Genomic DNA, 72089 nt, shown 5'->3' with positions numbered 1-72089 from the left:
CACCCAAACATAAGTATGTCCTGAACTCTAACCCTAACCCTAACCCTTACCATATGGGCCCATTCATTCTAATGAATCTCATAGACTATAATGGAGAATGGAAAAACATCCAAAAATTTTCCCCATCAAGCTTGTAGCATTCAGTGTGATATTAAAAATACATCTTACCCAACCCTAAACCCAACCCCAATATTCACCCAAACATAAGTGTGTCCTGAACTCTAACCCTAACCCTTACCATATGGGCCCATTCATTGTAATGAATCTCAAAGGCTATAATGGAGAATGGAAAAACATCCAAAAAATTTTCCCATCAAGCGTATACCACTCAGTGTGATATTAAAAATACATCTTACCCAACCCTAAACCCAACCCCAATATTCACCCAAACATAAGTGTGTCCTGAACTCTAACCCTAACCCTAACCCTTACCATATGGGCCCATGCATTTTAATGAATCTCATAGGCTATAATGGAGAATGGAAAAACAGCCAAAATTTTTCCACATCAAGAGTGTACCATTCAGTGAGATATTAAAAATACATCTTACCCAACCCTAAACCCAACCCCAATATTCACCCAAACATAAGTGTGTCCTGAACTCTAACCCTAACCCTAACCCTTACCATATGGGCCCATTCATTTTAATGAATCTCATAGGCTATAATGGAGAATGGAAAAACATCCAAAATTTTTCCACATCAAGAGTGTACCATTCAGTGAGATATTAAAAATACATCTTACCCAACCCTAAACCCAACCCCAATATTCACCCAAACATAAGTGTGTCCTGAACTCTAACCCTCACCCTAACCCTTACCATATGGGCGCATTCATTCTAATGAATCTCATAGGCTATAATGGAGAATGGAAAAACATCCAAAAAATTTTCCCATCAAGCGTATACCACTCAGTGTGATATTAAAAATACATCTTACCCAACCCTAAACCCAACCCCAATATTCACCCAAACATAAGTGTGTCCTGAACTCTAACCCTAACCCTAACCCTTACCATATGGGCCCATGCATTTTAATGAATCTCATAGGCTATAATGGAGAATGGAAAAACATCCAAAATTTTTCCACATCAAGAGTGTACCATTCAGTGAGATATTAAAAATACATCTTACCCAACCCTAAACCCAACCCCAATATTCACCCAAACATAAGTGTGTCCTGAACTCTAACCCTAACCCTAACCCTTACCATATGGGCCCATTCATTTTAATGAATCTCATAGGCTATAATGGAGAATGGAAAAACATCCAAAATTTTTCCACATCAAGATTGTACCATTCAGTGAGATATTAAAAATACATCTTACCCAACCCTAAACCCAACCCCAATATTCACCCAAACATAAGTGTGTCCTGAACTCTAATCCTAACCCTAACCCTTACCCTATGGGCCCATTCATTTTAATGAATCTCATAGGCTATAATGGAGAATGGAAAAACATCCAAAAAATTTTCCCATCAAGCGTATACCATTCAGTGTGATATTAAAAATACATCTTACCCAACCCTAAACCCAACCCCAATATTCACCCAAACATAAGTGTGTCCTGAACTCTAACCCTAACCCTAACCCTTACCATATGGGCCCATTCATTTTAATGAATCTCATAGGCAATAATGGAGAATGGAAAAACATCCAAAATTTTTCCACATCAAGAGTGTACCATTCAGTGAGATATTAAAAATACATCTTACCCAACCCTAAACCCAACCCCAATATTCACCCAAACATAAGTATGTCCTGAACTCTAACCCTAACCCTAACCCTTACCATATGGGCCCATTCATTCTAATGAATCTCATAGACTATAATGGAGAATGGAAAAACATCCAAAAATTTTCCCCATCAAGCTTGTAGCATTCAGTGTGATATTAAAAATACATCTTACCCAACCCTAAACCCAACCCCAATATTCACCCAAACATAAGTGTGTCCTGAACTCTAACCCTAACCCTTACCATATGGGCCCATTCATTGTAATGAATCTCAAAGGCTATAATGGAGAATGGAAAAACATCCAAAAAATTTTCCCATCAAGCGTATACCACTCAGTGTGATATTAAAAATACATCTTACCCAACCCTAAACCCAACCCCAATATTCACCCAAACATAAGTGTGTCCTGAACTCTAACCCTAACCCTAACCCTTACCATATGGGCCCATGCATTTTAATGAATCTCATAGGCTATAATGGAGAATGGAAAAACATCCAAAATTTTTCCACATCAAGAGTGTACCATTCAGTGAGATATTAAAAATACATCTTACCCAACCCTAAACCCAACCCCAATATTCACCCAAACATAAGTGTGTCCTGAACTCTAACCCTAACCCTAACCCTTACCATATGGGCCCATTCATTTTAATGAATCTCATAGGCTATAATGGAGAATGGAAAAACATCCAAAATTTTTCCACATCAAGAGTGTACCATTCAGTGAGATATTAAAAATACATCTTACCCAACCCTAAACCCAACCCCAATATTCACCCAAACATAAGTGTGTCCTGAACTCTAACCCTCACCCTAACCCTTACCATATGGGCGCATTCATTCTAATGAATCTCATAGGCTATAATGGAGAATGGAAAAACATCCAAAAAATTTTCCCATCAAGCGTATACCACTCAGTGTGATATTAAAAATACATCTTACCCAACCCTAAACCCAACCCCAATATTCACCCAAACATAAGTGTGTCCTGAACTCTAACCCTAACCCTAACCCTTACCATATGGGCCCATGCATTTTAATGAATCTCATAGGCTATAATGGAGAATGGAAAAACATCCAAAATTTTTCCACATCAAGAGTGTACCATTCAGTGAGATATTAAAAATACATCTTACCCAACCCTAAACCCAACCCCAATATTCACCCAAACATAAGTGTGTCCTGAACTCTAACCCTAACCCTAACCCTTACCATATGGGCCCATTCATTTTAATGAATCTCATAGGCTATAATGGAGAATGGAAAAACATCCAAAATTTTTCCACATCAAGATTGTACCATTCAGTGAGATATTAAAAATACATCTTACCCAACCCTAAACCCAACCCCAATATTCACCCAAACATAAGTGTGTCCTGAACTCTAACCCTAACCCTAACCCTTACCATATGGGCCCATTCATTCTAATGAATCTCATAGACTATAATGGAGAATGGAAAAACATCCAAAAATTTTCCCCATCAAGCTTGTAGCATTCAGTGTGATATTAAAAATACATCTTACCCAACCCTAAACCCAACCCCAATATTCACCCAAACATAAGTGTGTCCTGAACTCTAACCCTAACCCTTACCATATGGGCCCATTCATTGTAATGAATCTCAAAGGCTATAATGGAGAATGGAAAAACATCCAAAAAATTTTCCCATCAAGCGTATACCACTCAGTGTGATATTAAAAATACATCTTACCCAACCCTAAACCCAACCCCAATATTCACCCAAACATAAGTGTGTCCTGAACTCTAACCCTAACCCTAACCCTTACCATATGGGCCCATGCATTTTAATGAATCTCATAGGCTATAATGGAGAATGGAAAAACATCCAAAATTTTTCCACATCAAGAGTGTACCATTCAGTGAGATATTAAAAATACATCTTACCCAACCCTAAACCCAACCCCAATATTCACCCAAACATAAGTGTGTCCTGAACTCTAACCCTAACCCTAACCCTTACCATATGGGCCCATTCATTTTAATGAATCTCATAGGCTATAATGGAGAATGGAAAAACATCCAAAATTTTTCCACATCAAGAGTGTACCATTCAGTGAGATATTAAAAATACATCTTACCCAACCCTAAACCCAACCCCAATATTCACCCAAACATAAGTGTGTCCTGAACTCTAACCCTCACCCTAACCCTTACCATATGGGCGCATTCATTCTAATGAATCTCATAGGCTATAATGGAGAATGTAAAAACATCCAAATTTTTTTCCCATCAAGCGTATACCATTCAGTGTGATATTAAAAATACATCTTACCCAACCCTAAACCCAACCCCAATATTCACCCAAACATAAGTGTGTCCTGAACTCTAACCCTAACCCTAACCCTTACCATATGGGCCCATTCATTCTAATGAATCTCATAGGCTATAATGGAGAATGGAAAAACATCCAAAAATTTTCCCCATCAAGCTTGCAGCATTCCGTGTGATATTAAAAATACATCTTACCCAACCCTAAACCCAACCCCAATATTCACCCAAACATAAGTGTGTCCTGAACTCTAACCCTAACCCTAACCCTTACCATATGGGCCCATTCATTCTAATGAACCTCATAGGCTATAATGGAGAATGTAAAAACATCCAAAAATTTTTCCCATCAAGCGTGTACCATTCAGTGTGATATTAAAAATACATCTTACCCAACCCTAAACCCAACCCCAATATTCACCCAAACATAAGTGTGTCCTGAACTCTAACCCTAACCCTAACCCTTACCATATGGGCCCATTCATTTTAATGAATCTCTTAGGCTATAATGGAGAATGGAAAAACATCCAAAAATTTTCCACATCAAGAGTGCACCATTCAGTGAGATATTAAAAATACATCTTACCCAACCCTAAACCCAACCCCAATATTCACCCAAACATAAGTGTGTCCTGAACTCTAACCCTAACCCTAACCCTTACCATATGGGCCCATTCATTCTAATGAACCTCATAAGCTATAATGGAGAATGGAAAAACATCCAAAAAATTTTCCCATCAAGCGTATACCATTCAGTGTGATATTAAAAATACATCTTACCCAACCCTAAACCCAACCCCAATATTCACCCAAACATAAGTGTGTCCTGAACTCTAACCCTAACCCTAACCATTACCATATGGGCCCATTCATTTTAATGAATCTCATAAGCTATAATGGAGAATGGAAAAACATCCAAAAAATTTTCCCATCAAGCGTATAACATTCAGTGTGATATTAAAAATACATCTTACCCAACCCTAAACCCAACCCCAATATTCACCCAAACATAAGTGTGTCCTGAACTCTAACCCTAACCCTAACCCTTACCATATGGGCCCATTCATTTTAATGAATCGCATAGGCTATAATGGAGAATGGACAAACATCCAAAATTTTTCCATATCAAGAGTGTACCATTCAGTGAGATATTAAAAATACATCTTTCCCAACACTAAACCCAACCCCAATATTCACCCAAACATAAGTGTGTCCTGAACTCTAACCCTAACCCTAACCCTTACCATATGGGCGCATTCATTTTAATGAATCTCATAGGCTATAATGGAAAATGGAAAAACATCCAAAATTTTTCCACATCAAGATTGTACCATTCAGTGAGATATTAAAAATACATCTTACCCAACCCTAAACCCAACCCCAATATTCACCCAAACATAAGTGTGTCCTGAACTCTAACCCTAACCCTAACCCTTACCATATGGGCCCATTCATTCTAATGAATCTCATAGGCTATAATGGAGAATGTAAAAACATCCAAAAATTTTCCCCATCAAGCTTGTAGCATTCAGTGTGATATTAAAAATACATCTTACCCAACCCAACCCCAATATTCACCCAAACATAAGTGTGTCCTGAACTCTAACCCTAACCCTTACCATATGGGCCCATTCATTTTAATGAATCTCATAGGCTATAATGGAGAATGCAAAAACATCCAAAAAATTTTCCCATCAAACGTGTACCATTCAGTGTGATATTAAAAATACATCTTACCCAACCCTAAACCCAACCCCAATATTCACCCAAACATAAGTGTGTCCTGAACTCTAATCCTAACCCTAACCCTTACCCTATGGGCCCATTCATTTTAATGAATCTCATAGGCTATAATGGAGAATGGAAAAACATCCAAAAAATTTTCCCATCAAGCGTATACCATTCAGTGTGATATTAAAAATACATCTTACCCAACCCTAAACCCAACCCCAATATTCACCCAAACATAAGTGTGTCCTGAACTCTAACCCTAACCCTAACCCTTACCATATGGGCCCATTCATTTTAATGAATCTCATAGGATATAATGGAGAATGGAAAAACATCCAAAATTTTTCCACATCAAGAGTGTACCATTCAGTGAGATATTAAAAATACATCTTACCCAACCCTAAACCCAACCCCAATATTCACCCAAACATAAGTGTGTCCTGAACTCTAACCCTAACCCTAACCCTTACCATATGGGCCCATTCATTCTAATGAATCTCATAGACTATAATGGAGAATGGAAAAACATCCAAAAATTTTCCCCATCAAGCTTGTAGCATTCAGTGTGATATTAAAAATACATCTTACCCAACCCTAAACCCAACCCCAATATTCACCCAAACATAAGTGTGTCCTGAACTCTAACCATAACCCTTACCATATGGGCCCATTCATTGTAATGAATCTCATAGGCTATAATGGAGAATGGAAAAACATCCAAAAAATTTTCCCATCAAGCGTATACCATTCAGTGTGATATTAAAAATACATCTTACCCAACCCTAAACCCAACCCCAATATTCACCCAAACATAAGTGTGTCCTGAACTCTAACCCTAACCCTAACCCTTACCATATGGGCCCATGCATTTTAATGAATCTCATAGGCTATAATGGAGAATGGAAAAACATCCAAAATTTTTCCACATCAAGAGTGTACCATTCAGTGAGATATTAAAAATACATCTTACCCAACCCTAAACCCAACCCCAATATTTACCCAAACATAAGTGTGTCCTGAACTCTAACCCTAACCCTAACCCTTACCATATGGGCCCATTCATTTTAATGAATCTCATAGGCTATAATGGAGAATGGAAAAACATCCAAAATTTTTCCACATCAAGAGTGTACCATTCAGTGAGATATTAAAAATACATCTTACCCAACCCTAAACCCAACCCCAATATTCACCCAAACATAAGTGTGTCCTGAACTCTAACCCTCTCCCTAACCCTTACCATATGGGCGCATTCATTCTAATGAATCTCATAGGCTATAATGGAGAATGTAAAAACATCCAAATTTTTTTCCCATCAAGCGTATACCATTCAGTGTGATATTAAAAATACATCTTACCCAACCCTAAACCCAACCCCAATATTCACCCAAACATAAGTGTGTCCTGAACTCTAACCCTAACCCTAACCATTACCATATGGGCCCATTCATTTTAATGAATCTCATAAGCTATCATGGAGAATGGAAAAACATCCAAAAATTTTTCCCATCAAGCGTATAACATTCAGTGTGATATTAAAAATACATCTTACCCAACCCTAAACCCAACCCCAATATTCACCCAAACATAAGTGTGTCCTGAACTCTAACCCTAACCCTAACTCTTACCATATGGGCCCATTCATTTTAATGAATCTCATAGGCAATAATGGAGAATGGAAAACATCCAAAATTTTTCCACATCAAGAGTGTACCATTCATTGAGATATTAAAAATACATCTTACCCAACCCTAAACCCAACCCCAATATTCACCCAAATATAAGTGTGTCCTGAACTCTAACCCTAACCATAACCCTTACCATATGGGCCCATTCATTTTAATGAATATCATAGGCTATAATGGAGAATGGAGAAACATCCAAAATTTTTCCACATCAAGAGTGTACCATTCAGTGAGATATTAAAAATACATCTTACCCAACCCTAAACCCAACCCCAATATTCACCCAAACATAAGTGTGTCCTGAACTCTAACCCTAACCCTAACCCTTACCATATGGGCCCATTCATTCTAATGAATCTCATAGGCTATAATGGAGAATGTAAAAACATCCAAAAATTTTTCCCATCAAGCGTGTACCATTCAGTGTGATATTAAAAATACATCTTCCCCAACCCTAAACCCAACCCCAATATTCACCCAAACATAAGTGTGTCCTGAACTCTAACCCTAACCCTAACCCTTACCATATCGGCCCATTAATTCTAATGAATCTCAAAGGTTATAATGGAGAATGGAAAAACATCCAAAATTTTTCCACATCAAGCTTGTAGCATTCAGTGTGATATTAAAAATACATCTTACCCAACCCTAAACCCAACCCCAATATTCGCCCAAACATAAGTGTGGCCTGAACTGTAACCCTAACCCTAACCCTTACCATATGGGCCCTTTCATTTTAATGAATCTCATAGGCTATAATGGAGAATGGAAAAACATCCAAAATTTTTCCACATCAAGAGTGTACCATTCAGTGAGATATTAAAAATACATCTTACCCAACCCTAAACCCAACCCCAATATTCACCCAAACATAAGTGTGTCCTGAACTCTAACCCTAACCCTAACCCTTACCATATGGGCCCATTCATTCTAATGAATCTCATAGGCTATAATGGAGAATGGAAAAACATCCAAAAATTTTCCCCATCAAGCTTGTAGCATTCAGTGTGATATTAAAAATACATCTTACCCAACCCTAAACCCAACCCCAATATTCACCCAAACATAAGTGTGTCCTGAACTCTAACCCTAACCCTAACCCTTACCATATGGGCCCATTCATTTTAATGAATCTCATAGGCTATAATGGAGAATGGAAAAACATCCAAAATTTTTCCACATCAAGAGTGTACCATTCAGTGAGATATTAAAAATACATCTTACCCAACCCTAAACCCAACCCCAATATTCACCCAAACATAAGTGTGTCCTGAACGGAAACCCTAACCCTAACCCTTACCATATGGGCCCATTCATTTTAATGAATCTCATAGGCTATAATGGAGAATGGAGAAACATCCAAAATTTTTCCACATCAAGAGTGTACCATTCAGTGAGATATTAAAAATACATCTTACCCAACCCTAAACCCAACCACAATATTCACCCAAACATAAGTGTGTCCTGAACTCTAACCCTAACCCTAACCCTTACCATATGGGCCCATTCATTCTAATGAATCTCATAGGCTATAATGGAGAATGTAAAAACATCCAAATTTTTTCCCCATCAAGCGTGTACCATTCAGTGTGATATTAAAAATACATCTTACCCAACCCTAAACCCAACCCCAATATTCACCCAAACATAAGTGTGTCCTGAACTCTAACCCTAACCCTAACCCTTACCATATGGGCCCATTCATTCTAATGAATCTCATAGGTTATAATGGAGAATGGAAAAACATCCAAAATTTTTCCACATCAAGCTTGTAGCATTCAGAGTGATATTAAAAATACATCTTACCCAACCCTAAACCCAACCCCAATATTCACCCAAACATAAGTGTGGCCTGAACTGTAAACCTAACCCTAACCCTTACCATATGGGCCCATTCATTTTAATGAATCTCATAGGCTATAATGGAGAATGGAAAAACATCCAAAAATTTTCCACATCCAGAGTGTACCATTCAGTGAGATATTAAAAATACATCTTACCCAACCCTAAACCCAACCCCAATATTCACCCAAAAATAAGTGTGTCCTGAACTCTAACCCTAACCCTAACCCTTACCATATGGGCCCATTCATTCTAATGAATCTCATAGGCTATAATGGAGAATGTAAAAACATCCAAATTTTTTTCCCATCAAGTGTGTACCATTCAGTGTGATATTAAAAATACAACTTACCCAACCCTAAACCCAACCCAATATTCACCCAAACATAAGTGTGTCCTGAACTGTAACCCTAACCCTAACCCTTACCATATGGGCCCATTCATTCTAATGAATCTCATAGACTATAATGGAGAATGTAAAAACATCCAAATTTTTTTCCCATCAAGCGTGTACCATTCAGTGTGATATTAAAAATACATCTTACCCAACCCTAAACCCACCCCAATATTCAGCCAAACATAAGTGTGTCCTGAACTCTAACCCTAACCCTAACCCTTAGCATATGGGCCCATTCATTCCAATGAATCTCATAGGTTATAATGGAGAATGGAAAAACATCCAAAAATTTTACCCATCAAGCTTGTAGCATTCAGTGTGATATTAAAAATACATCTTACCCAACCCTAAACCCAACCCCAATATTCACCCAAACATAAGTGTGTCCTGAACTCTAACCCTAACCCTAACCCTTACCATATGGGCTCATTCATTTTAATGAATCTCATAGGCTATAATGGAGAATGGAAAAACATCCAAAAAAATTTCCCATCAAGCATATACCATTCAGTGTGATATTAAAAATACACCTTACCCAACCCTAAACCCAACCCCAATATTCACCCAAACATAAGTGTGGCCTGAACTGTAACCCTAACCCTAACCCTTACCACATGGGCCCATTCATTTTAATGAATCTCATAGGCTATAATGGAGAATGGAAAAACATCCAAAATTTTTCCACATCAAGAGTGTACCATTCAGTGAGATATTAAAAATACATCTTACCCAACCCTAAACCCAACCCCAATATTCACCCAAACATAAGTGTGTCCTGAACTGAAACCCTAACCCTAACCCTTACCATATGGGCCCATTCATTTTAATGAATCTCATAGCCTATAATGGAGAATGGAAAAACATCCAAAATTTTTCCACATCAAGAGTGTACCATTCAGTGATATATTAAAAATACATCTTACCCAACCCTAAACCCAACCCCAATATTCACCCAAACATAAGTGTGTCCTGAACTCTAACCCTAACCCTAACCCTTACCATATGGGCCCATTCATTTTAATGAATCTCATAGGCTATAATGGAGAATGGAGAAACATCCAAAATCTTTCCACATCAAGAGTGTACCATTCAGTGAGATATTAAAAATACATCTTACCCAACCCTAAACCCAACCCCAATATTCACCCAAACATAAGTGTGTCCTGAACTCTAACCCTAACCCTAACCCTTACCATATGGGCCCATTCATTCTAATGAATCTCATAGGCTATAATGGAGAATGTAAAAACATCCAAATTTTTTCCCCATCAAGCGTGTACCATTCAGTGTGATATTAAAAATACATCTTACCCAACCCTAAACCCAACCCCAATATTCACCCAAACATAAGTGTGTCCTGAACTCTAACCCTAACCCTAACCCTTACCATATGGGCCCATTCATTCTAATGAATCTCATAGGTTATAATGGAGAATGGAAAAACATCCAAAATTTTTCCACATCAAGCTTGTAGCATTCAGAGTGATATTAAAAATACATCTTACCCAACCCTAAACCCAACCCCAATATTCACCCAAACATAAGTGTGTCCTGAACTGTAACCCTAACCCTAACCCTTACCATATGGGCCCATTCATTTTAATGAATCTCATAGGCTATAATGGAGAATGGAAAAACATCCAAAATTTTTCCACATCCAGAGTGTACCATTCAGTGAGATATTAAAAATACATCTTACCCAACTCTAAACCCAACCCCAATATTCACCCAAACATAAGTGTGTCCTGAACTCTAACCCTAACCCTAACCCTTACCATATGGGCCCATTCATTCTAATGAATCTCATAGGCTATAATGGAGAATGTAAAAACATCCAAATTTTTTTCCCATCAAGCGTGTACCATTCAGTGTGATATTAAAAATACAACTTACCCAACCCTAAACCCAACCCAATATTCACCCAAACATAAGTGTGTCCTGAACTGTAACCCTAACCCTAACCCTTACCATATGGGCCCATTCATTCTAATGAATCTCATAGACTATAATGGAGAATGTAAAAACATCCAATTTTTTTTCCCATCAAGCGTGTACCATTCAGTGTGATATTAAAAATACATCTTACCCAACCCTAAACCCAACCCCAATATTCACCCAAACATAAGTGTGTCCTGAACTCTAACCCTAACCCTATCCCTTAGCATATGGGCCCATTCATTCCAATGAATCTCATAGGTTATAATGGAGAATGGAAAAACATCCAAAAATTTTACCCATCAAGCTTGTAGCATTCAGTGTGATATTAAAAATACATCTTACCCAACCCTAAACCCAACCCCAATATTCACCCAAACATAAGTGTGTCCTGAACTCTAACCCTAAACCTAACCCTTACCATATGGGCTCATTCATTTTAATGAATCTCATAGGCTATAATGGAGAATGGAAAAACATCCAAAAAAATTTCCCATCAAGCATATACCATTCAGTGTGATATTAAAAATACACCTTACCCAACCCTAAACCCAACCCCAATATTCACCCAAACATAAGTGTGGCCTGAACTGTAACCCTAACCCTAACCCTTACCATATGGGCCCATTCATTTTAATGAATCTCATAGGCTATAATGGAGAATGGAAAAACATCCAAAATTTTTCCACATCCAGAGTGTACCATTCAGTGAGATATTAAAAATACATCTTACCCAACTCTAAACCCAACCCCAATATTCACCCAAACATAAGTGTGTCCTGAACTCTAACCCTAACCCTAACCCTTACCATATGGGCCCATTCATTCTAATGAATCTCATAGGCTATAATGGAGAATGTAAAAACATCCAAATTTTTTTCCCATCAAGCGTGTACCATTCAGTGTGATATTAAAAATACAACTTACCCAACCCTAAACCCAACCCAATATTCACCCAAACATAAGTGTGTCCTCAACTGTAACCCTAACCCTAACCCTTACCATATGGGCCCATTCATTCTAATGAATCTCTTAGACTATAATGGAGAATGTAAAAACATCCAAATTTTTTTCCCATCAAGCGTGTACCATTCAGTGTGATATTAAAAATACATCTTACCCAACCCTAAACCCAACCCCAATATTCACCCAAACATAAGTGTGTCCTGAACTCTAACCCTAACCCTAACCCTTAGCATATGGGCCCATTCATTCCAATGAATCTCATAGGTTATAATGGAGAATGAAAAACATCCAAAAATTTTACCCATCAAGCTTGTAGCATTCAGTGTGATATTAAAAATACATCTTACCCAACCCTAAACCCAACCCCAATATTCACCCAAACATAAGTGTGTCCTGAACTCTAACCCTAACCCTAACCCTTACCATATGGGCTCATTCATTTTAATGAATCTCATAGGCTATAATGGAGAATGGAAAAACATCCAAAAAATTTTCCCATCAAGCATATACCATTCAGTGTGATATTAAAAATACACCTTACCCAACCCTAAACCCAACCCCAATATTCACCCAAACATAAGTGTGGCCTGAACTGTAACCCTAACCCTTACCATATGGGCCCATTCATTTTAATGAATCTCATAGCCTATAATGGAGAATGGAAAAACATCCAAAATTTTTCCACATCAAGAGTGTACCATTCAGTGAGATATTAAAAATACATCTTACCCAACCCTAAACCAAACCCCAATATTCACCCAAACATAAGTGTGTCCTGAACTCTAACCCTAACCCTAACCCTTACCATATGGGCCCATTCATTCGAATGAATCTCATAGGCTATAATGGAGAATGGAAAAACATCCAAAAATTTTCCCCGTCAAGCTTGTAGCATTCAGTGTGATATTAAAAATACATCTTACCCAACCCTAAACCCAACCCCAATATTCACCCAAACATAAGTGTGTCCTGAACTCTAACCCTAACCCTAACCCTTACCATATGCGCCCATTCATTTTAATGAATCTCATAGGCAATAATGGAGAATGGAAAAACATCCAAAAAATTTCCCCATCAAGCGTATACCATTCAGTGTGATATTAAAAATACATCTTACCCAACCCTAAACCCAACCCCAATATTCACCCAAACATAAGTGTGTCCTGAACTGTAACCCTAACCCTAACCCTTACCATATGGGCCCATTCATTTTAATGAATCTCATAGGCTATAATGGAGAATGGAAAAACATCCAAAATTTTTCCACATCAAGAGTGTACCATTCAGTAAGATATTAAAAATACATCTTACCCAACCCTAAACCCAATCCCAATATTCACCCAAACATAAGTGTGTCCTGAACTGAAACCCTAACCCTAACCCTTACCATATGGGCCCATTCATTTTAATGAATTTCATAGGCTATAATGGAGAATGGAAAACCATCCAAAATTTTTCCACATCAAGATTGTACCATTCAGTGAGATATTAAAAATACATCTTACCCAACCCTAAACCCAACCCCAATATTCACCCAAACATAAGTGTGTCCTGAACTCTAACCCTAAACCTAACCCTTACCTTATGGGCCCATTCATTTTAATGAATCTCATAGGCAATAATGGAGAATGGAAAAACATCCAAAAAATTTCCCCATCAAGCGTATACCATTCAGTGTGATATTAAAAATACATCTTACCCAACCCTAAACCCAACCCCAATATTCACCCAAACATAAGTGTGTCCTGAACTCTAACCGTAACCCTAACCCTTACCATATGGGCCCATTCATTTTAATGAATCTCATAGGCTATAATGGAGAATGGAAAAACATCCAAAATTTTTCCACATCAAGAGTGTACCATTCAGTGAGATATTAAAAATACATCTTACCCAACCCTAAACCCAACCCCAATATTCACCCAAACATAAGTGTGTCCTGAACTCTAACCCTAACCCTAACCCTTACCATATGGGCCCATTTATTCTAATGAATCTCATAGGCTATAATGGAGAATGTAAAAACGTCCAAATTTTTTTCCCATCAAGCGTGTACCATTCAGTGTGATATTAAAAATACATCTTACCCAACCCTAAACCCAACCCCAATATTCACCCAAACATAAGTGTGTCCTGAACTCTAACCCTAACCCTTACCATATGGGCCCATTCATTTTAATGAATCTCATAGGCAATAATGGAGAATGGAAAAACATCCAAAAAATTTCCCCATCAAGCGTATACCATTCAGTGTGATATTAAAAATACATCTTACCCAACCCTAAACCCAACCCCAATATTCACCCAAACATAAGTGTGTCCTGAACTCTAACCCTAACCCTAACCCTTACCATATGGGCCCATTCATTTTAATGAATCTCATAGGTTATAATGGGGAATGGAAAAACATCCAAAATTTTTCCACATCAAGAGTGTACCATTCAGTGAGATATTAAAAATACATCTTACCCAACCCTAAACCCAACCCCAATATTCACCCAAACATAAGTGTGTCCTGAACTCTAACCCTAACCCTAACCCTTACCATATGGGCCCATTCATTCTCATGAATCTCATAGGCTATAATGGAGAATGTAAAAACATCCAAATTTTTTTCCCCTCAAGCGTTTACCATTCAGTGTGATATTAAAAATACATCTTACCCAACCCTAAACCCAACCCCAATATTCACCCAAACATAAGTGTGTCCTGAACTGTAACCCTAACCCTAACCCTTACCATATGGGCCCATTCATTCTAATGAATCTCATAGACTATAATGGAGAATGTAAAAACATCCAAATTTTTTTTCCCATCAAGCGTGTACCATTCAGTGTGATGTTAAAAATACATCTTACCCAACCCTAAACCCAACCCCAATATTCACCCAAACATAAGTGTGTCCTGAACTCTATCCCTAACCCTAACCCTTACCATATGGGCCCATTCATTCCAATGAATCTCATAGGTTATAATGGAGAATGGAAAAACATCCAAAAATTTTCCCCATCAAGCTTGTAGCATTCAGTGTGATATTAAAAATACATCTTACCCAACCCTAAACCCAACCCCAATATTCACCCAAACATAAGTGTGTCCTGAACTCTAACCCTAACCCTAACCCTTACCATATGGGCTCATTCATTTTAATGAATCTCATCGGCTATAATGGAGAATGGAAAAACATCCAAAAAATTTTCCCATCAAGCGTATACCATTCAGTGTGATATTAAAAATACACCTTACCCAACCCTAAATCCAACCCCAATATTCACACAAACATAAGTGTGGCCTGAACTGTAACCCTAACCCTAACGCTTACCATATGGGCCCATTCATTTTAATGAATCTCATAGGCTATAATGGAGAATGGAGAAACATCCAAGATTTTTCCACATCAAGAGTGTACCATTCAGTTAGATATTAAAAATACATCTTACCAACCCTAAACCCAACCCCAATATTCACCCAAACATAAGTGTGTCCTGAACTCTAACCCTAACCCTAACCCTTACCATATGGGCCCATTCATTCTAATGATTCTCATAGGCTATAATGGAGAATGTAAAAACATCCAAATTTTTTTCCCATCAAGCTTGTACCATTCAGTGTGATATTAAAAATACATCTTACCCAACCCTAAACCCAACCCCAATATTCACCCAAACATAAGTGTGTCCTGAACTCTAACCCTAACCCTAACCCTTACCATATGGGCCCATTCATTCTAATGAATCTCTTAGGTTATAATGGAGAATGGAAAAACATCCAAAATTTTTCCACATCAAGCTTGTAGCATTCAGAGTGATATTAAAAATACATCTTACCCAACCCTAAACCCAACCCCAATATTCACCCAAACATAAGTGTGGCCTGAACTGTAACCCTAACCCTAACCCTCACCATATGGGCCCATTCATTTTAATGAATCTCATAGGCTATAATGGAGAATGGAAAAACATCCAAAATTTTTCCACATCCAGAGTGTACCATTCCGTGAGATATTAAAAATACATCTTACCCAACTCTAAACCCAACCCCAATATTCACCCAAACATAAGTGTGTCCTGAACTCTAACCCTAACCCTAACCCTTACCATATGGGCCCATTCATTTTAATGAATCTCATAGGCTATAATGGAATATGGAAAAACATCCAAAATTTTTCCACATCAAGAGTGTAACATTCAGTGAGATATTAAAAATACATTTTACCCAACCCTAAACCCAACCCCAATATTCACCCAAACATAAGTGTGTCCTGAACTCTAACCCTAACCCTAACCCTTACCATATGGGCCCATTCATTCTAATGAATCTCATAGGCTATAAAGGAGAATGGAAAAACATCCAAAATTTTTCCCCATCAAGAGTGCACCATTCAGTGTGATATTAAAAATACATCTTACCCAACCCTAAACCCAACCCCAATATTCACCCAAACATAAGTGTGTCCTGAACTCTAACCCTAACCCTAACCCTTACCATATGGGCCCATTCATTCTAATGAATCTCATAGGCTATAATGGAGAATGGAAAAACATCCAAAAATTTTCCCCATCAAGCTTGTAGCATTCAGTGTGATATTAAAAAAAAATCTTACCCAAACCTAAACCCAACCCCAATATTCACCCAAACATAAGTGTGTCCTGAACTCTAACCCTAACCCTAACCCTTACCATATGGGCCCATTCATTTTAATGAATCTCATAGGCTATAATGGAGAATGGAAAAAAATCCAAAATTTTTTCCCATCAAGTGTATACCATTCAGTGTGATATTAAAAATACATCTTACCCAACCCTAAACCAAACCCCAATATTCACCCAAACATAAGTGTGTCCTGAACTCTAACCCTAACCCTAACCCTTACCATATGGGCCCATTCATTCGAATGAATCTCATAGGCTATAATGGAGAATGGAAAAACATCCAAAAATTTTCCCCGTCAAGCTTGTAGCATTCAGTGTGATATTAAAAATACATCTTACCCAACCCTAAACCCAACCCCAATATTCACCCAAACATAAGTGTGTCCTGAACTCTAACCCTAACCCTAACCCTTACCATATGCGCCCATTCATTTTAATGAATCTCATAGGCAATAATGGAGAATGGAAAAACATCCAAAAAATTTCCCCATCAAGCGTATACCATTCAGTGTGATATTAAAAATACATCTTACCCAACCCTAAACCCAACCCCAATATTCACCCAAACATAAGTGTGTCCTGAACTGTAACCCTAACCCTAACCCTTACCATATGGGCCCATTCATTTTAATGAATCTCATAGGCTATAATGGAGAATGGAAAAACATCCAAAATTTTTCCACATCAAGAGTGTACCATTCAGTAAGATATTAAAAATACATCTTACCCAACCCTAAACCCAATCCCAATATTCACCCAAACATAAGTGTGTCCTGAACTGAAACCCTAACCCTAACCCTTACCATATGGGCCCATTCATTTTAATGAATTTCATAGGCTATAATGGAGAATGGAAAACCATCCAAAATTTTTCCACATCAAGATTGTACCATTCAGTGAGATATTAAAAATACATCTTACCCAACCCTAAACCCAACCCCAATATTCACCCAAACATAAGTGTGTCCTGAACTCTAACCCTAAACCTAACCCTTACCTTATGGGCCCATTCATTTTAATGAATCTCATAGGCAATAATGGAGAATGGAAAAACATCCAAAAAATTTCCCCATCAAGCGTATACCATTCAGTGTGATATTAAAAATACATCTTACCCAACCCTAAACCCAACCCCAATATTCACCCAAACATAAGTGTGTCCTGAACTCTAACCGTAACCCTAACCCTTACCATATGGGCCCATTCATTTTAATGAATCTCATAGGCTATAATGGAGAATGGAAAAACATCCAAAATTTTTCCACATCAAGAGTGTACCATTCAGTGAGATATTAAAAATACATCTTACCCAACCCTAAACCCAACCCCAATATTCACCCAAACATAAGTGTGTCCTGAACTCTAACCCTAACCCTAACCCTTACCATATGGGCCCATTTATTCTAATGAATCTCATAGGCTATAATGGAGAATGTAAAAACGTCCAAATTTTTTTCCCATCAAGCGTGTACCATTCAGTGTGATATTAAAAATACATCTTACCCAACCCTAAACCCAACCCCAATATTCACCCAAACATAAGTGTGTCCTGAACTCTAACCCTAACCCTTACCATATGGGCCCATTCATTTTAATGAATCTCATAGGCAATAATGGAGAATGGAAAAACATCCAAAAAATTTCCCCATCAAGCGTATACCATTCAGTGTGATATTAAAAATACATCTTACCCAACCCTAAACCCAACCCCAATATTCACCCAAACATAAGTGTGTCCTGAACTCTAACCCTAACCCTAACCCTTACCATATGGGCCCATTCATTTTAATGAATCTCATAGGTTATAATGGGGAATGGAAAAACATCCAAAATTTTTCCACATCAAGAGTGTACCATTCAGTGAGATATTAAAAATACATCTTACCCAACCCTAAACCCAACCCCAATATTCACCCAAACATAAGTGTGTCCTGAACTCTAACCCTAACCCTAACCCTTACCATATGGGCCCATTCATTCTCATGAATCTCATAGGCTATAATGGAGAATGTAAAAACATCCAAATTTTTTTCCCCTCAAGCGTTTACCATTCAGTGTGATATTAAAAATACATCTTACCCAACCCTAAACCCAACCCCAATATTCACCCAAACATAAGTGTGTCCTGAACTGTAACCCTAACCCTAACCCTTACCATATGGGCCCATTCATTCTAATGAATCTCATAGACTATAATGGAGAATGTAAAAACATCCAAATTTTTTTTCCCATCAAGCGTGTACCATTCAGTGTGATGTTAAAAATACATCTTACCCAACCCTAAACCCAACCCCAATATTCACCCAAACATAAGTGTGTCCTGAACTCTATCCCTAACCCTAACCCTTACCATATGGGCCCATTCATTCCAATGAATCTCATAGGTTATAATGGAGAATGGAAAAACATCCAAAAATTTTCCCCATCAAGCTTGTAGCATTCAGTGTGATATTAAAAATACATCTTACCCAACCCTAAACCCAACCCCAATATTCACCCAAACATAAGTGTGTCCTGAACTCTAACCCTAACCCTAACCCTTACCATATGGGCTCATTCATTTTAATGAATCTCATCGGCTATAATGGAGAATGGAAAAACATCCAAAAAATTTTCCCATCAAGCGTATACCATTCAGTGTGATATTAAAAATACACCTTACCCAACCCTAAATCCAACCCCAATATTCACACAAACATAAGTGTGGCCTGAACTGTAACCCTAACCCTAACGCTTACCATATGGGCCCATTCATTTTAATGAATCTCATAGGCTATAATGGAGAATGGAGAAACATCCAAGATTTTTCCACATCAAGAGTGTACCATTCAGTTAGATATTAAAAATACATCTTACCAACCCTAAACCCAACCCCAATATTCACCCAAACATAAGTGTGTCCTGAACTCTAACCCTAACCCTAACCCTTACCATATGGGCCCATTCATTCTAATGATTCTCATAGGCTATAATGGAGAATGTAAAAACATCCAAATTTTTTTCCCATCAAGCTTGTACCATTCAGTGTGATATTAAAAATACATCTTACCCAACCCTAAACCCAACCCCAATATTCACCCAAACATAAGTGTGTCCTGAACTCTAACCCTAACCCTAACCCTTACCATATGGGCCCATTCATTCTAATGAATCTCTTAGGTTATAATGGAGAATGGAAAAACATCCAAAATTTTTCCACATCAAGCTTGTAGCATTCAGAGTGATATTAAAAATACATCTTACCCAACCCTAAACCCAACCCCAATATTCACCCAAACATAAGTGTGGCCTGAACTGTAACCCTAACCCTAACCCTCACCATATGGGCCCATTCATTTTAATGAATCTCATAGGCTATAATGGAGAATGGAAAAACATCCAAAATTTTTCCACATCCAGAGTGTACCATTCCGTGAGATATTAAAAATACATCTTACCCAACTCTAAACCCAACCCCAATATTCACCCAAACATAAGTGTGTCCTGAACTCTAACCCTAACCCTAACCCTTACCATATGGGCCCATTCATTTTAATGAATCTCATAGGCTATAATGGAATATGGAAAAACATCCAAAATTTTTCCACATCAAGAGTGTAACATTCAGTGAGATATTAAAAATACATTTTACCCAACCCTAAACCCAACCCCAATATTCACCCAAACATAAGTGTGTCCTGAACTCTAACCCTAACCCTAACCCTTACCATATGGGCCCATTCATTCTAATGAATCTCATAGGCTATAAAGGAGAATGGAAAAACATCCAAAATTTTTCCCCATCAAGAGTGCACCATTCAGTGTGATATTAAAAATACATCTTACCCAACCCTAAACCCAACCCCAATATTCACCCAAACATAAGTGTGTCCTGAACTCTAACCGTAACCCTAACCCTTACCATATGGGCCCATTCATTCTAATGAATCTCATAGGCTATAATGGAGAATGGAAAAACATCCAAAAATTTTCCCCATCAAGCTTGTAGCATTCAGTGTGATATTAAAAAAAAATCTTACCCAAACCTAAACCCAACCCCAATATTCACCCAAACATAAGTGTGTCCTGAACTCTAACCCTAACCCTAACCCTTACCATATGGGCCCATTCATTTTAATGAATCTCATAGGCTATAATGGAGAATGGAAAAAAATCCAAAATTTTTTCCCATCAAGTGTATACCATTCAGTGTGATATTAAAAATACATCTTACCCAACCCTAAACCCAACCCCAAAATTCACCCAAACATAAGTGTGTCCTGAACTCTAACCCTAACCCTAACCCTTACCATATGGGCCCATTCATTTTAATGAATCTCATAGGCTATAATGGAGAATGGAAAAACATCCAAAATTTTTCCACATCAAGAGTGTACCATTCAGTGAGATATTAAAAATACACCTTACCCAACCATAAACCCAACCCCAATATTCACCCAAACATAAGTGTGTCCTGAACTCTAACCCTAACCCTAACCCTTACCATATGGGCCCATTCATTCTAATGAATCTCATAGGCTATAATGGAGAATGTAAAAACATCCGAATTTTTTTCCCATCAAGCGTGTACCATTCAGTGTGATATTAAAAATACATCTTACCCAACCCTAAACCCAACCCCAATATTCACCCAAACATAAGTGTGTCCTGAACTGTAACCCTAACCCTAACCCTTACCATATGGGCCCATTCATTTTAATGAATCTCATAGGCTATAATGGAGAATGGAAAAACATCCAAAAAATTTTTCCCATCAAGTGTATACCATTCAGTGTGATATTAAAAATACATCTTACCCAACCCTAAACCCAACCCCAATATTCACCCAAACATAAGTGTGTCCTGAACTCTAACCCTAACCCTTACCATATGGGCCCATTCATTTTAATGAATCTCATAGGCTATTATGGAGAATGCAAAAACATCCAAAATTTTTCCACATCAAGGGTGTACCATTCAGTGAGATATTAAAAATACATCTTACCCAACCCTAAACCCAACCCCAATATTCACCCAAACATAAGTGTGTCCTGAACTCTAACCCTAACCCTAACCCTTACCATATGGGCCCATTCATTCTAATGAATCTCATAGGCTATAATGGAGAATGGAAAAACATCCAAAATTTTTCCCCATCAAGAGTGTACCATTCAGTGTGATATTAAAAATACATCTTACCCAACCCTAAACCCAACCCCAATATTCACCCAAACATAAGTGTGTCCTGAACTCTAACCCTAACCCTAACCCTTACCATATGGGCCCATTCATTCTAATGAATCTCATAGGCTATAATGGAGAATGGAAAAACATCCAAAAATTTTCCCCATCAAGCTTGTAGCATTCAGTGTGATATTAAAAATACATCTTACCCAACCCTAAACCCAACCCCAATATTCACCCAAACATAAGTGTGTCCTGAACTCTAACCCTAACCCTAACCCTTACCATATGGGCCCATTCATTTTAATGAATCTCATAGGCTATAATGGAGAATGGAAAAACATCCAAAAAATTTTCCCATCAAGCGTATACCATTCAGTGTGATATTAAAAATACATCTTACCCAACCCTAAACCCAACCCCAAAATTCACCCAAACATAAGTGTGTCCTGAACTCTAACCCTAACCCTTACCATATGGGCCCATTCATTTTAATGAATCTCATAGGCTATAATGGAGAATGGAAAAACATCCAAAAAATTTTCCCATCAAGTGTATACCATTCAGTGTGATATTAAAAATACATCTTACCCAACCCTAAACCCAACCCCAAAATTCACCCAAACATAAGTGTGTCCTGAACTCTAACCCTAACCCTAACCCTTACCATATGGGCCCATTCATTCGAATGAATCTCATAGGCTATAATGGAGAATGGAAAAACATCCAAAAATTTTCCCCGTCAAGCTTGTAGCATTCAGTGTGATATTAAAAATACATCTTACCCAACCCTAAACCCAACCCCAATATTCACCCAAACATAAGTGTGTCCTGAACTCTAACCCTAACCCTAACCCTTACCATATGGGCCCATTCATTCTAATGAATCTCATAGGCTATAATGGAGAATGTAAAAACATCCAAATTTTTTTCCCCTCAAGCGTTTACCATTCAGTGTGATATTAAAAATACATCTTACCCAACCCTAAACCCAACCCCAATATTCACCCAAACATAAGTGTGTCCTGAACTGTAACCCTAACCCTAACCCTTACCATATGGGCCCATTCATTCTAATGAATCTCATAGACTATAATGGAGAATGTAAAAACATCCAAATTTTTTTTCCCATCAAGCGTGTACCATTCAGTGTGATATTAAAAATACATCTTACCCAACCCTAAACCAACCCCAATATTCACCCAAACATAAGTGTGTCCTGAACTCTATCCCTAACCCTAACCCTTACCATATGGGCCCATTCATTCCAATGAATCTCATAGGTTATAATGGAGAATGGAAAAACATCCAAAAATTTTCCCCATCAAGCTTGTAGCATTCAGTGTGATATTAAAAATACATCTTACCCAACCCTAAACCCAACCCCAATATTCACCCAAACATAAGTGTGTCCTGAACTCTAACCCTAACCCTAACCCTTACCATATGGGCTCATTCATTTTAATGAATCTCATAGGCTATAATGGAGAATGGAAAAACATCCAAAAATTTTTCCCATCAAGCGTATACCATTCAGTGTGATATTAAAAATACACCTTACCCAACCCTAAACCCAACCCCAATATTCACACAAACATAAGTGTGGCCTGAACTGTAACCCTAACCCTAACCCTTACCATATGGGCCCATTCATTTTAATGAATCTCATAGGCTATAATGGAGAATGGAAAAACATCCAAAATTCTTCCACATCAAGAGTGTACCATTCAGTGAGATTTTAAAAATACATCTTACCCAACCCTAAACCCAACCCCAATATTCACCCAAACATAAGTGTGTTCTGAACTCTAACGCTAACCCTTACCATATGGGCCCATTCATTCTAATGAATCTCATAGGCTATAATGGAGAATGTAAAAACATCCAAAATTTTTCCACATCAAGGGTGTACCATTCAGTGAGATATTAAAAATACATCTTACCCAACCGTAAACACAACCCCAATATTCACCCAAACATAAGTGTGTCCTGAACTCTAACCCTAACCCTTACCATATGGGCCCATTCATTCTAATGAATCTCATAGGGTATAATGGAGAATGGAAAAACATCCAAAATTTTAACCCATCAAGAGTGTACCTTTCAGTGTGATATTAAAAATACATCTTACCCAACCCTAAACCCAACCCCAATATTCACCCAAACATAAGTGTGTCCTGAACTCTAACCCTAACCCTAACCCTTACCATATGGGCCCATTCATTTTAATGAATCTCATAGGCTATAATGGAGAATGGAAAAACATCCAAAATTTTTCCACATCAAGAGTGCACCATTCAGTGAGATATTAAAAATACATCTTACCCAACCCTAAACCCAACCCCAATATTCACCCAAACATAAGTGTGTCCTGAACTCTAACCCTAACCCTAACCCTTACCATATGGGCCCATTCATTCTAATGAATCTCATAGGCTATAATGGAGAATGTAAAAACATCCAAATTTTTTTTGCATCAAGCGTGTACCATTCAGTGTGATATTAAAAATACATCTTACCCAACCCTAAACCCAACCCCAATATTCACCCAAACATAAGTGTGTCCTGAACTCTCACCCTAACCCTAACCCTTACCATATGGGCCCATTCATTTTAATGAATCTCATAGGCTATAATGGAGAATGGAAAAACATCCAAAAATTTTTCCCATCAAGCGTATACCATTCAGTGTGATATTAAAAATACATCTTACCCAACCCTAAACCCAACCCCAATATTCACCCAAACATAAGTGTGTCCTGAACTCTAACCCTAACCCTTACCATATGGGCCCATTCATTTTAATGAATCTCATAGGCTATAATGGAGAATGGAAAAACATCCAAAATTTTTCCACATCAAGAGTGTACCATTCAGTGAGATATTAAAAATACACCTTACCCAACCATAAACCCAACCCCAATATTCACCCAAACATAAGTGTGTCCTGAACTCTAACCCTAACCCTAACCCTTACCATATGGGCCCATTCATTCTAATGAATCTCATAGGCTATAATGGAGAATGTAAAAACATCCGAATTTTTTTCCCATCAAGCGTGTACCATTCAGTGTGATATTAAAAATACATCTTACCCAACCCTAAACCCAACCCCAATATTCACCCAAACATAAGTGTGTCCTGAACTCTAACCCTAACCCTAACCCTTACCATATGGGCCCATTCATTTTAATGAATCTCATAGGCTATAATGGAGAATGGAAAAACATCCAAAAAATTTTTCCCATCAAGTGTATACCATTCAGTGTGATATTAAAAATACATCTTACCCAACCCTAAACCCAACCCCAATATTCACCCAAACATAAGTGTGTCCTGAACTCTAACCCTAACCCTTACCATATGGGCCCATTCATTTTAATGAATCTCATAGGCTATTATGGAGAATGCAAAAACATCCAAAATTTTTCCACATCAAGGGTGTACCATTCAGTGAGATATTAAAAATACATCTTACCCAACCCTAAACCCAACCCCAATATTCACCCAAACATAAGTGTGTCCTGAACTCTAACCCTAACCCTAACCCTTACCATATGGGCCCATTCATTCTAATGAATCTCATAGGCTATAATGGAGAATGGAAAAACATCCAAAATTTTTCCCCATCAAGAGTGTACCATTCAGTGTGATATTAAAAATACATCTTACCCAACCCTAAACCCAACCCCAATATTCACCCAAACATAAGTGTGTCCTGAACTCTAACCCTAACCCTAACCCTTACCATATGGGCCCATTCATTCTAATGAATCTCATAGGCTATAATGGAGAATGGAAAAACATCCAAAAATTTTCCCCATCAAGCTTGTAGCATTCAGTGTGATATTAAAAATACATCTTACCCAACCCTAAACCCAACCCCAATATTCACCCAAACATAAGTGTGTCCTGAACTCTAACCCTAACCCTAACCCTTACCATATGGGCCCATTCATTTTAATGAATCTCATAGGCTATAATGGAGAATGGAAAAACATCCAAAAATTTTTCCCATCAAGCGTATACCATTCAGTGTGATATTAAAAATACATCTTACCCAACCCTAAACCCAACCCCAAAATTCACCCAAACATAAGTGTGTCCTGAACTCTAACCCTAACCCTTACCATATGGGCCCATTCATTTTAATGAATCTCATAGGCTATAATGGAGAATGGAAAAACATCCAAAAATTTTTCCCATCAAGTGTATACCATTCAGTGTGATATTAAAAATACATCTTACCCAACCCTAAACCCAACCCCAAAATTCACCCAAACATAAGTGTGTCCTGAACTCTAACCCTAACCCTAACCCTTACCATATGGGCCCATTCATTTTAAGGAATCTCATAGGCTATAATGGAGAATGGAAAAACATCCAAAATTTTTCCACATCCAGAGTGTACCATTCAGTGAGATATTAAAAATACATCTTACCCAACTCTAAACCAAACCCCAATATTCACCCAAACATAAGTGTGTCCTGAACTCTAACCCTAACCCTAACCCTTACCATATGGGCCCATTCATTCTAATGAATCTCATAGGCTATAATGGAGAATGTAAAAACATCCAAATTTTTTTCCCATCAAGCGTGTACCATTCAGTGTGATATTAAAAATACAACTTACCCAACCCTAAACCCAACCCAATATTCACCCAAACATAAGTGTGTCCTGAACTGTAACCCTAACCCTAACCCTTACCATATGGGCCCATTCATTCTAATGAATCTCTTAGACTATAATGGAGAATGTAAAAACATCCAAATTTTTTTCCCATCAAGCGTGTACCATTCAGTGTGATATTAAAAATACATCTTACCCAACCCTAAACCCAACCCCAATATTCACCCAAACATAAGTGTGTCCTGAACTCTAACCCTAACCCTAACCCTTAGCATATGGGCCCATTCATTCCAATGAATCTCATAGGTTATAATGGAGAATGAAAAACATCCAAAAATTTTACCCATCAAGCTTGTAGCATTCAGTGTGATATTAAAAATACATCTTACCCAACCCTAAACCCAACCCCAATATTCACCCAAACATAAGTGTGTCCTGAACTCTAACCCTAACCCTAACCCTTACCATATGGGCTCATTCATTTTAATGAATCTCATAGGCTATAATGGAGAATGGAAAAACATCCAAAAAATTTTCCCATCAAGCATATACCATTCAGTGTGATATTAAAAATACACCTTACCCAACCCTAAACCCAACCCCAATATTCACCCAAACATAAGTGTGGCCTGAACTGTAACCCTAACCCTTACCATATGGGCCCATTCATTTTAATGAATCTCATAGGCTATAATGGAGAATGGAAAAACATCCAAAATTTTTCCACATCAAGAGTGTACCATTCAGTGAGATATTAAAAATACATCTTACCCAACCCTAAACCAAACCCCAATATTCACCCAAACATAAGTGTGTCCTGAACTCTAACCCTAACCCTAACCCTTACCATATGGGCCCATTCATTCGAATGAATCTCATAGGCTATAATGGAGAATGGAAAAACATCCAAAAATTTTCCCCGTCAAGCTTGTAGCATTCAGTGTGATATTAAAAATACATCTTACCCAACCCTAAACCCAACCCCAATATTCACCCAAACATAAGTGTGTCCTGAACTCTAACCCTAACCCTAACCCTTACCATATGGGCCCATTCGTTCTAATGAATCTCATAGGCTATAATGGAGAATGTAAAAACATCCAAATTTTTTTCCCCTCAAGCGTTTACCATTCAGTGTGATATTAAAAATACATCTTACCCAACCCTAAACCCAACCCCAATATTCACCCAAACATAAGTGTGTCCTGAACTGTAACCCTAACCCTAACCCTTACCATATGGGCCCATTCATTCTAATGAATCTCATAGACTATAATGGAGAATGTAAAAACATCCAAATTTTTTTTCCCATCAAGCGTGTACCATTCAGTGTGATATTAAAAATACATCTTACCCAACCCTAAACCAACCCCAATATTCACCCAAACATAAGTGTGTCCTGAACTCTATCCCTAACCCTAACCCTTACCATATGGGCCCATTCATTCCAATGAATCTCATAGGTTATAATGGAGAATGGAAAAACATCCAAAAATTTTCCCCATCAAGCTTGTAGCATTCAGTGTGATATTAAAAATACATCTTACCCAACCCTAAACCCAACCCCAATATTCACCCAAACATAAGTGTGTCCTGAACTCTAACCCTAACCCTAACCCTTACCATATGGGCTCATTCATTTTAATGAATCTCATAGGATATAATGGAGAATGGAAAAACATCCAAAAAATTTTCCCATCAAGCGTATACCATTCAGTGTGATATTAAAAATACACCTTACCCAACCCTAAACCCAACCCCAATATTCACACAAACATAAGTGTGGCCTGAACTGTAACCCTAACCCTAACCCTTACCATATGGGCCCATTCATTTTAATGAATCTCATAGGCTATAATAGAGAATGGAAAAACATCCAAAATTCTTCCACATCAAGAGTGTACCATTCAGTGAGATTTTAAAAATACATCTTACCCAACCCTAAACCCAACCCCAATATTCACCCAAACATAAGTGTGTTCTGAACTCTAACGCTAACCCTTACCATATGGGCCCATTCATTCTAATGAATCTCATAGGCTATAATGGAGAATGTAAAAACATCCAAAATTTTTCCACATCAAGGGTGTACCATTCAGTGAGATATTAAAAATACATCTTACCCAACCGTAAACACAACCCCAATATTCACCCAAACATAAGTGTGTCCTGAACTCTAACCCTAACCCTTACCATATGGGCCCATTCATTCTAATGAATCTCATAGGCTATAATGGAGAATGTAAAAACATCCAAATTTTTTTCCCCTCAAGCGTTTACCATTCAGTGTGATATTAAAAATACATCTTACCCAACCCTAAACCCAACCCCAATATTCACCCAAACATAAGTGTGTCCTGAACTGTAACCCTAACCCTAACCCTTACCATATGGGCCCATTCATTCTAATGAATCTCATAGACTATAATGGAGAATGTAAAAACATCCAAATTTTTTTTCCCATCAAGCGTGTACCATTCAGTGTGATATTAAAAATACATCTTACCCAACCCTAAACCAACCCCAATATTCACCCAAACATAAGTGTGTCCTGAACTCTATCCCTAACCCTAACCCTTACCATATGGGCCCATTCATTCCAATGAATCTCATAGGTTATAATGGAGAATGGAAAAACATCCAAAAATTTTCCCCATCAAGCTTGTAGCATTCAGTGTGATATTAAAAATACATCTTACCCAACCCTAAACCCAACCCCAATATTCACCCAAACATAAGTGTGTCCTGAACTCTAACCCTAACCCTAACCCTTACCATATGGGCTCATTCATTTTAATGAATCTCATAGGCTATAATGGAGAATGGAAAAACATCCAAAAAATTTTCCCATCAAGCGTATACCATTCAGTGTGATATTAAAAATACACCTTACCCAACCCTAAACCCAACCCCAATATTCACACAAACATAAGTGTGGCCTGAACTGTAACCCTAACCCTAACCCTTACCATATGGGCCCATTCATTTTAATGAATCTCATAGGCTATAATGGAGAATGGAAAAACATCCAAAATTCTTCCACATCAAGAGTGTACCATTCAGTGAGATTTTAAAAATACATCTTACCCAACCCTAAACCCAACCCCAATATTCACCCAAACATAAGTGTGTTCTGAACTCTAACGCTAACCCTTACCATATGGGCCCATTCATTCTAATGAATCTCATAGGCTATAATGGAGAATGTAAAAACATCCAAAATTTTTCCACATCAAGGGTGTACCATTCAGTGAGATATTAAAAATACATCTTACCCAACCGTAAACACAACCCCAATATTCACCCAAACATAAGTGTGTCCTGAACTCTAACCCTAACCCTTACCATATGGGCCCATTCATTCTAATGAATCTCATAGGGTATAATGGAGAATGGAAAAACATCCAAAATTTTAACCCATCAAGAGTGTACCTTTCAGTGTGATATTAAAAATACATCTTACCCAACCCTAAACCCAACCCCAATATTCACCCAAACATAAGTGTGTCCTGAACTCTAACCCTAACCCTAACCCTTACCATATGGGCCCATTCATTTTAATGAATCTCATAGGCTATAATGGAGAATGGAAAAACATCCAAAATTTTTCCACATCAAGAGTGCACCATTCAGTGAGATATTAAAAATACATCTTACCCAACCCTAAACCCAACCCCAATATTCACCCAAACATAAGTGTGTCCTGAACTCTAACCCTAACCCTAACCCTTACCATATGGGCCCATTCATTCTAATGAATCTCATAGGCTATAATGGAGAATGTAAAAACATCCAAATTTTTTTTGCATCAAGCGTGTACCATTCAGTGTGATATTAAAAATACATCTTACCCAACCCTAAACCCAACCCCAATATTCACCCAAACATAAGTGTGTCCTGAACTCTCACCCTAACCCTAACCCTTACCATATGGGCCCATTCATTTTAATGAATCTCATAGGCTATAATGGAGAATGGAAAAACATCCAAAAATTTTTCCCATCAAGCGTATACCATTCAGTGTGATATTAAAAATACATCTTACCCAACCCTAAACCCAACCCCAATATTCACCCAAACATAAGTGTGTCCTGAACTCTAACCCTAACCCTTACCATATGGGCCCATTCATTTTAATGAATCTCATAGGCTATAATGGAGAATGGAAAAACATCCAAAATTTTTCCACATCAAGAGTGTACCATTCAGTGAGATATTAAAAATACATCTTACCCAACCCTAAACCAAACCCCAATATTCACCCAAACATAAGTGTGTCCTGAACTCTAACCCTAACCCTAACCCTTACCATATGGGCCCATTCATTCGAATGAATCTCATAGGCTATAATGGAGAATGGAAAAACATCCAAAAATTTTCCCCGTCAAGCTTGTAGCATTCAGTGTGATATTAAAAATACATCTTACCCAACCCTAAACCCAACCCCAATATTCACCCAAACATAAGTGTGTCCTGAACTCTAACCCTAACCCTAACCCTTACCATATGGGCCCATTCATTCTAATGAATCTCATAGGCTATAATGGAGAATGTAAAAACATCCAAATTTTTTTCCCCTCAAGCGTTTACCATTCAGTGTGATATTAAAAATACATCTTACCCAACCCTAAACCCAACCCCAATATTCACCCAAACATAAGTGTGTCCTGAACTGTAACCCTAACCCTAACCCTTACCATATGGGCCCATTCATTCTAATGAATCTCATAGACTATAATGGAGAATGTAAAAACATCCAAATTTTTTTTCCCATCAAGCGTGTACCATTCAGTGTGATATTAAAAATACATCTTACCCAACCCTAAACCAACCCCAATATTCACCCAAACATAAGTGTGTCCTGAACTCTATCCCTAACCCTAACCCTTACCATATGGGCCCATTCATTCCAATGAATCTCATAGGTTATAATGGAGAATGGAAAAACATCCAAAAATTTTCCCCATCAAGCTTGTAGCATTCAGTGTGATATTAAAAATACATCTTACCCAACCCTAAACCCAACCCCAATATTCACCCAAACATAAGTGTGTCCTGAACTCTAACCCTAACCCTAACCCTTACCATATGGGCTCATTCATTTTAATGAATCTCATAGGCTATAATGGAGAATGGAAAAACATCCAAAAATTTTTCCCATCAAGCGTATACCATTCAGTGTGATATTAAAAATACACCTTACCCAACCCTAAACCCAACCCCAATATTCACACAAACATAAGTGTGGCCTGAACTGTAACCCTAACCCTAACCCTTACCATATGGGCCCATTCATTTTAATGAATCTCATAGGCTATAATGGAGAATGGAAAAACATCCAAAATTCTTCCACATCAAGAGTGTACCATTCAGTGAGATTTTAAAAATACATCTTACCCAACCCTAAACCCAACCCCAATATTCACCCAAACATAAGTGTGTTCTGAACTCTAACGCTAACCCTTACCATATGGGCCCATTCATTCTAATGAATCTCAAAGGCTATAATGGAGAATGTAAAAACATCCAAAATTTTTCCACATCAAGGGTGTACCATTCAGTGAGATATTAAAAATACATCTTACCCAACCGTAAACACAACCCCAATATTCACCCAAACATAAGTGTGTCCTGAACTCTAACCCTAACCCTTACCATATGGGCCCATTCATTCTAATGAATCTCATAGGGTATAATGGAGAATGGAAAAACATCCAAAATTTTAACCCATCAAGAGTGTACCTTTCAGTGTGATATTAAAAATACATCTTACCCAACCCTAAACCCAACCCCAATATTCACCCAAACATAAGTGTGTCCTGAACTCTAACCCTAACCCTAACCCTTACCATATGGGCCCATTCATTTTAATGAATCTCATAGGCTATAATGGAGAATGGAAAAACATCCAAAATTTTTCCACATCAAGAGTGCACCATTCAGTGAGATATTAAAAATACATCTTACCCAACCCTAAACCCAACCCCAATATTCACCCAAACATAAGTGTGTCCTGAACTCTAACCCTAACCCTAACCCTTACCATATGGGCCCATTCATTCTAATGAATCTCATAGGCTATAATGGAGAATGTAAAAACATCCAAATTTTTTTTGCATCAAGCGTGTACCATTCAGTGTGATATTAAAAATACATCTTACCCAACCCTAAACCCAACCCCAATATTCACCCAAACATAAGTGTGTCCTGAACTCTCACCCTAACCCTAACCCTTACCATATGGGCCCATTCATTTTAATGAATCTCATAGGCTATAATGGAGAATGGAAAAACATCCAAAAATTTTTCCCATCAAGCGTATACCATTCAGTGTGATATTAAAAATACATCTTACCCAACCCTAAACCCAACCCCAATATTCACCCAAACATAAGTGTGTCCTGAACTCTAACCCTAACCCTTACCATATGGGCCCATTCATTTTAATGAATCTCATAGGCTATAATGGAGAATGGAAAAACATCCAAAATTTTTCCACATCAAGAGTGTACCATTCAGTGAGATATTAAAAATACATCTTACCCAACCCTAAACCAAACCCCAATATTCACCCAAACATAAGTGTGTCCTGAACTCTAACCCTAACCCTAACCCTTACCATATGGGCCCATTCATTCGAATGAATCTCATAGGCTATAATGGAGAATGGAAAAACATCCAAAAATTTTCCCCGTCAAGCTTGTAGCATTCAGTGTGATATTAAAAATACATCTTACCCAACCCTAAACCCAACCCCAATATTCACCCAAACATAAGTGTGTCCTGAACTCTAACCCTAACCCTAACCCTTACCATATGGGCCCATTCATTCTAATGAATCTCATAGGCTATAATGGAGAATGTAAAAACATCCAAATTTTTTTCCCCTCAAGCGTTTACCATTCAGTGTGATATTAAAAATACATCTTACCCAACCCTAAACCCAACCCCAATATTCACCCAAACATAAGTGTGTCCTGAACTGTAACCCTAACCCTAACCCTTACCATATGGGCCCATTCATTCTAATGAATCTCATAGACTATAATGGAGAATGTAAAAACATCCAAATTTTTTTTCCCATCAAGCGTGTACCATTCAGTGTGATATTAAAAATACATCTTACCCAACCCTAAACCAACCCCAATATTCACCCAAACATAAGTGTGTCCTGAACTCTATCCCTAACCCTAACCCTTACCATATGGGCCCATTCATTCCAATGAATCTCATAGGTTATAATGGAGAATGGAAAAACATCCAAAAATTTTCCCCATCAAGCTTGTAGCATTCAGTGTGATATTAAAAATACATCTTACCCAACCCTAAACCCAACCCCAATATTCACCCAAACATAAGTGTGTCCTGAACTCTAACCCTAACCCTAACCCTTACCATATGGGCTCATTCATTTTAATGAATCTCATAGGCTATAATGGAGAATGGAAAAACATCCAAAAATTTTTCCCATCAAGCGTATACCATTCAGTGTGATATTAAAAATACACCTTACCCAACCCTAAACCCAACCCCAATATTCACACAAACATAAGTGTGGCCTGAACTGTAACCCTAACCCTAACCCTTACCATATGGGCCCATTCATTTTAATGAATCTCATAGGCTATAATGGAGAATGGAAAAACATCCAAAATTCTTCCACATCAAGAGTGTACCATTCAGTGAGATTTTAAAAATACATCTTACCCAACCCTAAACCCAACCCCAATATTCACCCAAACATAAGTGTGTTCTGAACTCTAACGCTAACCCTTACCATATGGGCCCATTCATTCTAATGAATCTCATAGGCTATAATGGAGAATGTAAAAACATCCAAAATTTTTCCACATCAAGGGTGTACCATTCAGTGAGATATTAAAAATACATCTTACCCAACCGTAAACACAACCCCAATATTCACCCAAACATAAGTGTGTCCTGAACTCTAACCCTAACCCTTACCATATGGGCCCATTCATTCTAATGAATCTCATAGGGTATAATGGAGAATGGAAAAACATCCAAAATTTTAACCCATCAAGAGTGTACCTTTCAGTGTGATATTAAAAATACATCTTACCCAACCCTAAACCCAACCCCAATATTCACCCAAACATAAGTGTGTCCTGAACTCTAACCCTAACCCTAACCCTTACCATATGGGCCCATTCATTTTAATGAATCTCATAGGCTATAATGGAGAATGGAAAAACATCCAAAATTTTTCCACATCAAGAGTGCACCATTCAGTGAGATATTAAAAATACATCTTACCCAACCCTAAACCCAACCCCAATATTCACCCAAACATAAGTGTGTCCTGAACTCTAACCCTAACCCTAACCCTTACCATATGGGCCCATTCATTCTAATGAATCTCATAGGCTATAATGGAGAATGTAAAAACATCCAAATTTTTTTTGCATCAAGCGTGTACCATTCAGTGTGATATTAAAAATACATCTTACCCAACCCTAAACCCAACCCCAATATTCACCCAAACATAAGTGTGTCCTGAACTCTCACCCTAACCCTAACCCTTACCATATGGGCCCATTCATTTTAATGAATCTCATAGGCTATAATGGAGAATGGAAAAACATCCAAAAATTTTTCCCATCAAGCGTATACCATTCAGTGTGATATTAAAAATACATCTTACCCAACCCTAAACCCAACCCCAATATTCACCCAAACATAAGTGTGTCCTGAACTCTAACCCTAACCCTTACCATATGGGCCCATTCATTTTAATGAATCTCATAGGCTATAATGGAGAATGGAAAAACATCCAAAATTTTTCCACATCAAGAGTGTACCATTCAGTGAGATATTAAAAATACATCTTACCCAACCCTAAACCAAACCCCAATATTCACCCAAACATAAGTGTGTCCTGAACTCTAACCCTAACCCTAACCCTTACCATATGGGCCCATTCATTCGAATGAATCTCATAGGCTATAATGGAGAATGGAAAAACATCCAAAAATTTTCCCCGTCAAGCTTGTAGCATTCAGTGTGATATTAAAAATACATCTTACCCAACCCTAAACCCAACCCCAATATTCACCCAAACATAAGTGTGTCCTGAACTCTAACCCTAACCCTAACCCTTACCATATGGGCCCATTCATTCTAATGAATCTCATAGGCTATAATGGAGAATGTAAAAACATCCAAATTTTTTTCCCCTCAAGCGTTTACCATTCAGTGTGATATTAAAAATACATCTTACCCAACCCTAAACCCAACCCCAATATTCACCCAAACATAAGTGTGTCCTGAACTGTAACCCTAACCCTAACCCTTACCATATGGGCCCATTCATTCTAATGAATCTCATAGACTATAATGGAGAATGTAAAAACATCCAAATTTTTTTTCCCATCAAGCGTGTACCATTCAGTGTGATATTAAAAATACATCTTACCCAACCCTAAACCAACCCCAATATTCACCCAAACATAAGTGTGTCCTGAACTCTATCCCTAACCCTAACCTTTACCATATGGGCCCATTCATTCCAATGAATCTCATAGGTTATAATGGAGAATGGAAAAACATCCAAAAATTTTCCCCATCAAGCTTGTAGCATTCAGTGTGATATTAAAAATACATCTTACCCAACCCTAAACCCAACCCCAATATTCACCCAAACATAAGTGTGTCCTGAACTCTAACCCTAACCCTAACCCTTACCATATGGGCTCATTCATTTTAATGAATCTCATAGGCTATAATGGAGAATGGAAAAACATCCAAAAATTTTTCCCATCAAGCGTATACCATTCAGTGTGATATTAAAAATACACCTTACCCAACCCTAAACCCAACCCCAATATTCACACAAACATAAGTGTGGCCTGAACTGTAACCCTAACCCTAACCCTTACCATATGGGCCCATTCATTTTAATGAATCTCATAGGCTATAATGGAGAATGGAAAAACATCCAAAATTCTTCCACATCAAGAGTGTACCATTCAGTGAGATTTTAAAAATACATCTTACCCAACCCTAAACCCAACCCCAATATTCACCCAAACATAAGTGTGTTCTGAACTCTAACGCTAACCCTTACCATATGGGCCCATTCATTCTAATGAATCTCATAGGCTATAATGGAGAATGTAAAAACATCCAAAATTTTTCCACATCAAGGGTGTACCATTCAGTGAGATATTAAAAATACATCTTACCCAACCGTAAACACAACCCCAATATTCACCCAAACATAAGTGTGTCCTGAACTCTAACCCTAACCCTTACCATATGGGCCCATTCATTCTAATGAATCTCATAGGGTATAATGGAGAATGGAAAAACATCCAAAATTTTAACCCATCAAGAGTGTACCTTTCAGTGTGATATTAAAAATACATCTTACCCAACCCTAAACCCAACCCCAATATTCACCCAAACATAAGTGTGTCCTGAACTCTAACCCTAACCCTAACCCTTACCATATGGGCCCATTCATTCTAATGAATCTCATAGGCTATAATGGAGAATGTAAAAACATCCAAATTTTTTTTGCATCAAGCGTGTACCATTCAGTGTGATATTAAAAATACATCTTACCCAACCCTAAACCCAACCCCAATATTCACCCAAACATAAGTGTGTCCTGAACTCTCACCCTAACCCTAACCCTTACCATATGGGCCCATTCATTTTAATGAATCTCATAGGCTATAATGGAGAATGGAAAAACATCCAAAAAATTTTCCCATCAAGCGTATACCATTCAGTGTGATATTAAAAATACATCTTACCCAACCCTAAACCCAACCCCAATATTCACCCAAACATAAGTGTGTCCTGAACTCTAACCCTAACCCTTACCATATGGGCCCATTCATTTTAATGAATCTCATAGGCTATAATGGAGAATGGAAAAACATCCAAAATTTTTCCACATCAAGTGTGTACCATTCAGTGAGATATTAAAAATACATCTTACCCAACCCTAAACCCAACCCCAATATTCACCCAAACATAAGTGTGTCCTGAACTCTAACCCTAACCCTAACCCTTACCATATGAGCCCATTCATTCTAATGAATCTCATAGGCTATAATGGAGAATGGAAAAACATCCAAATTTTTTTCCCATCAAGCGTGTACCATTCAGTGTGATATTAAAAATACATCTTACCCTACCCTAAACCCAACCCCAATATTCACCCAAACATAAGTGTGTCCTGAACTCTAACCCTAACCCTTACCATATGGGCCCATTCATTTTAATGAATCTCATAGGCTATAATGGAGAATGGAAAAACATCCAAAATTTTTCCACATCAAGTGTGTACCATTCAGTGAGATATTAAAAATACATCTTACCCAACCCTAAACCCAACCCCAATATTCACCCAAACATAAGTGTGTCCTGAACTCTAACCCTAACCCTAACCCTTACCATATGAGCCCATTCATTCTAATGAATCTCATAGGCTATAATGGAGAATGTAAAAACATCCAAATTTTTTTCCCATCAAGCGTGTACCATTCAGTGTGATATTAAAAATACATCTTACCCAACCCTAAACCCAACCCCAATATTCACCCAAACATAAGTGTGTCCTGAACTCTAACCCTAACCCTAACCCTTACCATATGGGCCCATTCATTCTAATGAATCTCATAGGCTATAATGGGGAATGTAAATACATCCAAATTTTTGTCCCATCTAGCATGTACCATTCAGTGTGATATTAAAAATACATCTTACCCAACCCTAAAGCCAACCCCAAAATTCACCCAAACATAAGTGTGTCCTGAACTCTAACCCTAACCCTAACCCTTACCATATGGACCCATTCATTTTAATGAATCTCATAGGCTATAATGGAATATGGAAAAACATCCAAAATTTTTCCACATCAAGAGTGTAACATTCAGTGAGATATTAAAAATACATTTTACCCAACCCTAAACCCAACCCCAATATTCACCCAAACATAAGTGTGTCCTGAACTCTAACCCTAACCCTAACCCTTACCATATGGGCCCATTCATTCTAATGAATCTCATAGGCTATAAAGGAGAATGGAAAAACATCCAAAATTTTTCCCCATCAAGAGTGCACCATTCAGTGTGATATTAAAAATACATCTTACCCAACCCTAAACCCAACCCCAATATTCACCCAAACATAAGTGTGTCCTGAACTCTAACCCTAACCCTAACCCTTACCATATGGGCCCATTCATTCTAATGAATCTCATAGGCTATAATGGAGAATGGAAAAACATCCAAAAATTTTCCCCATCAAGCTTGTAGCATTCAGTGTGATATTAAAAAAAAATCTTACCCAACCCTAAACCCAACCCCAAAATTCACCCAAACATAAGTGTGTCCTGAACTCTAACCCTAACCCTAACCCTTACCATATGGGCACATTCATTTTAATGAATCTCATAGGCTATAATGGAGAATGGAAAAACATCCAAAATTTTTCCACATCAAGAGTGTACCATTCAGTGAGATATTAAAAATACACCTTACCCAACCATAAACCCAACCCCAATATTCACCCAAACATAAGTGTGTCCTGAACTCTAACCCTAACCCTAACCCTTACCATATGGGCCCATTCATTCTAATGAATCTCATAGGCTATAATGGAGAATGTAAAAACATCCGAATTTTTTTCCCATCAAGCGTGTACCATTCAGTGTGATATTAAAAATACATCTTACCCAACCCTAAAGCCAACCCCAATATTCACCCAAACATAAGTGTGTCCTGAACTGTAACCCTAACCCTAACCCTTACCATATGGGCCCATTCATTTTAATGAATCTCATAGGCTATAATGGAGAATGGAAAAACATCCAAAAAATTTTTCCCATCAAGTGTATACCATTCAGTGTGATATTAAAAATACATCTTACCCAACCCTAAACCCAACCCCAATATTCACCCAAACATAAGTGTGTCCTGAACTCTAACCCTAACCCTTACCATATGGGCCCATTCATTTTAATGAATCTCATAGGCTATTATGGAGAATGCAAAAACATCCAAAATTTTTCCACATCAAGGGTGTACCATTCAGTGAGATATTAAAAATACATCTTACCCAACCCTAAACCCAACCCCAATATTCACCCAAACATAAGTGTGTCCTGAACTCTAACCCTAACCCTAACCCTTACCATATGGGCCCATTCATTCTAATGAATCTCATAGGCTATAATGGAGAATGGAAAAACATCCAAAATTTTTCCCCATCAAGAGTGTACCATTCAGTGTGATATTAAAAATACATCTTACCCAACCCTAAACCCAACCCCAATATTCACCCAAACATAAGTGTGTCCTGAACTCTAACCCTAACCCTAACCCTTACCATATGGGCCCATTCATTCTAATGAATCTCATAGGCTATAATGGAGAATGGAAAAACATCCAAAAATTTTCCCCATCAAGCGTATACCATTCAGTGTGATATTAAAAATACATCTTACCCAACCCTAAACCCAACCCCAATATTCACCCAAACATAAGTGTGTCCTGAACTCTAACCCTAACCCTAACCCTTACCATATGGGCCCATTCATTTTAATGAATCTCATAGGCTATAATGGAGAATGGAAAAACATCCAAAAATTTTTCCCATCAAGCGTATACCATTCAGTGTGATATTAAAAATACATCTTACCCAACCCTAAACCCAACCCCAAAATTCACCCAAACATAAGTGTGTCCTGAACTCTAACCCTAACCCTTACCATATGGGCCCATTCATTTTAATGAATCTCATAGGCTATAATGGAGAATGGAAAAACATCCAAAATTTTTTCCCATCAAGTGTATACCATTCAGTGTGATATTAAAAATACATCTTACCCAACCCTAAACCCAACCCCAAAATTCACCCAAACATAAGTGTGTCCTGAACTCTAACCCTAACCCTAACCCTTACCATATGGGCCCATTCATTTTAATGAATCTCATAGGCTATAATGGAGAATGGAAAAACATCCAAAATTTTTCCACATCCAGAGTGTACCATTCAGTGAGATATTAAAAATACATCTTACCCAACTCTAAACCCAACCCCAATATTCACCCAAACATAAGTGTGTCCTGAACTCTAACCCTAACCCTAACCCTTACCATATGGGGCCATTCATTCTAATGAATCTCATAGGCTATAATGGAGAATGTAAAAACATCCAAATTTTTTTCCCATCAAGCGTGTACCATTCAGTGTGATATTAAAAATACAACTTACCCAACCCTAAACCCAACCCAATATTCACCCAAACATAAGTGTGTCCTGAACTGTAACCCTAACCCTAACCCTTACCATATGGGCCCATTCATTCTAATGAATCTCTTAGACTATAATGGAGAATGTAAAAACATCCAAATTTTTTTCCCATCAAGCGTGTACCATTCAGTGTGATATTAAAAATACATCTTACCCAACCCTAAACCCAACCCCAATATTCACCCAAACATAAGTGTGTCCTGAACTCTAACCCTAACCCTAACCCTTAGCATATGGGCCCATTCATTCCAATGAATCTCATAGGTTATAATGGAGAATGAAAAACATCCAAAAATTTTACCCATCAAGCTTGTAGCATTCAGTGTGATATTAAAAATACATCTTACCCAACCCTAAACCCAACCCCAATATTCACCCAAACATAAGTGTGTCCTGAACTCTAACCCTAACCCTAACCCTTACCATATGGGCTCATTCATTTTAATGAATCTCATAGGCTATAATGGAGAATGGAAAAACATCCAAAAAATTTTCCCATCAAGCATATACCATTCAGTGTGATATTAAAAATACACCTTACCCAACCCTAAACCCAACCCCAATATTCACCCAAACATAAGTGTGGCCTGAACTGTAACCCTAACCCTTACCATATGGGCCCATTCATTTTAATGAATCTCATAGGCTATAATGGAGAATGGAAAAACATCCAAAATTTTTCCACATCAAGAGTGTACCATTCAGTGAGATATTAAAAATACATCTTACCCAACCCTAAACCAAACCCCAATATTCACCCAAACATAAGTGTGTCCTGAACTCTAACCCTAACCCTAACCCTTACCATATGGGCCCATTCATTCGAATGAATCTCATAGGCTATAATGGAGAATGGAAAAACATCCAAAAATTTTCCCCGTCAAGCTTGTAGCATTCAGTGTGATATTAAAAATACATCTTACCCAACCCTAAACCCAACCCCAATATTCACCCAAACATAAGTGTGTCCTGAACTCTAACCCTAACCCTAACCCTTACCATATGCGCCCATTCATTTTAATGAATCTCATAGGCAATAATGGAGAATGGAAAAACATCCAAAAAATTTCCCCATCAAGCGTATACCATTCAGTGTGATATTAAAAATACATCTTACCCAACCCTAAACCCAACCCCAATATTCACCCAAACATAAGTGTGTCCTGAACTGTAACCCTAACCCTAACCCTTACCATATGGGCCCATTCATTTTAATGAATCTCATAGGCTATAATGGAGAATGGAAAAACATCCAAAATTTTTCCACATCAAGAGTGTACCATTCAGTGAGATATTAAAAATACATCTTACCCAACCCTAAACCCAATCCCAATATTCACCCAAACATAAGTGTGTCCTGAACTGAAACCCTAACCCTAACCATTACCATATGGGCCCACTCATTTTAATGAATTTCATAGGCTATAATGGAGAATGGAAAAACATCCAAAATTTTTCCACATCAAGATTGTACCATTCAGTGAGATATTAAAAATACATCTTACCCAACCCTAAACCCAACCCCAATATTCACCCAAACATAAGTGTGTCCTGAACTCTAACCCTAACCCTAACCCTTACCATATGGGCCCATTCATTTTAATGAATCTCATAGGCAATAATGGAGAATGGAAAAACATCCAAAAAATTTCCCCATCAAGCGTATACCATTCAGTGTGATATTAAAAATACATCTTACCCAACCCTAAACCCAACCCCAATATTCACCCAAACATAAGTGTGTCCTGAACTCTAACCGTATCCCTAACCCTTACCATATGGGCCCATTCATTTTAATGAATCTCATAGGCTATAATGGAGAATGGAAAAACATCCAAAATTTTTCCACATCAAGAGTGTACCATTCAGTGAGATATTAAAAATACATCTTACCCAACCCTAAACCCAACCCCAATATTCACCCAAACATAAGTGTGTCCTGAACTCTAACCCTAACCCTAACCCTTACCATATGGGCCCATTTATTCTAATGAATCTCATAGGCTATAATGGAGAATGTAAAAACGTCCAAATTTTTTTCCCATCAAGCGTGTACCATTCAGTGTGATATTAAAAATACATCTTACCCAACCCTAAACCCAACCCCAATATTCACCCAAACATAAGTGTGTCCTGAACTCTAACCCTAACCCTTACCATATGGGCCCATTCATTTTAATGAATCTCTTAGGCAATAATGGAGAATGGAAAAACATCCAAAAAATTTCCCCATCAAGCGTATACCATTCAGTGTGATATTAAAAATACATCTTACCCAACCCTAAACCCAACCCCAATATTCACCCAAACATAAGTGTGTCCTGAACTCTAACCCTAACCCTAACCCTTACCATATGGGCCCATACATTTTAATGAATCTCATAGGTTATAATGGGGAATGGAAAAACATCCAAAATTTTTCCACATCAAGAGTGTACCATTCAGTGAGATATTAAAAATACATCTTACCCAACCCTAAACCCAACCCCAATATTCACCCAAACATAAGTGTGTCCTGAACTCTAACCCTAACCCTAACCCTTACCATATGGGCCCATTCATTCTCATGAATCTCATAGGCTATAATGGAGAATGTAAAAACATCCAAATTTTTTTCCCCTCAAGCGTTTACCATTCAGTGTGATATTAAAAATACATCTTACCCAACCCTAAACCCAACCCCAATATTCACCCAAACATAAGTGTGTCCTGAACTGTAACCCTAACCCTAACCCTTACCATATGGGCCCATTCATTCTAATGAATCTCATAGACTATAATGGAGAATGTAAAAACATCCAAATTTTTTTTCCCATCAAGCGTGTACCATTCAGTGTGATGTTAAAAATACATCTTACCCAACCCTAAACCCAACCCCAATATTCACCCAAACATAAGTGTGTCCTGAACTCTAACCCTAACCCTTACCATATGGGCCCATTCATTTTAATGAATCTCATAGGCTATAATGGAGAATGGAAAAACATCCAAAATTTTTTCCCATCAAGTGTATACCATTCAGTGTGATATTAAAAATACATCTTACCCAACCCTAAACCCAACCCCAAAATTCACCCAAACATAAGTGTGTCCTGAACTCTAACCCTAACCCTAACCCTTACCATATGGGCCCATTCATTTTAATGAATCTCATAGGCTATAATGGAGAATGGAAAAACATCCAAAATTTTTCCACATCCAGAGTGTACCATTCAGTGAGATATTAAAAATACATCTTACCCAACTCTAAACCCAACCCCAATATTCACCCAAACATAAGTGTGTCCTGAACTCTAACCCTAACCCTAACCCTTACCATATGGGGCCATTCATTCTAATGAATCTCATAGGCTATAATGGAGAATGTAAAAACATCCAAATTTTTTTCCCATCAAGCGTGTACCATTCAGTGTGATATTAAAAATACAACTTACCCAACCCTAAACCCAACCCAATATTCACCCAAACATAAGTGTGTCCTGAACTGTAACCCTAACCCTAACCCTTACCATATGGGCCCATTCATTCTAATGAATCTCTTAGACTATAATGGAGAATGTAAAAACATCCAATTTTTTTTCCCATCAAGCGTGTACCATTCAGTGTGATATTAAAAATACATCTTACCCAACCCTAAACCCAACCCCAATATTCACCCAAACATAAGTGTGTCCTGAACTCTAACCCTAACCCTAACCCTTAGCATATGGGCCCATTCATTCCAATGAATCTCATAGGTTATAATGGAGAATGAAAAACATCCAAAAATTTTACCCATCAAGCTTGTAGCATTCAGTGTGATATTAAAAATACATCTTACCCAACCCTAAACCCAACCCCAATATTCACCCAAACATAAGTGTGTCCTGAACTCTAACCCTAACCCTAACCCTTACCATATGGGCTCATTCATTTTAATGAATCTCATAGGCTATAATGGAGAATGGAAAAACATCCAAAAAATTTTCCCATCAAGCATATACCATTCAGTGTGATATTAAAAATACACCTTACCCAACCCTAAACCCAACCCCAATATTCACCCAAACATAAGTGTGGCCTGAACTGTAACCCTAACCCTTACCATATGGGCCCATTCATTTTAATGAATCTCATAGGCTATAATGGAGAATGGAAAAACATCCAAAATTTTTCCACATCAAGAGTGTACCATTCAGTGAGATATTAAAAATACATCTTACCCAACCCTAAACCAAACCCCAATATTCACCCAAACATAAGTGTGTCCTGAACTCTAACCCTAACCCTAACCCTTACCATATGGGCCCATTCATTCGAATGAATCTCATAGGCTATAATGGAGAATGGAAAAACATCCAAAAATTTTCCCCGTCAAGCTTGTAGCATTCAGTGTGATATTAAAAATACATCTTACCCAACCCTAAACCCAACCCCAATATTCACCCAAACATAAGTGTGTCCTGAACTCTAACCCTAACCCTAACCCTTACCATATGCGCCCATTCATTTTAATGAATCTCATAGGCAATAATGGAGAATGGAAAAACATCCAAAAAATTTCCCCATCAAGCGTATACCATTCAGTGTGATATTAAAAATACATCTTACCCAACCCTAAACCCAACCCCAATATTCACCCAAACATAAGTGTGTCCTGAACTGTAACCCTAACCCTAACCCTTACCATATGGGCCCATTCATTTTAATGAATCTCATAGGCTATAATGGAGAATGGAAAAACATCCAAAATTTTTCCACATCAAGAGTGTACCATTCAGTGAGATATTAAAAATACATCTTACCCAACCCTAAACCCAATCCCAATATTCACCCAAACATAAGTGTGTCCTGAACTGAAACCCTAACCCTAACCATTACCATATGGGCCCATTCATTTTAATGAATTTCATAGACTATAATGGAGAATGGAAAAACATCCAAAATTTTTCCACATCAAGATTGTACCATTCAGTGAGATATTAAAAATACATCTTACCCAACCCTAAACCCAACCCCAATATTCACCCAAACATAAGTGTGTCCTGAACTCTAACCCTAACCCTAACCCTTACCATATGGGCCCATTCATTTTAATGAATCTCATAGGCAATAATGGAGAATGGAAAAACATCCAAAAAATTTCCCCATCAAGCGTATACCATTCAGTGTGATATTAAAAATACATCTTACCCAACCCTAAACCCAACCCCAATATTCACCCAAACATAAGTGTGTCCTGAACTCTAACCGTAACCCTAACCCTTACCATATGGGCCCATTCATTTTAATGAATCTCATAGGCTATAATGGAGAATGGAAAAACATCCAAAATTTTTCCACATCAAGAGTGTACCATTCAGTGAGATATTAAAAATACATCTTACCCAACCCTAAACCCAACCCCAATATTCACCCAAACATAAGTGTGTCCTGAACTCTAACCCTAACCCTAACCCTTACCATATGGGCCCATTTATTCTAATGAATCTCATAGGCTATAATGGAGAATGTAAAAACGTCCAAATTTTTTTCCCATCAAGCGTGTACCATTCAGTGTGATATTAAAAATACATCTTACCCAACCCTAAACCCAACCCCAATATTCACCCAAACATAAGTGTGTCCTGAACTCTAACCCTAACCCTTACCATATGGGCCCATTCATTTTAATGAATCTCATAGGCAATAATGGAGAATGGAAAAACATCCAAAAAATTTCCCCATCAAGCGTATACCATTCAGTGTGATATTAAAAATACATCTTACCCAACCCTAAACCCAACCCCAATATTCACCCAAACATAAGTGTGTCCTGAACTCTAACCCTAACCCTAACCCTTACCATATGGGCCCATACATTTTAATGAATCTCATAGGTTATAATGGGGAATGGAAAAACATCCAAAATTTTTCCACATCAAGAGTGTACCATTCAGTGAGATATTAAAAATACATCTTACCCAACCCTAAACCCAACCCCAATATTCACCCAAACATAAGTGTGTCCTGAACTCTAACCCTAACCCTAACCCTTACCATATGGGCCCATTCATTCTCATGAATCTCATAGGCTATAATGGAGAATGTAAAAACATCCAAATTTTTTTCCCCTCAAGCGTTTACCATTCAGTGTGATATTAAAAATACATCTTACCCAACCCTAAACCCAACCCCAATATTCACCCAAACATAAGTGTGTCCTGAACTGTAACCCTAACCCTAACCCTTACCATATGGGCCCATTCATTCTAATGAATCTCATAGACTATAATGGAGAATGTAAAAACATCCAATTTTTTTTTCCCATCAAGCGTGTACCATTCAGTGTGATGTTAAAAATACATCTTACCCAACCCTAAACCCAACCCCAATATTCACCCAAACATAAGTGTGTCCTGAACTCTATCCCTAACCCTAACCCTTACCATATGGGCCCATTCATTCCAATGAATCTCATAGGTTATAATGGAGAATGGAAAAACATCCAAAAATTTTCCCCATCAAGCTTGTAGCATTCAGTGTGATATTAAAAATACATCTTACCCAACCCTAAACCCAACCCCAATATTCACCCAAACATAAGTGTGTCCTGAACTCTAACCCTAACCCTAACCCTTACCATATGGGCTCATTCATTTTAATGAATCTCATCGGCTATAATGGAGAATGGAAAAACATCCAAAAAATTTTCCCATCAAGCGTATACCATTCAGTGTGATATTAAAAATACACCTTACCCAACCCTAAATCCAACCCCAATATTCACACAAACATAAGTGTGGCCTGAACTGTAACCCTAACCCTAACCCTTACCATATGGGCCCATTCATTTTAATGAATCTCAAAGGCTATAATGGAGAATGGAGAAACATCCAAGATTTTTCCACATCAAGAGTGTACCATTCAGTTAGATATTAAAAATACATCTTACCAACCCTAAACCCAACCCCAATATTCACCCAAACATAAGTGTGTCCTTTACTCTAACCCTAACCCTAACCCTTACCATATGGGCCCATTCATTCTAATGAATCTCATAGGCTATAATGGAGAATGTAAAAACATCCAAATTTTTTTCCCATCAAGCTTGTACCATTCAGTGTGATATTAAAAATACATCTTACCCAACCCTAAACCCAACCCCAATATTCACCCAAACATAAGTGTGTCCTGAACTCTAACCCTAACCCTAACCCTTACCATATGGGCCCATTCATTCTAATGAATCTCTTAGGTTATAATGGAGAATGGAAAAACATCCAAAATTTTTCCACATCAAGCTTGTAGCATTCAGAGTGATATTAAAAATACATCTTACCCAACCCTAAACCCAACCCCAATATTCACCCAAACATAAGTGTGGCCTGAACTGTAACCCTAACCCTAACCCTTACCATATGGGCCCATTCATTTTAATGAATCTCATAGGCTATAATGGAGAATGGAAAAACATCCAAAATTTTTCCACATCCAGAGTGTACCATTCCGTGAGATATTAAAAATACATCTTACCCAACTCTAAACCCAACCCCAATATTCACCCAAACATAAGTGTGTCCTGAACTCTAACCCTAACCCTAACCCTTACCATATGGGCCCATTCATTCTAATGAATCTCATAGGCTATAATGGAGAATGTAAAAACATCCAAATTTTTTTCCCATCAAGCGTGTACCATTCAGTGTGATATTAAAAATACAACTTACCCAACCCTAAACCCAACCCAATATTCACCCAAACATAAGTGTGTCCTGAACTGTAACCCTAACCCTAACCCTTACCATATGGGCCCATTCATTCTAATGAATCTCATAGACTATAATGGAGAATGTAAAAACATCCAAATTTTTTTCCCATCAAGCGTGTACCATTCAGTGTGATATTAAAAATACATCTTACCCAACCCTAAACCCAACCCCAATATTCACCCAAACATAAGTGTGTCCTGAACTCTAACCCTAACCCTAACCCTTACCATATGGGCTCATTCATTTTAATGAATCTCATAGGCTATAATGGAGAATGGAAAAACATCCAAAAAATTTTCCCATCAAGCATATACCATTCAGTGTGATATTAAAAATACACCTTACCCAACCCTAAACCCAACCCCAATATTCACCCAAACATAAGTGTGGCCTGAACTGTAACCCTAACCCTTACCATATGGGCCCATTCATTTTAATGAATCTCATAGGCTATAATGGAGAATGGAAAAACATCCAAAAATTTTCCCCATCAAGCTTGTAGCATTCAGTGTGATATTAAAAATACATCTTACCCAACCCTAAACCCAACCCCAATATTCACCCAAACATAAGTGTGTCCTGAACTGAAACCCTAACCCTAACCCTTACCATATGGGCCCACTCATTTTAATGAATCTCATAGGCTATAATGGAGAATGGAAAAACATCCAAAATTTTTCCACATCAAGAGTGTACCATTCAGTGAGATATTAAAAATACATCTTACCCAACCCTAAACCCAATCCCAATATTCACCCAAACATAAGTGTGTCCTGAACTGAAACCCTAACCCTAACCCTTACCATATGGGCCCATTCATTTTAATGAATTTCATAGGCTATAATGGAGAATGGAAAAACATCCAAAATTTTTCCACATCAAGATTGTACCATTCAGTGAGATATTAAAAATACATCTTACCCAACCCTAAACCCAACCCCAATATTCACCCAAACATAAGTGTGTCCTGAACTGAAACCCTAACCCTAACCCTTACCATATGGGCCCACTCATTTTAATGAATCTCATAGGCTATAATGGAGAATGGAAAAACATCCAAAATTTTTCCACATCAAGAGTGTACCATTCAGTGAGATATTAAAAATACATCTTACCCAACCCTAAACCCAATCCCAATATTCACCCAAACATAAGTGTGTCCTGAACTGAAACCCTAACCCTAACCCTTACCATATGGGCCCATTCATTTTAATGAATTTCATAGGCTATAATGGAGAATGGAAAAACATCCAAAATTTTTCCACATCAAGATTGTACCATTCAGTGAGATATTAAAAATACATCTTACCCAACCCTAAACCCAACCCCAATATTCACCCAAACATAAGTGTGTCCTGAACTCTAACCCTAACCCTAACCCTTACCATATGGGCCCATTCATTTTAATGAATCTCATAGGCTATAATGGAGAATGGAAAAACATCCAAAATTTTTCCACATCAAGAGTGTACCATTCAGTGAGATATTAAAAATACATCTTACCCAACCCTAAACCCAATCCCAATATTCACCCAAACATAAGTGTGTCCTGAATTGAAACCCTAACCCTAACCCTTACCATATGGGCCCATTCATTTTAATGAATTTCATAGGCTATAATGGAGAATGGAAAAACATCCAAAATTTTTCCACATCAAGATTGTACCATTCAGTGAGATATTAAAAATACATCTTACCCAACCCTAAACCCAACCCCAATATTCACCCAAACATAAGTGTGTCCTGAACTCTAACCCTAACCCTAACCCTTACCATATGGGCCCATTCATTTTAATGAATCTCATAGGCAATAATGGAGAATGGAAAAACATCCAAAAAATTTCCCCATCAAGCGTATACCATTCAGTGTGATATTAAAAATACATCTTACCCAACCCTAAACCCAACCCCAATATTCACCCAAACATAAGTGTGTCCTGAACTCTAACCCTAACCCTAACCCTTACCATATGGGCCCATTCATTCTAATGAATCTCATAGGCTATAATGGAGAATGTAAAAACATCCAAATTTTTTTCCCCTCAAGCGTTTACCATTCAGTGTGATATTAAAAATACATCTTACCCAACCCTAAACCCAACCCCAATATTCACCCAAACATAAGTGTGTCCTGAACTGTAACCCTAACCCTAACCCTTACCATATGGGCCCATTCATTCTAATGAATCTCATAGACTATAATGGAGAATGTAAAAACATCCAAATTTTTTTTCCCATCAAGCGTGTACCATTCAGTGTGATATTAAAAATACATCTTACCCAACCCTAAACCAACCCCAATATTCACCCAAACATAAGTGTGTCCTGAACTCTATCCCTAACCCTAACCCTTACCATATGGGCCCATTCATTCCAATGAATCTCATAGGTTATAATGGAGAATGGAAAAACATCCAAAAATTTTCCCCATCAAGCTTGTAGCATTCAGTGAGATATTAAAAATACATCTTACCCAACCCTAAACCCAACCCCAATATTCACCCAAACATAAGTGTGTCCTGAACTCTAACCCTAACCCTAACCCTTACCATATGGGCCCATTCATTTTAATGAATCTCATAGGCTATAATGGAGAATGGAAAAACATCCAAAATTTTTCCACATCAAGAGTGTACCATTCAGTGAGATATTAAAAATACATCTTACCCAACCCTAAACCCAATCCCAATATTCACCCAAACATAAGTGTGTCCTGAATTGAAACCCTAACCCTAACCCTTACCATATGGGCCCATTCATTTTAATGAATTTCATAGGCTATAATGGAGAATGGAAAAACATCCAAAATTTTTCCACATCAAGATTGTACCATTCAGTGAGATATTAAAAATACATCTTACCCAACCCTAAACCCAACCCCAATATTCACCCAAACATAAGTGTGTCCTGAACTCTAACCCTAACCCTAACCCTTACCATATGGGTCCATTCATTTTAATGAATCTCATAGGCAATAATGGAGAATGGAAAAACATCCAAAAAATTTCCCCATCAAGCGTATACCATTCAGTGTGATATTAAAAATACATCTTACCCAACCCTAAACCCAACCCCAATATTCACCCAAACATAAGTGTGTCCTGAACTCTAACCCTAACCCTAACCCTTACCATATGGGCCCATTCATTCTAATGAATCTCATAGGCTATAATGGAGAATGTAAAAACATCCAAATTTTTTTCCCCTCAAGCGTTTACCATTCAGTGTGATATTAAAAATACATCTTACCCAACCCTAAACCCAACCCCAATATTCACCCAAATATAAGTGTGTCCTGAACTGTAACCCTAACCCTAACCCTTACCATATGGGCCCATTCATTCTAATGAATCTCATAGACTATAATGGAGAATGTAAAAACATCCAAATTTTTTTTCCCATCAAGCGTGTACCATTCAGTGTGATATTAAAAATACATCTTACCCAACCCTAAACCAACCCCAATATTCACCCAAACATAAGTGTGTCCTGAACTCTATCCCTAACCCTAACCCTTACCATATGGGCCCATTCATTCCAATGAATCTCATAGGTTATAATGGAGAATGGAAAAACATCCAAAAATTTTCCCCATCAAGCTTGTAGCATTCAGTGTGATATTAAAAATACATCTTACCCAACCCTAAACCCAACCCCAATATTCACCCAAACATAAGTGTGTCCTGAACTCTAACCCTAACCCTAACCCTTACCATATGGGCTCATTCATTTTAATGAATCTCATAGGCTATAATGGAGAATGGAAAAACATCCAAAAAATTTTCCCATCAAGCGTATACCATTCAGTGTGATATTAAAAATACACCTTACCCAACCCTAAACCCAACCCCAATATTCACACAAACATAAGTGTGGCCTGAACTGTAACCCTAACCCTAACCCTTACCATATGGGCCCATTCATTTTAATGAATCTCATAGGCTATAATGGAGAATGGAAAAACATCCAAAATTCTTCCACATCAAGAGTGTACCATTCAGTGAGATTTTAAAAATACATCTTACCCAACCCTAAACCCAACCCCAATATTCACCCAAACATAAGTGTGTTCTGAACTCTAACGCTAACCCTTACCATATGGGCCCATTCATTCTAATGAATCTCATAGGCTATAATGGAGAATGTAAAAACATCCAAAATTTTTCCACATCAAGGGTGTACCATTCAGTGAGATATTAAAAATACATCTTACCCAACCGTAAACACAACCCCAATATTCACCCAAACATAAGTGTGTCCTGAACTCTAACCCTAACCCTTACCATATGGGCCCATTCATTCTAATGAATCTCATAGGGTATAATGGAGAATGGAAAAACATCCAAAATTTTAACCCATCAAGAGTGTACCTTTCAGTGTGATATTAAAAATACATCTTACCCAACCCTAAACCCAACCCCAATATTCACCCAAACATAAGTGTGTCCTGAACTCTAACCCTAACCCTAACCCTTACCATATGGGCCCATTCATTTTAATGAATCTCATAGGCTATAATGGAGAATGGAAAAACATCCAAAATTTTTCCACATCAAGAGTGCACCATTCAGTGAGATATTAAAAATACATCTTACCCAACCCTAAACCCAACCCTAATATTCACCCAAACATAAGTGTGTCCTGAACTCTAACCCTAACCCTAACCCTTACCATATGGGCCCATTCATTCTAATGAATCTCATAGGCTATAATGGAGAATGTAAAAACATCCAAATTTTTTTTGCATCAAGCGTGTACCATTCAGTGTGATATTAAAAATACATCTTACCCAACCCTAAACCCAACCCCAATATTCACCCAAACATAAGTGTGTCCTGAACTCTCACCCTAACCCTAACCCTTACCATATGGGCCCATTCATTTTAATGAATCTCATAGGCTATAATGGAGAATGGAAAAACATCCAAAAAATTTTCCCATCAAGCGTATACCATTCAGTGTGATATTAAAAATACATCTTACCCAACCCTAAACCCAACCCCAATATTCACCCAAACATAAGTGTGTCCTGAACTCTAACCCTAACCCTTACCATATGGGCCCATTCATTTTAATGAATCTCATAGGCTATAATGGAGAATGGAAAAACATCCAAAATTTTTCCACATCAAGTGTGTACCATTCAGTGAGATATTAAAAATACATCTTACCCAACCCTAAACCCAACCCCAATATTCACCCAAACATAAGTGTGTCCTGAACTCTAACCCTAACCCTAACCCTTACCATATGCGCCCATTCATTTTAATGAATCTCATAGGCAATAATGGAGAATGGAAAAACATCCAAAAAATTTCCCCATCAAGCGTATACCATTCAGTGTGATATTAAAAAATACATCTTACCCAACCCTAAACCCAACCCCAATATTCACCCAAACATAAGTGTGTCCTGAACTGAAACCCTAACCCTAACCCTTACCATATGGGCCCACTCATTTTAATGAATCTCATAGGCTATAATGGAGAATGGAAAAACATCCAAAATTTTTCCACATCAAGAGTGTACCATTCAGTGAGATATTAAAAATACATCTTACCCAACCCTAAACCCAATCCCAATATTCACCCAAACATAAGTGTGTCCTGAACTGAAACCCTAACCCTAACCCTTACCATATGGGCCCATTCATTTTAATGAATTTCATAGGCTATAATGGAGAATGGAAAAACATCCAAAATTTTTCCACATCAAGATTGTACCATTCAGTGAGATATTAAAAATACATCTTACCCAACCCTAAACCCAACCCCAATATTCACCCAAACATAAGTGTGTCCTGAACTCTAACCCTAACCCTAACCCTTACCATATGGGCCCATTCATTTTAATGAATCTCATAGGCTATAATGGAGAATGGAAAAACATCCAAAATTTTTCCACATCAAGAGTGTAACATTCAGTGAGATATTAAAAATACATCTTACCCAACCCTAAACCCAATCCCAATATTCACCCAAACATAAGTGTGTCCTGAACTGAAACCCTAACCCTAACCCTTACCATATGGGCCCATTCATTTTAATGAATTTCATAGGCTATAATGGAGAATGGAAAAACATCCAAAATTTTTCCACATCAAGATTGTACCATTCAGTGAGATATTAAAAATACATCTTACCCAACCCTAAACCCAACCCCAATATTCACCCAAACATAAGTGTGTCCTGAACTCTAACCCTAACCCTAACCCTTACCATATGGGCCCATTCATTTTAATGAATCTCATAGGCAATAATGGAGAATGGAAAAACATCCAAAAAATTTCCCCATCAAGCGTATACCATTCAGTGTGATATTAAAAATACATCTTACCCAACCCTAAACCCAACCCCAATATTCACCCAAACATAAGTGTGTCCTGAACTCTAACCCTAACCCTAACCCTTACCATATGGGCCCATTCATTCTAATGAATCTCATAGGCTATAATGGAGAATGTAAAAACATCCAAATTTTTTTCCCCTCAAGCGTTTACCATTCAGTGTGATATTAAAAATACATCTTACCCAACCCTAAACCCAACCCCAATATTCACCCAAACATAAGTGTGTCCTGAACTGTAACCCTAACCCTAACCCTTACCATATGGGCCCATTCATTCTAATGAATCTCATAGACTATAATGGAGAATGTAAAAACATCCAAATTTTTTTTCCCATCAAGCGTGTACCATTCAGTGTGATATTAAAAATACATCTTACCCAACCCTAAACCAACCCCAATATTCACCCAAACATAAGTGTGTCCTGAACTCTATCCCTAACCCTAACCCTTACCATATGGGCCCATTCATTCCAATGAATCTCATAGGTTATAATGGAGAATGGAAAAACATCCAAAAATTTTCCCCATCAAGCTTGTAGCATTCAGTGTGATATTAAAAATACATCTTACCCAACCCTAAACCCAACCCCAATATTCACCCAAACATAAGTGTGTCCTGAACTCTAACCCTAACCCTAACCCTTACCATATGGGCTCATTCATTTTAATGAATCTCATAGGCTATAATGGAGAATGGAAAAACATCCAAAAAAATTTCCCATCAAGCGTATACCATTCAGTGTGATATTAAAAATACACCTTACCCAACCCTAAACCCAACCCCAATATTCACACAAACATAAGTGTGGCCTGAACTGTAACCCTAACCCTAACCCTTACCATATGGGCCCATTCATTTTAATGAATCTCATATGCTATAATGGAGAATGGAAAAACATCCAAAATTCTTCCACATCAAGAGTGTACCATTCAGTGAGATTTTAAAAATACATCTTACCCAACCCTAAACCCAACCCCAATATTCACCCAAACATAAGTGTGTTCTGAACTCTAACGCTAACCCTTACCATATGGGCCCATTCATTCTAATGAATCTCATAGGCTATAATGGAGAATGTAAAAACATCCAAAATTTTTCCACATCAAGGGTGTACCATTCAGTGAGATATTAAAAATACATCTTACCCAACCGTAAACACAACCCCAATATTCACCCAAACATAAGTGTGTCCTGAACTCTAACCCTAACCCTTACCATATGGGCCCATTCATTCTAATGAATCTCATAGGGTATAATGGAGAATGGAAAAACATCCAAAATTTTAACCCATCAAGAGTGTACCTTTCAGTGTGATATTAAAAATACATCTTACCCAACCCTAAACCCAACCCCAATATTCACCCAAACATAAGTGTGTCCTGAACTCTAACCCTAACCCTAACCCTTACCATATGGGCCCATTCATTTTAATGAATCTCATAGGCTATAATGGAGAATGGAAAAACATCCAAAATTTTTCCACATCAAGAGTGCACCATTCAGTGAGATATTAAAAATACATCTTACCCAACCCTAAACCCAACCCCAATATTCACCCAAACATAAGTGTGTCCTGAACTCTAACCCTAACCCTAACCCTTACCATATGGGCCCATTCATTCTAATGAATCTCATAGGCTATAATGGAGAATGTAAAAACATCCAAATTTTTTTTGCATCAAGCGTGTACCATTCAGTGTGATATTAAAAATACATCTTACCCAACCCTAAACCCAACCCCAATATTCACCCAAACATAAGTGTGTCCTGAACTCTCACCCTAACCCTAACCCTTACCATATGGGCCCATTCATTTTAATGAATCTCATAGGCTATAATGGAGAATGGAAAAACATCCAAAAATTTTTCCCATCAAGCGTATACCATTCAGTGTGATATTAAAAATACATCTTACCCAACCCTAAACCCAACCCCAATATTCACCCAAACATAAGTGTGTCCTGAACTCTAACCCTAACCCTTACCATATGGGCCCATTCATTTTAATGAATCTCATAGGCTATAATGGAGAATGGAAAAACATCCAAAATTTTTCCACATCAAGTGTGTACCATTCAGTGAGATATTAAAAATACATCTTACCCAACCCTAAACCCAACCCCAATATTCACCCAAACATAAGTGTGTCCTGAACTCTAACCCTAACCCTAACCCTTACCATATGAGCCCATTCATTCTAATGAATCTCATAGGCTATAATGGAGAATGTAAAAACATCCAAATTTTTTTCCCATCAAGCGTGTACCATTCAGTGTGATATTAAAAATACATCTTACCCAACCCTAAACCCAACCCCAATATTCACCCAAACATAAGTGTGTCCTGAACTCTAACCCTAACCCTTACCATATGGGCCCATTCATTTTAATGAATCTCATAGGCTATAATGGAGAATGGAAAAACATCCAAAATTTTTCCACATCAAGTGTGTACCATTCAGTGAGATATTAAAAATACATCTTACCCAACCCTAAACCCAACCCCAATATTCACCCAAACATAAGTGTGTCCTGAACTCTAACCCTAACCCTAACCCTTACCATATGAGCCCATTCATTCTAATGAATCTCATAGGCTATAATGGAGAATGTAAAAACATCCAAATTTTTTTCCCATCAAGCGTGTACCATTCAGTGTGATATTAAAAATACATCTTACCCAACCCTAAACCCAACCCCAATATTCACCCAAACATAAGTGTGTCCTGAACTCTAACCCTAACCCTAACCCTTACCATATGGGCCCATTCATTCTAATGAATCTCATAGGCTATAATGGGGAATGTAAATACATCCAAATTTTTGTCCCATCTAGCATGTACCATTCAGTGTGATATTAAAAATACATCTTACCCAACCCTAAAGCCAACCCCAAAATTCACCCAAACATAAGTGTGTCCTGAACTCTAACCCTAACCCTAACCCTTACCATATGGACCCATTCATTTTAATGAATCTCATAGGCTATAATGGAATATGGAAAAACATCCAAAATTTTTCCACATCAAGAGTGTAACATTCAGTGAGATATTAAAAATACATTTTACCCAACCCTAAACCCAACCCCAATATTCACCCAAACATAAGTGTGTCCTGAACTCTAACCCTAACCCTAACCCTTACCATATGGGCCCATTCATTCTAATGAATCTCATAGGCTATAAAGGAGAATGGAAAAACATCCAAAATTTTTCCCCATCAAGAGTGCACCATTCAGTGTGATATTAAAAATACATCTTACCCAACCCTAAACCCAACCCCAATATTCACCCAAACATAAGTGTGTCCTGAACTCTAACCCTAACCCTTACCATATGGGCCCATTCATTCTAATGAATCTCATAGGCTATAATGGAGAATGGAAAAACATCCAAAAATTTTCCCCATCAAGCTTGTAGCATTCAGTGTGATATTAAAAAAAAATCTTACCCAAACCTAAACCCAACCCCAATATTCACCCAAACATAAGTGTGTCCTGAACTCTAACCCTAACCCTAACCCTTACCATATGGGCCCATTCATTTTAATGAATCTCATAGGCTATAATGGAGAATGGAAAAACATCCAAAATTTTTTCCCATCAAGTGTATACCATTCAGTGTGATATTAAAAATACATCTTACCCAACCCTAAACCCAACCCCAAAATTCACCCAAACATAAGTGTGTCCTGAACTCTAACCCTAACCCTAACCCTTACCATATGGGCCCATTCATTTTAATGAATCTCATAGGCTATAATGGAGAATGGAAAAACATCCAAAATTTTTCCACATCAAGAGTGTACCATTCAGTGAGATATTAAAAATACACCTTACCCAACCATAAACCCAACCCCAATATTCACCCAAACATAAGTGTGTCCTGAACTCTAACCCTAACCCTAACCCTTACCATATGGGCCCATTCATTCTAATGAATCTCATAGGCTATAATGGAGAATGTAAAAACATCCGAATTTTTTTCCCATCAAGCGTGTACCATTCAGTGTGATATTAAAAATACATCTTACCCAACCCTAAACCCAACCCCAATATTCACCCAAACATAAGTGTGTCCTGAACTGTAACCCTAACCCTAACCCTTACCATATGGGCCCATTCATTTTAATGAATCTCATAGGCTATAATGGAGAATGGAAAAACATCCAAAAAATTTTTCCCATCAAGTGTATACCATTCAGTGTGATATTAAAAATACATCTTACCCAACCCTAAACCCAACCCCAATATTCACCCAAACATAAGTGTGTCCTGAACTCTAACCCTAACCCTTACCATATGGGCCCATTCATTTTAATGAATCTCATAGGCTATTATGGAGAATGCAAAAACATCCAAAATTTTTCCACATCAAGGGTGTACCATTCAGTGAGATATTAAAAATACACCTTACCCAACCCTAAACCCAACCCCAATATTCACCCAAACATAAGTGTGTCCTGAACTCTAACCCTAACCCTAACCCTTACCATATGGGCCCATTCATTCTAATGAATCTCATAGGCTATAATGGAGAATGGAAAAACATCCAAAATTTTTCCCCATCAAGAGTGTACCATTCAGTGTGATATTAAAAATACATCTTACCCAACCCTACACCCAACCCCAATATTCACCCAAACATAAGTGTGTCCTGAACTCTAACCCTAACCCCTAACCCTTACCATATGGGCCCATTCATTCTAATGAATCTCATAGGCTATAATGGAGAATGGAAAAACATCCAAAAATTTTCCCCATCAAGCTTGTAGCATTCAGTGTGATATTAAAAATACATCTTACCCAACCCTAAACCCAACCCCAATATTCACCCAAACATAAGTGTGTCCTGAACTCTAACCCTAACCCTAACCCTTACCATATGGGCCCATTCATTTTAATGAATCTCATAGGCTATAATGGAGAATGAAAAACATCAAAAATTTTTCCCATCAAGCGTATACCATTCAGTGTGATATTAAAAATACATCTTTACCCAACCCTAAACCCAACCCCAATATTCACCCAAACATAAGTGTGTCCTGAACTCTAACCCTAACCCTTACCATATGGGCCCATTCTTTTTAATGAATCTCATAGGCTATAATGGAGAATGAAAAAACATCCAAAATTTTTCCACATCAAGAGTGTACCATTCAGTGAGATTTCAAAAATACCCCTTACCCAACCCTAAACACAACCCCAATATTCACCCAAACATAAGTGTGTCCTGAACTCTAACCCTAACCCTAACCCTTACCATATGGGCCCATTCATTCTAATGAATCTCATAGGCTATAATGGAGAATGGAAAAACATCCAAATTTTTTTCCCATCAAGCGTGTACCATTCAGTGTGATATTAAAAATACATCTTACCAACCCTAAACCCAACCCCAATATTCACCCAAACATAAGTGTGTCCTGAACTGTAACCCTAACCCTAACCCTTACCATATGGGCCCATTCATTTTAATGAATCTCATAGGCTATAATGGAGAATGGAAAAACATCCAAAAATTTTTCCCATCAAGTGTATACCATTCAGTGTGATATTAAAAATACATCTTACCCAACCCTAAACCAACCCCCAATATTCACCCAAACATAAGTGTGTCCTGAACTCTAACCCTAACCCTTACCATATGGGCCCATTCATTTTATGAATCTCATAGGCTATTATGGAGAATGCAAAAACATCCAAAAATTTTCCACATCAAGGGTGTACCATTCAGTGAGATATTAAAAATACATCTTACCCAACCCTAAACCCAACCCCAATATTCACCAAAACATAAGTGTGTCCTGAACTCTAACCCTAACCCTAACCCTTACCATATGGGCCCATTCATTCTAATGAATCTCCTAGGCTATAATGGAGAATGGAAAAACATCCAAAATTTTTCCCCATCAAGAGTGTACCATTCAGTGTGATATTAAAAATACATCTTACCCAACCCTAAACCCAACCCCAATATTCACCCAAACATAAGTGTGTCCTGAACTCTAACCCTACCCTAACCCTTACCATATGGGCCCATTCATTCTAATGAATCTCATAGGCTATAATGGAGAATGGAAAAACATCCAAAAATTTTCCCCATCAAGCTTGTAGCATTCAGTGTGATATTAAAAATACATCTTACCCAACCCTAAACCCAACCCCAATATTCACCCAAACATAAGTGTGTCCTGAACTCTAACCCTAACCCTAACCTTACCATATGGGCCCATTCATTTTAATGAATCTCTTAGGCTATAATGGAGAATGAAAAAACATCCAAAATTTTTCCACATCAAGAGTGTACCATTCAGTGAGATATCAAAAATACACCTTACCCAACCCTAAACCAACCCCAATATTCACCCAAACATAAGTGTGTCCCTGAACTCTAACCCTAACCCTAACCCTTACCATATGGGCCCATTCATTCTATTGAATCTCATACGCTATAATGGAGAATGTAAAAACATCCAAAAAATTTTCCCATCAAGCGTGTACCATTCAGTGTGATATTAAAAATACATCTTACCCAACCCTAAACCCAACCCCAATATTCACCCAAACATAAGTGTGTCCTGAACTCTAACCCTAACCCTAACCCTTACCATATGGGCTCATTCATTTTAATGAATCTCATAGGCTATAATGGAGAATGGAAAAACATCCAAAAAATCTTCCCATCAAGCGTATACCATTCAGTGTGATATTAAAAATACACCTTACCCAACCCTAAACCCAACCCCAATATTCACCCAAACATAAGTGTGTCCTGAACTGTAACCCTAACCCTAACCCTTACCATATGGGCCCATTCATTCTAATGAATCTCATAGGCTATAATGGAGAATGGAAAAACATCCAAAATTTTTTCCCATCAAGTGTATACCATTCAGTGTGATATTAAAAATACATCTTACCCAACCCTAAACCCAACCCCAATATTCACCCAAACATAAGTGTGTCCTGAACTCTAACCCTAACCCTTACCATATGGGCCCATTCATTTTAATGAATCTCATAGGCTATTATGGAGAATGCAAAAAAATCAAAAATTTTCCACATCAAGGGTCTACCATTCAGTGAGATATTAAAAATACATCTTACCCAACCCTAAACCCAACCCCAATATTCACCAAAACATAAGTGTGTCCTGAACTCTAACCCTAACCCTAACCCTTACCATATGGGCCCATTCATTCTAATGAATCTCCTAGGCTATAATGGAGAATGGAAAAACATCCAAAATTTTTTCCCATCAAGAGTGTACCATTCAGTGTGATATTAAAAATACATCTACCCAACCCTAAACCCAACCCCTATATTCACCCAAACATAAGTGTGTCCTGAACTCTAACCCTAACCCTAACCCTTACCATAGGGCCCGCCCATTCTAATGAATCTCTTAGGCTATAATGGAGAATGGAAAAACATCCAAAAATTTTCCCATCAAGCTTGTAGCATTCAGTGTGATATTAAAAATACATCTTACCCAACCCTAAACCCAACCCCAATATTCACCCAAACATAAGTGTGTCCTGAACTCTAACCCTAACCCTAACCCTTACCATATGGGCCCATTCATTTTAATGAATCTCATAGGCTATAATGGAGAATGAAAAAACATCCAAAATTTTTCCCACATCAAGAGTGTACCATTCAGTGAGATATCAAAAATACACCTTACCCAACCCTAAACCCAACCCCAATATTCACCCAAACATAAGTGTGTCCTGAACTCTAACCCTAACCCTAACCCTTACCATATGGGCCCATTCATTCTAATGAATCTCATAGGCTATAATGGAGAATGTAAAAACATCCAAAAAAATTTTCCCATCAAGCGTGTACCATTCAGTGTGATATTAAAAATACATTTTACCCAACCCTAAACCCAACCCCAATATTCACAGAAACATAAGTGTGTCCTGAACTCTAACTCTAACCCCTATCCCTTACCATATGGGCCCATTCATTTAATGAATCTCATAGGCTATTATGGAGAATGGAAAAACATCCAAAAATTTTCCCCATCAAGAGTGTACCATTCAGTGAGATATTAAAAATACATCTTACCCAACCCTAAACCCAACCCCAATATTCACCCAAACATAAGTGTGTCCTGAACTCTAACCCTAACCCTTACCATATGGGCCCATTCATTCTAATGAATCTCATAGGCTATAATGGAGAATGTAAAAACATCCAAAAAAATTTCCCATCAAGCGTGCACCATTCAGTGTGATATTAAAACTACATCTTACCCAACCCTAAACCCAACCCCAATATTCACCCAAACATAAGTGTGTCCTGAACTCTAACCCTAACCCTTACCATATGGGCCCATTCATTTTAATGAATCTCATAGGCTATAATGGAGAATGGAAAAACATCCAAAAAATTTTCCCATCAAGCGTATACCATTCAGTGTGATATTAAAAATACATCTTACCCAACCCTAAACCCAACCCCAAAATTCACCCAAACATAAGTGTCTCCTGAACTCTAACCCTAACCCTTACCATATGGGCCCATTCATTTTAATGAATCTCATAGGCTATAATGGAGAATGAAAAAACATCCAAAATTTTTCCACATCAAGAGTGTACCATTCAGTGAGATATCAAAAAATACACCTTACCCAACCCTAAACCCAACCCCAATATTCACCCAAACATAAGTGTGTCCTGAACTCTAACCCTAACCCTAACCCTTACATATGGGCCCATTCATTCTAATGAATCTCATAGGCTATAATGGAGAATGGAAAAACATCCAAATTTTTTTCCCATCAAGCGTGTACCATTCAGTGTGATATTAAAAATACATCTTACCCAACCCTAAACCCAACCCCAATATTCACCCAAACATAAGTGTGTCCTGAACTCTAACCCTAACCCTAACCCTTACCATATGGGCCCATTCATTTTAATGAATCTCATAGGCTATAATGGAGAATGGAAAAACATCCAAAAAATTTTCCCATCAAGTGTATACCATTCAGTGTGATATTACAAATACATCTTACCCCAACCCTAAACCCCAACCCCAATATTCACCCAAACATAAGTTTGTCCTGAACTGTAACCCTAACCCTAACCCTTACCATATGGGCCCATTCATTTTAATGAATCTCATAGGCTATAATGGAGAATGGAAAAACATCCAAAATTTTTCCCCATCAAGAGTGTACCATTCAGTGAGATATTAAAAATACATCTTACCCAACCCTAAACCCAACCCCAATATTCACCCAAACATAAGTGTGTCCTGAACTCTAACCCTAACCCTTACCATATGGGCCCATTCATTCTAATGAATCTCATAGGCTATAATGGAGAATGTAAAAACATCCAAAAAAATTTCCCATCAAGCGTGCACCATTCAGTGTGATATTAAAACTACATCTTACCCAACCCTAAACCCAACCCCAATATTCACCCAAACATAAGTGTGTCCTGAACTTTAACCCTAACCCTAACCCTTACCATATGGGCCCATTAATCCTAATGAATCTCATAGGCTATAATGGAGAATGGAAAAACATCCAAATTTTTTTCCCATCAAGCGTGTACCATTCAGTGTGATATTAAAAATACATCTTACCCAACCCTAAACCCAACCCCAATATTCACCCAAACATAAGTGTGTCCTGAACTGTAACCCTAACCCTAACCCTTACCATATGGGCCCATTCATTTTAATGAATCTCATAGGCTATAATGGAGAATGGAAAAACATCCAAAAAATTTTCCATCAAGTGTATACCATTCAGTGTGATATAAAAATACATCTTACCCAACCCTAAACCCAACCCCAATATTCACCAAACATAAGTGTGTCCTGAACTCTAACCCTAACCCTTACCATATGGGCCCATTCATTTTAATGAATCTCATAGGCTATTATGGAGAATGCAAAAACATCCAAAAATTTTCCACATCAAGGGTGTACCATTCAGTGAGATATTAAAAATACATCTTACCCAACCCTAAACCCAACCCCAATATTCACCCCAAACATAAGTGTGTCCTGAACTCTAACCCTAACCCTAACCCTTACCATAGGGGCCCATTCATTCTAATGAATCTCATAGGCTATAATGGAGAATGGAAAAACATCCAAAATTTTTCCCCATCAAGAGTGTACCATTCAGTGTGATATTAAAAATACATCTTACCCAACCCTAAACCCAACCCCAATATTCACCCAAACATAAGTGTGTCCTGAACTCTAACCCTAACCCTAACCCTTACCATATGGGCCCATTCATTTTAATGAATCTCATAGGCTATAATGGAGAATGGAAAAACATCCAAAATTTTTCAACATCAAGAGTGTACCATTCAGTGAGATATTAAAAATACATCTTACCCAACCCTAAACCCAACCCCAATATTCACCCAAACATAAGTGTGTCCCTGAACTCTAACCCTAACCCTAACCCTTACCATATGGGCCCATTCATTTTAATGAATATCATAGGCTATAATGGAGAATGGAAAAACATCCAAAAATTTTTCCCATCAAGCGTATACCATTCAGTGTGATATTAAAAATACATCTTACCCAACCCTAAACCCAACCCCAAAATTCACCCAAACATAAGTGTGTCCTGAACTCTAACCCTAACCCTTACCATATGGGCCCATTCATTTTAATGAATCTCATAGGCTATAATGGAGAATGAAAAAACATCCAAAATTTTTCCACATCAAGAGTGTACCATTCAGTGAGATATCAAAAATACACCTTACCCAACCCTAAACCCAACCCCAATATTCACCCAAACATAAGTGTGTCCTGAACTCTAACCCTAACTCTAACCCTTACCATATGGGCCCATTCAATCTAATGAATCTCATACGCTATAATGGAGAATGTAAAAACATCCAAAAAATTTTTCCCATCAAGCATGTACCATTCAGTGTGATATTAAAAATACATTTTACCCAACCCTAAACCCAACCCCAATATTCACAGAAACATAAGTGTATCCTGAACTCTAACTCTAACCCCTATCCCTTTACCATATGGGCCCATTCATTTTAATGAATCTCATAGGCTATTATGGAGAATGGAAAAACATCCAAATTTTTCCCCATCAAGAGTGTACCATTCAGTGAGATATTAAAAATACATCTTACCCAACCCTAAACCCAACCCCAATATTCACCCAAACATAAGTGTGTCCTGAACTCTAACCCTAACCCTTACCATATGGGCCCATTCATTCTAATGAATCTCATAGGCTATAATGGAGAATGTAAAAACATCCAAAAAAATTTCCCATCAAGCGTGCACCATTCAGTGTGATATTAAAACTACATCTTACCCAACCCTAAACCCAACCCCAATATTCACCCAAACATAAGTGTGTCCTGAACTCTAACCCTAACCCTAACCCTTACCATATGGGCCCATTCATTTTAATGAATCTCATAGGCTATAATGGAGAATGGAAAAACATCCAAAAATTTTTCCCATCAAGCGTATACCATTCAGTGTGATATTAAAAATACATCTTACCCAACCCTAAACCCAACCCCAAAATTCACCCAAACATAAGTGTGTCCTGAACTCTAACCCTAACCCTTACCATATGGGCCCATTCATTTTAATGAATCTCATAGGCTATAATGGGAGAATGAAAAAACATCCAAAATTTTTCCACATCAAGAGTGTACCATTCAGTGAGATATCAAAAATACACCTTACCCAACCCCAATATTCACCCAAACATAAGTGTGTCCTGAACTCTAACCCTAACCCTAACCCTTACCATATGGGCCCATTCATTCTAATGAATCTCATAGGCTATAATGGAGAATGGAAAAACATCCAAATTTTTTTCCCATCAAGCGTGTACCATTCAGTGTGATATTAAAAATACATCTTACCCAACCCTAAACCCAACCCCAATATTCACCCAAACATAAGTGTGTCCTGAACTCTAACCCTAACCCTAACCCTTACCATATGGGCCCATTCATTTTAATGAATCTCATAGGCTATAATGGAGAATGGAAAAACATCCAAAAATTTTTCCCATCAAGTGTATACCATTCAGTGTGATATTACAAATACATCTTACCCAACCCTAAACCCAACCCCAATATTCACCCAAACATAAGTGTGTCCTGAACTCTAACCCTAACCCTTACATATGGGCCCATTCATTTTAATGAATCTCATAGGCTATTATGGAGAATGCAAAAACATCCAAAAATTTTCCACATCAAGGTGTACCATTCAGTGAGATATTAAAAATACATCTTACCCAACCCTAAACCCAACCCCAATATTCACCAAAACATAAGTGTGTCCTGAACTCTAACCCTAACCATAACCCTTACCATATGGGCCCATTCATTCTAATGAATCTCATAGGCTATAATGGAGAATGGAAAAACATCCAAAATTTTTCCCCATCAAGAGTGTACCATTCAGTGTGATATTAAAAATACATCTTACCCAACCCTAAACCCAACCCCAATATTCACCCAAACATAAGTGTGTCCTGAACTCTAACCCTAACCCTAACCCTTACCATATGGGCCCATTCATTCTAATGAATCTCATAGGCTATAATGGAGAATGGAAAAACATCCAAAATTTTTCCCCATCAAGAGTGTACCATTCAGTGTGATATTAAAAATACATCTTACCCAACCCTAAACCCAACCCCAATATTCACCCAAACATAAGTGTGTCCTGAACTCTAACCCTAACCCTAACCCTTACCATATGGGCCCATTCATTTTAATGAATCTCATAGGCTATAATGGAGAATGGAAAAACATCCAAAATTTTTCAACATCAAGAGTGTACCATTCAGTGAGATATTAAAAATACATCTTACCCAACCCTAAACCCAACCCCAATATTCACCCAAACATAAGTGTGTCCTGAACTCTAACCCTAACCCTAACCCTTACCATATGGGCCCATTCATTTTAATGAATATCATAGGCTATAATGGAGAATGGAAAAACATCCAAAAATTTTCCCATCAAGCGTATACCATTCAGTGTGATATTAAAAATACATCTTACCCAACCCTAAACCCAACCCAAAATTCACCCAAACATAAGTGTGTCCTGAACTCTAACCCTAACCCTTACCATATGGGCCCATTCATTTTAATGAATCTCATAGGCTATAATGGAGAATGAAAAAACATTCAAAATTTTTCCACATCAAGAGTGTACCATTCAGTGAGATATCAAAAATACACCTTACCCAACCCTAAACCCAACCCCAATATTCACCCAAACATAAGTGTGTCCTGAACTCTAACCCTAACTCTAACCCTTACCATATGGGCCCATTCATTCTAAATGAATCTCATACGCTATAATGGTGAATGTAAAAACATCCAAAAATTTTTCCCATCAAGCGTATACCATTCAGTGTGATATTAAAAATACATCTTACCCAACCCTAAACCCAACCCCAAAATTCACCCAAACATAAGTGTGTCCTGAACTCTAACCCTAACCCTTACCATATGGGCCCATTCATTTTAATGAATCTCATAGGCTATAATGGAGAATGAAAAAACATCCAAAATTTTTCCACATCAAGAGTGTACCATTCAGTGAGATATCAAAAATACACCTTACCCAACCCTAAACCCAACCCCAATATTCACCCAAACATAAGTGTGTCCTGAACTCTAACCCTAACTCTAACCCTTACCATATGGGCCCATTCATTCTAATGAATCTCATACGCTATAATGGAGAATGTAAAAATAATCCAAAAAATTTTTCCCATCAAGCATGTACCATTCAGTGTGATATTAAAAATACATTTTACCCAACCCTAAACCCAACCCCAATATTCACAGAAACATAAGTGTATCCTGAACTCTAACTCTAACCCCTATCCCTTACCATATGGGCCCATTCATTTTAATGAATCTCATAGGCTATTATGGAGAATGGAAAAACATCCAAAATTTTTCCCCATCAAGAGTGTACCATTCAGTGAGATATTAAAAATACATCTTACCCAACCCTAAACCCAACCCCAATATTCACCCAAACATAAGTGTGTCCTGAACTGTAACCCTAACCCTAACCCTTACCATATGGGCCACTGTAACCCTAACCCTAACCCTTACCATATGGGCCCATTCATTTTAATGAATCTCATAGGCTATAATGGAGAATGGAAAAACATCCAAAAATTTTCCCATCAAGTGTATACCATTCAGTGTGATATTAAAAATACATCTTACCCAACCCTAAACCCAACCCCAATATTCACCCAAACATAAGTGTGTCCTGAACTCTAACCCTAACCCTTACCATATGGGCCCATTCATTTTAATGAATCTCATAGGCTATTATGGAGAATGCAAAAACATCCAAAAATTTTCCACATCAAGGGTGTACCATTCAGTGAGATATTAAAAATACATCTTACCCAACCCTAAACCCAACCCCAATATTCACCCAAACATAAGTGTGTCCTGAACTCTAACCCTAACCCTAACCCTTACCATAGGGGCCCATTCATTCTAATGAATCTCATAGGCTATAATGGAGAATGGAAAAACATCCAAAATTTTTCCCCATCAAGAGTGTACCATTCAGTGTGATATTAAAAATACATCTTACCCAACCCTAAACCCAACCCCAATATTCACCCAAACATAAGTGTGTCCTGAACTCTAACCCTAACCCTAACCCTTACCATATGGGCCCATTCATTTTAATGAATCTCATAGGCTATAATGGAGAATGGAAAAACATCCAAAATTTTTCAACATCAAGAGTGTACCATTCAGTGAGATATTAAAAATACATCTTACCCAACCCTAAACCCAACCCCAATATTCACCCAAACATAAGTGTGTCCTGAACTCTAACCCTAACCCTAACCCTTACCATATGGGCCCATTCATTTTAATGAATATCATAGGCTATAATGGAGAATGGAAAAACATCCAAAAATTTTTCCCATCAAGCGTATACCATTCAGTGTGATATTAAAAATACATCTTACCCAACCCTAAACCCAACCCCAAAATTCACCCAAACATAAGTGTGTCCTGAACTCTAACCCTAACCCTTACCATATGGGCCCATTCATTTTAATGAATCTCATAGGCTATAATGGAGAATGAAAAAACATCCAAAATTTTTCCACATCAAGAGTGTACCATTCAGTGAGATATCAAAAATACACCTTACCCAACCCTAAACCCAACCCCAATATTCACCCAAACATAAGTGTGTCCTGAACTCTAACCCTAACTCTAACCCTTACCATATGGGCCCATTCAATCTAATGAATCTCATACGCTATAATGGAGAATGTAAAAACATCCAAAAAATTTTTCCCATCAAGCATGTACCATTCAGTGTGATATTAAAAATACATTTTACCCAACCCTAAACCCAACCCCAATATTCACAGAAACATAAGTGTATCCTGAACTCTAACTCTAACCCCTATCCCTTACCATATGGGCCCATTCATTTTAATGAATCTCATAGGCTATTATGGAGAATGGAAAAACATCCAAAATTTTTCCCCATCAAGAGTGTACCATTCAGTGAGATATTAAAAATACATCTTACCCAACCCTAAACCCAACCCCAATATTCACCCAAACATAAGTGTGTCCTGAACTCTAACCCTAACCCTTACCATATGGGCCCATTCATTCTAATGAATCTCATAGGCTATAATGGAGAATGTAAAAACATCCAAAAAAATTTCCCATCAAGCGTGCACCATTCAGTGTGATATTAAAACTACATCTTACCCAACCCTAAACCCAACCCCAATATTCACCCAAACATAAGTGTGTCCTGAACTCTAACCCTAACCCTAACCCTTACCATATGGGCCCATTCATTTTAATGAATCTCATAGGCTATAATGGAGAATGGAAAAACATCCAAAAATTTTTCCCATCAAGCGTATACCATTCAGTGTGATATTAAAAATACATCTTACCCAACCCTAAACCCAACCCCAAAATTCACCCAAACATAAGTGTGTCCTGAACTCTAACCCTAACCCTTACCATATGGGCCCATTCATTTTAATGAATCTCATAGGCTATAATGGAGAATGAAAAAACATCCAAAATTTTTCCACATCAAGAGTGTACCATTCAGTGAGATATCAAAAATACACCTTACCCAACCCCAATATTCACCCAAACATAAGTGTGTCCTGAACTCTAACCCTAACCCTAACCCTTACCATATGGGCCCATTCATTCTAATGAATCTCATAGGCTATAATGGAGAATGGAAAAACATCCAAATTTTTTTCCCATCAAGCGTGTACCATTCAGTGTGATATTAAAAATACATCTTACCCAACCCTAAACCCAACCCCAATATTCACCCAAACATAAGTGTGTCCTGAACTCTAACCCTAACCCTAACCCTTACCATATGGGCCCATTCATTTTAATGAATCTCATAGGCTATAATGGAGAATGGAAAAACATCCAAAAATTTTTCCCATCAAGTGTATACCATTCAGTGTGATATTACAAATACATCTTACCCAACCCTAAACCCAACCCCAATATTCACCCAAACATAAGTGTGTCCTGAACTCTAACCCTAACCCTTACCATATGGGCCCATTCATTTTAATGAATCTCATAGGCTATTATGGAGAATGCAAAAACATCCAAAAATTTTCCACATCAAGGG

The sequence above is a fragment of the Heteronotia binoei genome, chromosome 3 (assembly GCF_032191835.1).
Source record: "Heteronotia binoei isolate CCM8104 ecotype False Entrance Well chromosome 3, APGP_CSIRO_Hbin_v1, whole genome shotgun sequence".
NCBI classification, from domain to species: domain Eukaryota; kingdom Metazoa; phylum Chordata; class Lepidosauria; order Squamata; family Gekkonidae; genus Heteronotia; species Heteronotia binoei.
The sequence above is the reverse complement of the archived record's forward strand: the minus strand, read 5'-3'. Positions refer to the sequence as shown.